Raw genomic sequence first — 66,621 nt, 5'->3', positions numbered from 1 at the left:
GCGGCCGCTCCAGTCCCCCAGCCTTTGGGACCAACGTTAGCGGAGGGCGCAGAGGAGCCCGGGGAGGTAAGCCAGGATCAGTTGCAACCACAGGCTGACTTACTGTTCCCCCTTACCTTGTCCCCTTCCCCTGACAATGACCTGACTGGGGGGTGGCCAGACTTAGGAGCCCAGTTTAGGGAGGCAGTGAAGGCAGACCCTACCCTGGCCGGTGTGAGACTTCGGGCGTCCGAATCTCAGGCAGGGGAGGGCACTGAGCGCTGCCAATGGCATAAGGGACATCTATACAGAGAAGAAGGGAACCCGGGGATAGAGGAGGGATTGACCGGTAAGCGACAGCTAGTAGTGCCCCAGGGGTACCGACAGCAATTGTTACGGGTAGCTCACTCTATTCCGTTAGCGGGACATCAGGGCGTCACCAGGACGCGAGCCCGGTTATTGCAGCGTTACTACTGGCCGGGGGCATCCCGAGATGCGAGCAATTTCTGCCGCTCTTGTGATGCCTGCCAGCGAGTAGGTAAGGCGGGCGACCGTGTGAAGGCACCCCTGAAACCCCTCCGATAATAGGGGAACTCTTCCAGAAGGTAGCGATGGACCTGATAGGACCCCTCATGATTCCTAGCAGGTCAGGGAAGCGTTATATCCTCACGGTGGTGGATTTTGCCACCCGGTACCCTGAGGCGGTAGCGCTTGGCACCATAAGTGCCAAGACCGTGGCAGCAGCTTTGCTGAACATTTTTGCTAGGGTAGGTTTCCCTAGTGAGATCCTAACCGATCAGGGGTCACAGTTCATGAGTGAACTGTTACATTGTCTCTGGGATGCCTGCAGTGTACAGCACTGGCGCACTACCCCCTACCATCCCCAGACACACGGATTATGTGAGAGGTTTAATGGGACCCTGAAGCAGATGCTTCGGACCTTAATAGAGGCGGAGGGGAAAGACTGGGAGATTCACCTGCAGCACTTGCTGTTTGCATACCGAGAGGTACCGCAAGAATCTACAGGCTTCTCCCCCTTCGAGCTACTATATGGCCGCAGGGTACGTGGACCTCTGGACCTATTCCATTAGGGATGGGAAGGGGAGACTACTGTTACTGATGCTTCAGTGATCCAGTATGTGGTAGATCTCAGAGACCGGTTAGAGATGCTCATGGTGGTGGCCCAGGACCACCTCAGGGCTGCTCAGACCAAGCAGAAGCGATGGTATGACCAGCAGGCCCGTAGCAGAGAATTCATCCCAGGACAGCAGGTGCTGGTTCTCAAACCCACTCGGGAGAACAAGCTGATGGCTGCCTGGTCGGGACCGTACTCGGTTATCCGAAAGGTGAATGAGTGCAACTATGTTGTACAGGTAGCGCCTGAGAGGCACAAAACATACCACATCAACATGTTGAAAGAGTACAGAGCACCGAGTATGGGAGCAGTGCTGGCCATTTGTAGCCCACTGCTGGAAGATCCGGCGAGCAATGCTCTGCCTGATCTCCTAGGGGAGGCAAGGCAGGGAAACACTGTAGAGCAGGTAGAGATAGGGGCACAGTTGAGTGCTAGGCAGAAGGGAGAAGCCAGGGACATGCTAGCTAAGTTTAGCGCCCTCTTCACTGACATGCCAGGGACCACACATCTCACAAAACACCCAGTACACACAGGGGACCTGCAGCCTCTGCATAAGCACGCTTATAGAATGTCAGCAGAGGTCAAGACCAGTATGGAGAGAGAGATTGAGGAGATGCTGACCCTAGGGGTAATTACTCCGTCCCAGAGCCCTTGGGCAAGTCCAGTAGTCCTAGTTCCTAAAAAGGACAAGACCACCAGGTTTTGTGTGGACTACCGGTTGCTCAACGCTGGGACGGTGTCGGATGCTTACCCCATGCCCCGCATGGATGAGTTACTAGATGAACTCGTGGGGGCAAAGTATCTGACCACCATGGATTTGAGCAAAGGCTATTGGCAAATCCCACTGACCCTGGAGGCTAGGGAGAAGTCAGCATTCATCACTCCAAGTGGCCTCTATGAGTTTTTGGTGATGCCATTTGGGATGAAGAATGCCCGGCTACCTTCCAACGCCTGGTCAATAGGTTACTGGAAGGGATGCAGAGCTATGCCAGGGCTTACTTAGATGACATTGCTGTCTTTAGTAATTCCTGGGAATCCCACATAGGATATGTGTCTGCGGTGCTGGGTAGGATCAGGGAGGCTGGGCTTACCTTAAAACCCACTAAGTGTATGGTAGGGATGGCAGAGGTCCTGTACTTAGGGCACAGGGTGGGTGGAGGGCATCTCAAGCCAGAGCCAGCCAAGGTAGAAGCCATAGTTGAGTGGCCTATTCCAAAAACCAAGAAACAGGTCATGGCATTTTTGGGCACCGCAGGGTACTATAGGAAATTTGTCCCACAGTACAGCGCCCTGGCCAAACCCCTGACTGATCTGACCAAGAAGCAACTGCCTGTGCTTATTACCTGGACTCCTGCCTGTGAAACTGCTTTCCAGGCCCTGAAAACTGCGCTTGCTGGAGCCCCTATACTGGCTGCTCCAGACTATACCAAGCATTTTCTTATACAAACTGATGCCTCAGACTTTGGTGTGGGGGCTGTGTTGAGCCAGGTGGGGGACGATGGCAAAGAGCACCCTGTGGTGTACCTAAGTTGTAAACTGCTCCCCAGGGAAGTGGCATATGCCACCATTGAGAAAGAGTGCTTGGCCATTGTGTGGGCACTCAAAAAGCTTCAGCCCTATGTGTATGGGAGGGCTTTCACGGTCATCACAGATCACAATCCCCTGGATTGGCTACAGAGAGTATCAGGGGAGAATGCCAAGTTGCTGAGATGGAGCTTGGCTTTGCAGGAATTTGAATTTACCATTCAACACAAAAAGGGCAGTGAAAACAGCAATGCTGATGGACTTTCACGCCAGGACTATCCCTCTGAGACTGAGTTCATTAATGGTGCCAGCAGTGTCCCACTCCCCGTTAGGGCCAGTGGGCCACAGGTCACACAGAGGGGAAGGTGTAGATGGAGAAAGGGGGTGGCCCGGGATTAAAGGGGTTACACCCCATTTGGCCATCCCCTGACCTCACCAGGGAGACAAGGGGTTAACTGGGCTGAGACCCAGAACTGTGATTCAACCCCTGTTATAACCTGTAAATGTGTATTCCCCTGTTTCCCCTGTTTTATTGTAACATCTGATCTGCAGCACACACACACTGGGATCCATCCGGGAGCATAAGGGTTAATAGTTGTATAGTGATTATAGCCCTTTGTGTAATTTTTCCGCCTTTTCAGGCACCATTTTGCAGGCTCCCATAGGCCGCCATTGGGACTCCATGTCTTTCAATGGCGAATCTTGCTGTTGAGTCCTGTTCCTGAGAAGACCAGCAGATGGCGTCCGAGAGGGAGAGCGGCAGTTTCCCATTGAAAGTCAATGGGCTCATTGACTTCAATGGAGAAATCCTCGAGAGAGCTTTCCAGGAACGAGTTGGCTGCCGTCCAAACCGCTTAACCGCAAAGCGGATACAATTTCAATAGGAGAGCTTTGATCACTTACAAGTCAAGTTCAACGACAAGTGACGTGGGAATAAACAGTTCTAGGGCCCCTAGGAATAAAATTCTTTCTGTCCCTAGTTCCTAGACCTCCCCCCACTCGACCACAACCAGGTCGCCGTATCCTGGACCCCCGATAAGGGTCGAACCGAGAAGAGCGGGCCGCGCCATAGGTTCCAATGGCGGTGGCAGAAACAGCTCAGGAAAACGGCTAAGTGTCAAAAGCTGAATTTGGGGATTCCATAGCTCCGGTTCCGGAGGGTCCAGAGAGTCAGGGTTTGGGGTATCTGTAGCCACTGCTCCGGCATCGCTGCAGAACCATCCTTGACCCTCTGGGACCAACCAGACGGAGTATGGACCCCCTTGAAAGTTCGGAATTTTTCCCATAGACTCCAATGGCGGCCAAACCCCATTGACCGGCTACGGCGGAAAACTCCCATTGACTTCAACGGCGGCATCGCCCCGTTGAAAGTCTATGGCGGGGATTCCCATAGCCGCCAATGGCGGCGGTTTGCCATTGAAAGTCTATGGCGGCGAAGCCCGTTGTTTTCAATGGAGATTTAGTGAAAAACCGTGATTTAATTTACAGCGGAGATTTGTGCATTAAAATATAAAACGGTTTTAAGTGTATTTGTGTATCTCCGGTTTCCCAGGTCGTAGCAGGTCGCAAATTGGACCATAGGGTGTCCCAGTTCCGGCATTGAGAACTGGGAAGTTTGAACTTGCTGGACCCAAAGGAACCGGATATTTTAATATGTCCATGTTTTATCCAACATACTGTATTCCGAGATATGGGTAAAACTCAGAGGAAATTCCTTTGCATACCAGGGTAGCAGATGGCCAGAAAGGCGACCCAATGTCTAGGACCTGAGTATGTTTCAAAGGATTTTGTCACCTCCACTGTTTGCATGAGGGTGGAGACTACTCAAACCAGAGCAGTCTTCAAGTGTTCCATTTCACACCTCTCAACAAAGGATTTTCTGCCAAGTACTCCATTTGGTAGACTAGCTGGCATTCCTGATATAGAGGAGGGGTTATAGAAATGGGACCCCAGAGCTCTACTGCGCATATACCAACTAGCCGGGGGCATGGGTCAAAAAGTGTTCCCACGTTAACCACTGGCTGGAGTTAATTGAAAACCAATCCACAGTACTCAATTTATTTATTTTTTATTTATAAAAATGTTTTACCAGGAAGTAATACATTGAGAGATACCTCTCGTTTTCAAGTATGTCATGGGCACAGAGTTACAAAATACATGTTTACGATAAAAGAACAGGGTTATACAGGTAATTCATAGACATTTCATGGACAGATAAAGTTGGAAAATTGGGTACAGGGGATAAAGGGCTTATGTGTTTCAGATAGAAATAGAGCAGCTTCAACATCACTTTAACATCAACTAACATCAGCGAACGGCAGCAAACGGCTCATGCCCTTTGGCTGCCCTTCGGCGGCCCTTCAATGTTAAGGATAGGGCACAAAAGGTTTATAAACTGATGTCCACCCTATATCCTTTGTCTTCAATTTATCATCTGAATGCTACCGGATTGCGAGATAATTGCTATGCTATATACTTCTCATTCCCCAACCCCAAAGTAAGTGTACTTCTTGTTTGTTACTGTATTATTCGTGTGTTCACCTATCCAAAGGAATAAATATACTTTATTATATCTAAGACTCATCCCAGTTCAGACCCAGTGATAAATATATATCATCTGTTATATATATTTATGTGTGACTATACAGCCTGCCATAATCTCACCGTGACAGGTGTCTCCTGGTATAATATGGATGGGCCTGTGGGCGTAACTATGCCTAACCTTATCATGCCTACTCTTTTTCTGAGGGTCTCAGCTGTCTCCTCTGGTGAGAACTCTCCCTCCTCCTACCAGTGATCTACCATGGCCCCATCAATCAATAGAAACCGGGTCCGGTTCATAGTGGGAGCGTAGCCCTGGAACATAGGGTCCCACCACTTAAGTACCTTCCCATTGACCCACATGATGTAGAGTGGTCAGATCTCCCCCTAAAGGATTTTAATGAGGTAGTAGATCCCCAAACGAGTTCCTACTAGAAGCAGGTATCTCCCCTTCAGACCCCTCCTCAGATTCCTCCTTCAGTAGACGTCTTTGATTGCAAAGCAATGCATTGCTGGCTGGTCTGGCAGGGAAAGGGTTAAATTGATCTCAAACCATTAAAAAAAAGTAACTGGAGAAGCTGTTTTATGGCTGAGCATAGTCAGCAGATGTAATATGTTAGTGGGTTAGGAGGAGGACTAACAGAAACAAGTCCCAGTTAGGGGTTATGCCCAGCAGAGGGAGTCCACAGGATCAGCTGCTCCGCCCTGTGACACTCACATTGTGACGTTAGTGCTTTTACATATGAATAACTCTCCAGCAAGTTTGTTCTCTCGGTCAGAGATTGGGTGCAGAGGTAAGGAGTCTGTCTCTGATCTGATCAACCAGAGACAAGCCCTTCCACTGTCTGTGTTCAATCTCTGGCTAACCACAAAAAGGGGAAACCCTCCTTTTATTTTTATTTTTGCTCAGTAATGCCCTGCAGGCCCCTCCAGCACTGAATAAGTTAAAGGTGCAATCCCTGATTCTCTCTGTTTTTTTTTTTTTACAAACAATCACAATGTTAGCCAGATACCGTTAGAAATATACAGAGTAATTGCCGTGTGCCATTTATAAATTGTTAAATTCTCTTTTCTTCTTCCTCTATTTTCTCTTTTAACATTGACATTTTTAACCAGATAAAAGTTTAAATGTTGGTTATACAGCTAACAAATCAGGAGGGGTGAAAGAGATAGAAGGGAACAAACACCAGGAAATCAGCGAAATAACAAAATATGAAAAGGAAACGTGCTGTTTATAATAATAAAAATAATTGAGATGAATAATGGCTTTATATATGTGTAACGGTGTTTCCCCCACCCTCTGGGAGATCTGCCTATTACATGGTCTGTGGTGCTGGCTACCTGCTGGTTCACAGGATGCTCAGTCGTCCGCCGGTGGTAGTGGGGACATCTGGACAGGCTTCTGGGGTAGATGACTGGTCTTTAGCTCATGGTGATCAGCGGCTCCATCTGCTGCAGGCTCCAGTAAAATGAAGGCAATCCCTGCAGGAGAACTTACTCTACTCCCCCCAGATGATTGCACACCAGGCAGGAGTATATTTAACAACTGGAACACTTTATTCCTTTCTCTGCATACACAGCATAGCAGTCTCTGTCTCCACAGTATAACCGGCCTCCAGCCTTAGGATTGTCCCTGGACATCCAATACTGGTCAAGGGCACCAAGGGCAGTCCTTGCTCTTCCCTGACTCCCTAATGGACTCAGGAGGTAAGATAATCACTCCTCACTCCCCAAAGAGGAGGGGACAGTAGGTGCCAGATCTCTGCACACCTCTGCGTGACTACCTGTTTCTCCCAGGGGGAGAGACACCAACTAAATGTAGGTGTGCAGCCCCTTAAGTACCGGGGGAAAGGTCCAAGGTCTGATCCCAGGATTGGGCAGAACACAGGCCTTATCCCGCCTCCTCCCCTGTCACCCAAGGGAGCTGCTGCTAGTGAGGAAACCCCAAGATTGGTCCTGACACTGCCTGCACTGTTACCAGGGCTTGCATGTCAGGGAGGGCAAACTGGTAGCCAAAACCAGACATGGCTACACTCTCCTGGGGGAAATCCAATGATCTCACTTGGAGCCGAATTTGGTGGTACCATCCTTCAACTGCTAACCTGGAACAATGCACAACATGTTATATTTAACAATATTGGTATACAGTTTATTTATACCTAAATGAGTGTGCAATTAACCCATACACTCTTAACAGTGATGAGATAGCATTGGTTACTCCCAACATGAAGAATCCCTTATCCCCTCAATTATAATGTCTAGGGTCAGGCTTTTTAACAATCCTGCCCTCAAAATCAGACACCTGAACTTAGTACACCCTTACAGGACCATTTTCAGGGCGATACTCCACCCAATCCATCAAAATGTTCCTCCCTACACTCCACACCCTCATAAGGTCACACAACCTCTCTTCTGTGTGGTATGCAGAGTAACTCGTTTTGGACCTTAAGTACTCTATAAGTGCCTGCCGGAGCCAGTCTTCCCTGTTAGCCTCTATCTCCCGGATGATGGGCTCGGAGACATATGGATACACATATCCATGAGACTGCCTGTATCTTGGTACGATGGCTCGGTCTGCTCTACTTAATTTGGTCAGCTTCCGACCATGGGCTTGGCCTGGCAGGACCCAGAACATGGTTTCCTTGGTAGGTGTCTCCTGGTATAATATAGATGGGCCTGTGGGCGTAACTATGCCTAACCTTATCTTGCCTACTCTTTTTCTGAGGGTCTCAGCTGTTTCATCTCGTGAGAACTCTCCCTCCTCCCACCAGTGATCTACCATGGCCCCATCAATCAAAAAAAACACCCTTATAAGGTCACACAACCTCTCTTCTGTGTGGTATGCAGAGTAACTCGTTTTGGACCTTAAGTACTCTATAAGTGCCTGCTGGAGCCAGTCTTCCCTGTTAGCCTCTATCTTCCGCATGATGGGCTCGGGTGTAAGGACGCCGCCTCTCTTACCTCCCGCGGCGTCCCGTCACGGCTCCCCGCTGCTCAGCTCTCCCGCCGCCAAGGCGCACAGGATCCGGCCCCGCATCTCCTCCTCCATCCACCCGGCTGCACGCGCATACCCTGCCGGGGCAGACTCCTGCATGCTCCGGCGCCTGCCAGCCGCATTCTCAAAGCTGCTCCATTATCCCACCCCCGCCGGGTGTCACGCGCGCGCTCGCGTGTATGGCCACCCCTGTGGTGTCAAATTACCTGCAGTCTCTCACACCTGTCCTGCCTCCAGCCTCAGCCTACCAGCGCTCTACCTACGTCTGACCTCACTGCTGGTAGTTCCCCATTGGCTCCTCTCTGTATATAGTGCAATCAGCCCTAAGCTGATTGCTGAGCATAGTCAGTCTTTGGTTGTGCTTGCTACAAGACACTTCGCAGTCTGTTCCTGTCTCCATGTACTAGATCCTGCTCTGTATCCAGACTCCTGACTTCTGGCACCCTTGAACCCTGGCTCGCTTATCGGACTTCTACCTTCTCCTCGACCCCTGGCATTGGACTTCGACTACTCTTGACCTCTCCAACCCTGTTTCCGGCAAGTACCTCTACGATCCGACACTCTCCTACCCTGATCCAGGCTATCCCACGCGGCTGTAGGGCGTTGGTTTACCTGTATCCCCACCTCGGCCTTGTGGTCCAGTCCAGTTTGTGGTGAGCACCCGTGACATTCCTGTGACATTATGCTCATCTCATCAGATCTGGACTATGCCGAGGTGGATCGACGCTTACACGAACATGATGACTTATTCAAAGAAGTAGAGGCTTGCCTCTCACAAAATAATCAGCGAATGGAACTGCTCCAAAATTCCCTAGGCACCATCTCCGACCAACTCAAATCTCTTCTGTCCTCTGACACCATCTGCCGCTCCTTCTGCTCCTGCTTTCTCCCTGCCGGTACTCCAAATGGCATCTTCTGAACCTCGCCTACCCACTCCTAATCGCTACACGGGGGATCAATACATGGGCGCCCGCCTCCGTACCCGCAGAAGAACCCATGCAGCTGGGTGGTACTCGCCTGTCTCTGGCAGAGAGATTACGCCCATGTCGCGCAGGGCTGTGCCTCTACTGCGGAAATAGTGGACACCTGGTGAGTACCTGCCCATCTAAGTCGCGAAACGCCAGCCCCCAGTGAGTACTGGGAGAACTACACTGGTTATGGTAACCTCTCCCTCCTCTCCCAAACTGCCATCTAAGGTACTCCTTCCGGTAACCTTATCAGGAGACTTCGGGGACATAGCCGCACGGGCCTTCCTAGACGCCGGATCCGGTGGAAACTTTATTGATCAGGGTTTTGCTGAAAATAACCGGATTCCTCTGACAGCCAAGGATCGGCTCGTGGGTCTCGAAGCCATAGACGGTAGGCCTTTACAGCCCACATTCATATCACAGCAGACCATTCCCCTCCGTCTCAAAATGACCGGTCACCATTCCGAAAACATTCAGCTGGATGCTATTCACACGCCGGCGGTAGATGTGATACTGGGGCTTCCCTGGCTCCAGCTTCACAACCCCCAGATTGACTGGCTACAGTCACAGCCCATTACCTGGGGAGGCCGGTGTCGAGTGGTTTGTCTGGATTTCCCCAAAGCTCTAATAGGGGCCGCGCGTCCGGAATCTAGTAACTCCCTCCTTCCAGATGTCTACGGGGACTTCAGAGACGTCTTCGACAAGATTCAGGCTGAGGAATTACCACCCCATCGCGCCTATAATTGTCCTACAGATCTTCTCCCCTGCGCTATTCCCCCCAGAGGTTGTACCTACCCACTGTGTCCCACCCCCCCCCCCGAGACCAAGGCAATGAAACAATACATACAGGAGAACCTCCAGAGAGGCTTTATTCGTAAGTCTTCTTCTCCGGCAGGGGCAGGCTTCTTTTTTGTAAAGAAGAAGGATGGCACGTTGCGCCCATGTATTGATTATTGCTGCCTCAACAAGGTGACTGTCAAGAATTGGTACCCACTACCCTTGATTGCTGAACTTTTCGATAGGTTACAGGGCACCACTATTTTCTCCAAGCTGGACCTCCGGGGAGCCTACAACTTGGTCCGGATCCGTCAGGGAGATGAGTGGAAGATGGCCTTCAACACGTGGGATGGGCATTATGAGTACCTGGTGATGCCCTTCGGTCTCTGTAACGCGCCCGCAGTCTTCCAGGATTTCGTTAACGATGTCTTCAGAGACCTCCTGGATCAGCACGTGGTGGTCTACCTGGACGATATCCTTATATTTTCCCAGAGCACCCTGGAACACACTAGGCATGTTAAACAAGTACTTCACAGGTTGCGGGAGAACCGTCTGTTCGCTAAACTTGAAAAATGCCAGTTCCACCAGTCATCCACTTCGTTCTTGGGATATATCATCTCGGACACAGGACTTGCTATGGACCCTACTAAGGTGAAAGCAGTCATAGATTGGCCCCGTCCCCTCTCCCTGAAAGCGGTACAGAGGTTCTTAAGTTTTGCCAATTATTACCGCAAGTTCATAAATAATTTTTCTACCGTAATCGCACCCATCACAGCCCTCAGCCAGAAGAGCGCAATCCAGCACTATGGCCCCCTGAAGCTATCATGGCATTTGAAGCTCTCAAAAAAGCTTTTGTCACAGCACTCATCTTGGTGCATCCAGATCCAGGACAACCCTCCACTCTTGAGGTAGATGCTTCAGACATAGGAGCAGAGGCGATCTTATCACAAAGAAAGAACCCACAAGCCAGGTTGCATCCATGTGCATTCTTTGCTAGGAAATTCTCCGCAGCAGAACGGAATTATAATGTGGGTATCCGTGAGCTCCTCGCGATCAAAATGGCCTTGGAGGAGTGGCGTCACCTGCTGGAAGGTTCTGAGTACCCCGTCACCATCCTTACGGATCATAAAAACCTCTTGTATATTGAGACTGCACGTCGTCTGAGTGCCCGGCAGGCACGTTGGTCCCTTTTCTTCACCCGGTTCAACTTCCTTATTTCATACCTCCCGGGTTCAAAGAATGTTAAAGCAGACGCACTGTCTCGTCAATTCGTTGTAGAAGATAAGACAGTGGACCACCAAGAGACTATTCTTCCCTTTAAATGTGTCCTTTCGGCCAATACCTTCGATGCACTGGCTGAAATCACCAAGGTTCAAGATCAGATTCCTCAGGGTCTCAGGGTGCCAGTTGGGCGACTGTTTACACCCCCTACCTTTCACCAGAAGGTAATGCAATGGGGGCACGCGGCCAAGACGGCAGGTCATCCAGGAATCAAAAGGACTATAGATCTCTTGCAACGAACCTTCTGGTGGCCAGGCATGTGAAAGGATATTCAGCATTACGTCTCAGCATGTCCCACCTGTGCACAAAACAAGACACCACGGAATAAACCTCCAAGACTCTTGCAACCCCTCCCCATTCCTGATCGACCATGGGAACATCTCTCGATGGACTTTATTGTCGACCTTCCTAAATCTAAGGGAATGGACACGATACTAGATACTATACAAGCGCAATTTATCCCACTCAAAGGCTTACCCAGCGCCCCTAAACTAGCTGAGGTATTTGTGAGGGAGGTCTTCAGGCTCCATGGGTCACCCCAAACCATAGTCTTTGATAGAGGGTCGCAGTTTGTCTCGAGATTCTGGAGGGCCTTCTGTAAAAGACTTAACGTGGCACTTCACTTCTCCTCTGGATATCGCCCGCAGACCAATGGGCAAACTGAACGAACCAGTCTCTAGAGCAGTTCCTTCGTTGCTTCATATCCGACTCTCAAGACAATTGGCTCGATCTACTCACATGGGCAGAATTTGCACACAATAACCTCAGGAACGAGTCCACTCTACAGTCTCCATTTTATTCCAATTATGGCTTCCATCCCTCTACCCTTCCTCAGTCTGGTCCTAGTACAGGAGTTCCGGCCGCGGAGGAGAGGATTCAGGATCTTCAGGCTTCCTGGTCTAAGATTCAGGATAATCTCAGACGGGCCACTGCTATGCAGAAGAGACAGGCTGATCGCCATTGTCAGAAACCACCCAATTTTGCCCCGGGTCAGAAGGTATGGTTATCCACAAAGAACATCCGGTTAAAAGTCACGTCCCCGAAACTGGCACCTAGATATATCGGTCCATTTCTAATATTGGAGAGAATTAATCCTGTCACCTACCGTCTGAAATTGCCTGCAACTATGAGGATTCCCTCTACTTTTCACTGTTCCCTACTGAAGCCATTCATACCTAATCCTCAGGGTCCACACGTCACACACCGTCCCAGACTGGTTAATGGACAAGAGGAGTTCGAGGTGCAGTCTACCTTGGACTCTCATATCTCTAGAGGAGGACTTCAATATTTGGTACATTGGAGGGGCTTTGGCCCTGAAGAGAGGTCTTGGATTCCGCAGGACCAGGTACATGCTCCTAGGCTGACCCGGGCATTTCATCTTAAGTTCCCTGTGAAGCCTTGTATGGATCGTCCGGAGGCCGACCCTGAAGGGGGAGTACTTTAAGGACGCCACCAATCATACCTCCCGCGGCGTCCCGTCACGGCTCCCCGCTGCTCATCTCTCCCGCCGCCAAGGAGCACAGTATCCGGCCCCACATCTCCTCCTCCTCCCTCCGCCTGGCTGCACACACATCCCCTGCAGTGTGTGTGCACCGCCGGGGCAGACTCCCGCACGCGCCGGCACCTGCCAGCCGCATCCTCACAGCTGCTCCATTTTCCCAGCCCCGCTTGTATGGCCACCCCTGTGGTGTCAAATTACCTGCAGTCTCTCACACCTGTCCTGCCTCCAGCCTCAGCCTACCAGCGCTCTACCTACGTCTGACCTCACTGCTGGTAGTTCCCCATTGGCTCCTCTCTGTATATAGTGCAATCAGCCCTAAGCTGATTGCTGAGCATAGTCAGTCTTTGGTTGTGTTTGCTACAAGCCACTTCGCAGTCTGTTCCTGTCTCCAAGGTTCTCAGCTGTCTCCTCTGGTGAGAACTCTCCCTCCTCCCACCAGTGATCTACCATGTCCCCATCAATCAATAGAAACCGGGTCCGGTTCATAGTGGGAGCGTAGCCCTGGAACATAGGGTCCCACCACTTAAGTACCTTCCCTCTGACCTACTTGATGTAGAGTGGTCAGATCTCCCCCTAAAGGATTTTAATGAGGTAGTAGATCCCCAAACGAGTTCCTACTAAAAGCAGGTATCTCCCCTTCAGACCCCTCCTCAGAGTCCTCCTTCAGTAGACGTCTTTGATTGCAAAGCAATGCATTGCTGGCCGGTCTGGCAGGGAAAGGGTTAAATTGATCTCAAACCATTAAAACAAAAGTAACTGGAGAAGCTGTTTTATGGCTGAGCATAGTCAGCTGATGTAATATGTTAGTGGGTTAGGAGGAGGACTAACAGAAACAAGTCCCAGTTAGGGGTTATGCCCAGCAGAGGGAGTCCACAGGATCAGCTGCTCCGCCCTGTGACACTCACAGTGTGACGTTAGTGCTTTTACATATGAATAACTCTCCAGCAAGTTTGTTCTCTCGGTCAGAGATTGGGTGCAGAGGTAAGGAGTCTGTCTCTGATCTGATCAACCAGAGACAAGCCCTTCCACTTTCTGTGTTCAATCTCTGGCTAACCACAAAAAAGGGGAAACCCTCCTTTTATTTTTATTTTTGCTCAGTAATGCCCTGCAGGCCCCTCCAGCACTGAATAAGTTAAAGGTGCAATCCCTGATTCTCTCTCTTTTTTTTTTTTACAAACAATCACAATGTTAGCCAGATACCGTTAGAAATATACAGAGTAATTGCCGTGTGCCATTTATAAATTGTTAAATTCTCTTTTCTTCTTCCTCTATTTTCTCTTTTAACATTGACATTTTTAACCAGATAAACGTTTAAATGTTGGTTATACAGCTAACAAAACAGGAGGGGTGAAAGAGATAGAAGGGAACAAACACCAGGAAATCAGCGAAATAACAAAATATGAAAAGGAAACCTGCGGTTTATAATAATAAAAATAATTGAGATGAATAAAGGCTTTATATATGTGTAACGGTGTTTCCCCCACCCTCTGGGAGATCTGCCTATTACATGGTGTGTGGTGCTGGCTACCTGCTGGATCACAGGATGCTCAGTCGTCCGCCGGTGGTAGTGGGGACATCTGGACAGGCTTCTGGGGTAGATGACTGGTCACTTGGAGCAAAATTTGGTGGTACCATCCTTCAACTGCTAACTTAGAACAATACACAACATGTTATAATTAACAACATTGGTATACAGTTTATTTATACCAACAGTGAGTGTGCAATTAACCCATACACTCTTAACAGTGATGAGATGGCGTGGGTTACTCCCAACATGGAGAATCCCTTATCCCCTCAATTATAATGTCTAGGGTCAGGCTTTTTAACAATTCTGCCCTCAAAATCAGACATCTGAATGAAGTACACCCTTACAGGACCATTTTCAGGGCAATACTCCACCCTATCCATGAATATGTTCCTCCCTACACTCCACACCCTTATAAGGTCACACAACCTCTCTTCTGTGTGGTATGCAGAGTAACTCGTTTTGGACCTTAAGTCCTCTATAAGTGCCTGCTGGAGCCAGTCTTCCCTGTTAGCCTCTATCTCCCGCATGATGGGCTCGGGTGTAAGGACGCCGCCTCTCTTACCTCCTGCGGCGTCCCGTCACGGCTCCCCGCTGCTCATCTCTCCCGCCGCCAAGGCGCACAGGATCCGGCCCCGCATCTCCTCCATCCGCCCGGCTGCACGCGCATACCCTGTAGGGCGTGCGTGCCGCCGGGGCAGACTCCTGCATGCTCCGGTGCCTGCCAGCCGCATCTTCAAAGCTGCTCCATTATCCCACCCCCGCCGGGTGTCACGCGCGCGCTCACGTGTATGGCCACCCCTGTGGTGTCAAATTACCTGCAGTCTCTCACACCTGTCCTGCATCCAGCCTCAGCCTACCAGCGCTCTACCTACGTCTGACCTCACTGCTGGTAGTTCCCCATTGGCTCCTCTCTGTATATAGTGCAATCAACCCTAAGCTGATTGCTGAGCATAGTCAGTCTTTGGTTGTGCTTGCTACAAGCCACTTCGCAGTCTGTTCCTGTCTCCATGTACTAGATCCTGCTCTGTATCCGGACTCCTGACTTCTGGCACCCTTGAACCCTGGCTCGGTTATCGGACTTCTACCTTCTCCTCTCCTCGACCCCTGGCATTGGACTTCGACTACTCTTGACCTCTCCAACCCTGATTCCGGCAAGTACCGCTACGATCTGACACTCTCCTACCCTGACCCAGGCTATCTACAACTAATCTGCTTACCGGACCCACCCACGCGGCTGTAGGGCGGTGGTTTACATGTATCCCCCACCTCGGTCTCACGGCCCAGTCTGGTTTGTGGTGAGCACCCGTGACATTCCCGTGACATTCCCGTGACATCGGGGATATAAGGATACACATATCCATGAGACTGCCTGTATCTTAGTAGGATGGCTCGGTCTGCTCTACTTAATTTGGTCAGCGTCCGACCATCGGCTTGGCCTGGCAGGACCCAGAACATGGGTTCCTTGGTAGGTGTCTCCTGGTATAATATGGATGGGCCTGTGGGCGTAACTATGCCTTACCTTATCTTGCCTACTCTTTTTCTGAGGTTCTCAGCTGTCTCCTCTGGTGAGAACTCTCCCTCCTCCCACCAGTGATCTACCATGGCCCCATCAATCAATAGAAACCGGGTCCGGTTCATAGTGGGAGCGTAGCCCTGGAACATAGGGTCCCACCACTTAAGTACCTTCCCTCTGACCTACTTGATGTAGAGTGGTCAGATCTCCCCCTAAAGGATTTTAATGAGGTAGTAGATCCCCAAACGAGTTCCTACTAAAAGCAGGTATCTCCCCTTCAGACCCCTCCTCAGAGTCCTCCTTCAGTAGACGTCTTTGATTGCAAAGCAATGCATTGCTGGCCGGTCTGGCAGGGAAAGGGTTAAATTGATCTCAAACCATAAAAAAAAAAGTAACTGGAGAAGCTGTTTTATGGCTGAGCATAGTCAGCTGATGTAATATGTTAGTGGGTTAGGAGGAGGACTAACAGAAACAAGTCCCAGTTAGGGGTTATGCCCAGCAGAGGGAGTCCACAGGATCAGCTGCTCCACCCTGTGACACTCACAGTGTGACGTTAGTGCTTTACATATGAATAACTCTACAGCAAGTTTGTTCTCTCGGTCAGAGATTGGGTGCAGAGGTAAGGAGTCTGTCTCTGAACCATTCAAACAGAGATCAGCTCTTCCACTCTCTGTGTTCGATCCCTGGCTAACCACAAAAAGGGGAAACCCTCTTTTATTTTTATTTTTGCTCAGTAATGCCCTGCAGGCCCCTTCAGCACTGAATAAATTAAACTAAAAAAAAGGGTATACCCTATAACTCAGCGCAAAAAAATATATAAAGTGTAAATACAATATGTGAATAATAAGCTTATTGCTAAGTGAAAGCTGCCACGGGGTCTCTGCCAAACAAATTCCTCACAAACTCATTACAGACAATTATACAAAAAATGCAATGACCCGGCGCTTCAGGCTACAACAATACCCCAGTCCAATGATTAGTCCATATAGATATGGAAAGTTCTTTTCAATATTCCAGCTGATGGAGCGATGGTGATCCAATTGCTGGCTGCTGGTTCCGAACTCCTAGTATGTAATGGACAAAAAGGAAAAGACCATTGCACAGCCACAAGAATCCATAAATAACTCCACAACAGATTAAAGTAATGAACTTACAGACTTGCTGTGTTATTGGTCCTTTGATACAATCTGTGCTTTTAACCTCTTCTCTTCCAGATATCACGAATCCCACGTGTTGTATGTCTATCCTCCAGGTTTTCTGTCTGTTCACAGCATTACCACTTGGTCATAGTTCCCATGTGTTCCCAGAAAGGAAATAACATGAAAGATGATGGTGCAGATTGCTAAAAATGTATTACAATAAAAATAAAAAACAGCCAAGGGCTTACTCACATAAACCAGGCTGTGTAAAAACAGCTGACAACGTGCCGTCCGCAGCTTGATACAATCAGGTAGGCAGGCTTCTGGGAGGATGGCGCTATTGTTGTTTGCAAACCCTGAAGTGGCGTCTAACTCTCAGTAGTTACTCTGCGATCCACTGATGAAGTGACCACATTGCGTCACGAAACACGTATGGAGAGGGAGGAGCTAGAACTGACACGGTCTTCAGAAGCAGGCGCATAGAGATCAGGAGAGACGCCAGAGTGTGACATCACGAGGCTTAGCGCGGGCTGACGGCAGTTACCCAGAGAGGTGAGCAGAGCACATTCTGCAGTGCTGGCCACCTCAAGCTGAGATAGAGGAAGCTATAGCAAATAGAAGGGGCTGTTTTTTTTTTTTATTGTAATAAATTTTTAGCCAGTTGCCATGGTAACTTCCCAATACTCATAGTTGAGCTTGGTTTAGCCCTCTCCCCCTGCCTTTCTCTGTTTATTAGTATGCCCCTTTGGCTTGTTCCTGTCTGGAAAGGAAAGTGTGCTCTCTCTTTTCATCAGCAGACACAGTTAGTAAGACACATCTTCCACTGCTCCCTTAGAAAGGAATTCCTTTTCACCTTCCCCTCAAAGAAGGACTCCCCCTCATAGCAGAGCACCTTCATCTCACAAGGTTAATTCTCCTGACTAGAGACATTTGCTATCACAATCCACATGCAAGAACTTTTATATTTCTGTTAACTCCACTCAATAAAGTTGAAGAAAATAGAAGGCCTTTGTATGCTTTAAACAGGGGATGAGTTAAGCTACATGGATCTTCTCACATGCTACAGATGAGCCTGGATCCAGAATACATTAACACAAATCTCAAACCATGAGGTAGGAAAATGACAATACCGCTCGGGACAGCAGTGATGTTATCTCAGCCTTTTTCTAAGTTCTCCCTGTGTGATCTGCCCGCAGTTTGTAATAACTGCACAGAGAGCTGCATCTCCCCACACAGCTCTTACAGGCAATCACACTGGTTTTATTTAAATTTAATTAAATAATATTAAAGCAGGGGATCTGTGGAGCAGAACCGCATTGATTTCAGCCTTTGGGACCCCCTGCTTCCCGAGTTACAGGTATCCCCTGTGCAATTAAAATCTCCCAGTCACGTGACGCGGGAGATTTAAAAAAAGTAGCGGGATACCAGTACCCCATACTGGGGCCTGTAACTCGGGAAGCAGGTGGTCCTCAAACCTGAATTGAATGTGGTTCTCCGGAGACCCCCTGCTTCAATACTGCATGATTACAATTAAATAAAAACAGCTTCATTAGCTTAATTTCCATCCCTTTAAGATGACGTCACATCCTTAAAAAAAAATGGAAGCTGCCACATGGTACTCCAACTAATCAGATTGAGGGTGTACCATGTGATGCCTCACATGGTATATCTCACACATCGTATTGATTGGAGTACCATGTGATGGCAACCATTTTTTCTGGTGACATCATTTTAAAAGGAAGGAAGCCTAGCCTTCCTGATTGGCTGGCTTCAGGAGACCCCCTGCTCCCGCACACTAGTATTCAAATTGAAATAAAAACGCTGCGATCGCCTGTGAGAGCAGTGCAGGGGGATGCAGCTCTCTCTGTGCAGCTCAGATTGTGAGAAGATCGCACAGGGGAGAACTTAGAAAAAAGCTGAGATCACATTGCTGCTACGCCGAGCGGTATTGGCGTTTTCTTACCTCACGGTTTGGGACGGTTTCAGATTATTTCTGAATACCGTGATAACACAAATAACAAACCGTTCGATGGGGTCATGCCAAACTGTTCGAGATAGCAGCAAAGTCATCGAAGCTACTAGAATAGGCCCCTAAGAATCTATCAGGCCAACCTTTTGTCATAACTATAAAACTTAAATTCCCTTTATTTTAGATCAACTGGATCTTATTGTAGATAACAGATAACTATTAACATTCATATTTTGTGTGGATCTAGCCGTCCCTCAAAACCAGACTGGGCAAACACACCAATTACGCAACACAAATGGTTAAAGACAGCATATTATTAATTTGTGGAAGTCTGGGCACTCCTGACCCATGTCATCCCAAACGGCAGGAGAGAAAAGAGAAAAAGTATTTTTCAAGGTTCAACCTGTAAAGAAATATAATTTCAACCTTGCAAAAGAATACACAACATTTTTAGTGAAATTAAATCTGAGTCTATGTCGAGATGGGTGGCCCACCCATGCAAAAAGAGTCCTCTGCGTCCTGGGATAAGTTCAGGTCATGCTCCCTGAATTCGTATCGGAGCAGTATTTGGCCCATCGTAAGCGTTGATTCTAAAATGTCTTTCCGCTGTTCGAATTATATACAGTATTGATTGGGTCTGTTCTGAACAGCTCTTTATTCAGAGTGTAGATCCGTGCCTGTTTCCTTTCAGGCAGGCTCCGTAGTCGGGCTTGCTTCTCTCCTAGAACCCGTTGGGGAGTTCCCTACCCAGCAAGTGATTATGTTGTCCCTGCCGTCAACTGTGAGACCTGCTTGGCCCCTCTTCCTGGGGGTTCCTTATCGAGCAGAGGGTCTCCAAAGATTTGAATTTGTGCATTTTCAAATGTGACATCTCCGCTGTTCCTGCAGGTTATCAGTATTCTTTCTTTTGTTTTGTAGTGGTGTAATTTTGTTCAAATGTGTCTGGATTTGGCCAAGTCCAGTAGTCTTGGGCCAAGGGCACGATGAGCCCTATCCATTTCCAGGTCTTTCTCATCCAGCTCTGGGTCTAGCTACACAAAAAGTCTCTTCAGATAATTTTGTAAATCTGTTGGGGGGAGAAGGGGGGATGGACTCCAGGACATTTCTAACCCTCAGATTTTGTCGTTTATCTCTTTTTTTAATATCCCGCAAAGCCCTCTTTCAGGGTCTTAATCTCTTCTTTCAGTGAGAGCACCTCGTCATCCGTGCTAGCTTGGATCTGTAGGGATTCTCCTCACTTTTGCTCTAACACTGTGTTTCGGTGAGACAAAGGAGGCCACCGCCGCTCTGATTTCCACCACCGCTTTATTTAGTACGGTTTTGAAGGATCTTTTTATACCCCTGGAGAACCTCTCCAACTCCTCCATTGTAATCATTCTTGGCTCTCTTCTTCCTTGATCACCTTGAGTCTCAGGGCGCGCGCAAATTGGTATGTCGCCATCTTCCATGTCTGCGGCTAGTAATAAGTCTCTATTGAAGTAGCGGGAGACCTCCTCAGACGTGTTTTTCTTAGTTTTGGGTCCCTTTGGAGGCATTTCTGTTATCTCTTTTCTTTAGTTTATTATTATATTATTGTTCTGTGTTTGTAGTTAGGATTCAGGTATTATATCATTACATTTACTGGCACGCCATCTTCCTCAGCATCCTGCAAGTGCTCCTCCTTTTGTGGTATTTTTATTTGTATTGTTATTATAATATGGTTATAGAGAGAGAGGGGGGGGGGGTCAGGGGACCATCTGCCTTGAGCTCTGCCTCTCCCTTCACAGCTCCTGTATCTGCCAAATCATGCTATGCCTTTCTCACAGGCCTGTGGCAACCATCTTGAATTTGTCTGGGATGCAGGGACAGAATAGCACGCGAGCCGGGTTGTCGCGCGACTTTACCGTCCACACAAAGCCCCAGCCCAACGGAGGACTCGTTCAACGATCCAGGGGGGGGGAAACTCACCCGTTTTGGCGACCCACCAGTACCGCGCTGAGACAAAATGGCCGCCTATCTCCCTGTTTTAGCCGCACAGCCTCCATCACCATTTTGAACATGTCCTTTTTTTCTTCCCTAATGGAGGGGTGGGGGTCTCACGGGGCTGACCTGATGGGGTTAGAGCACTTTTTAATTTTATTGGGGCAGAGAGCTTTTGTTTCTCTATGGAGCCGATGGAGCTCCCCTGTACCACGCCCTCTTCGCTCCGCTTCCATGCCACGCACCAATATCTTCATTTTTAATAAAGTCCTCCAACTAAGTGGTCCCTTGTGTGTCACCCTTCTCTGGCATTACTCCATTTCTCTGGAGTGTTCCTGTCCTTTAAGCAGCATGTAAAGAGATTTGCAAGGATTTTCTCTACTTCTTCCCCAGCATCTTTCAAGATTTCAGTTATAATTCCATCGTCACCGGGGGCCTTAACATGCTTCTGGGAGGACCCTCTACTTCTGGGAGGACCCATACACTCTACTTCTGGGAGGACCCATAGTACATCTGTAACCCATATCCCCTCCCCCCCCAGACACAGATACTATCTCTAGGGTGTATGAGGGCTGGCTACACGTGTTTGAGTGGTGCGTACCTGCAGGTAACAGGCGGGCCTGAGCTTCCCGCGATGTTGTTGGGGACACAGAACCAGGCTTCTGGGGTAGTTGCCTCATTCTTTTAGTGGTGGTACAGCGCCTCCATCCTCTATACCTTCCCAGGGATATGGGGTAGGACCCGTATAGAAGAATTACCCTGGTCCCAGGGTAGATGCTCCCGAATCACACAACAGTCTTTAGTAAAATCAGCAATGTCTCTCTTTATTGTCTCTATTTCGCTCACAGCAGCCTTGCAGCACGCAGCCGCAACGACAACAGCAATAGCGGCAGCACACACAGAATTCCCAAGGTGTGCAGCCTTCATCCTCTCCTCTCCTTTCCTCCAAGAGGTACTTCGACAGGATGGTCTGTGAGGGGCCTCAATACCCCAGTGCCCACCTCAGAGGGTCCCCTCTGGGCGGGGGTAGATCCTCCCCATAACCCCCTCATCAGGGTGAGTGGCATTGGTCCACCGGAGCTCTGCTCACTCGCCAACTATCATAGGCCAGAGTTCTCCTTCTATCTCTCCTGCTCCCAGGACAGAAGGACTCAACTAGCCTTCGACCTCCAACTCCCAGGACAGAAAAACTACTGTCACTCACAGGAACTGGCTGCTAAATAGGATCAGCCCCACCCCTTATGATGTCAGCAGGACCTCCCCTCTGTCTCTTGCCGGCAGCAGAGTCAGGGGCCTGCATCTATCACTCAGGGCAGGGCGTGAAGGGGGAAAACCCATGATTACTACTGGCGCCTGCCCTTAACAGGACTTACCACAGTAGGAGAAAGATATATATAGCCCGTGCTGTTTACAGGGGGCTACACATCATTGGTGGTTTCTGTTCACTCTTCTTCTGCTGGATTATGCCCAGTGCTATATGTTCTTGCACAATATCAAGTAGAAATCCTCAACTGACTTTACACTTATTTTATTGTTGATCCATCATAGTGTTTGAGGGCTATGATTTTATTCTTCCCAATCATAAGTTGCTGCTTCATCTTCGTAAAGCTTTTTTTATCTTCAATAGTGAAAGGAATGGTTGTTAATATAGAACTCTTGAAAGACATGGTTCTTATATATATCTCTACATTACAATTGGAAAGCAATTAAACATCTATCGCTATTTCTGTTTTTTTTTTAATAAATCTGTTCTGTACCATAAGAAAATACTTGTAGCATTTAAAAAAAATGTTTTAAAGACATTTTTAATGTTTCTAATGTAGGAAGCATTTCCAAAGTGACAGCCCCCTTCCTCTTCTGATAGGCTCTGGCTCTTGAGCCCCGCCCTCTCTCTAGCAGTGCACCAATTGTATCTAGTAACTGCCCAGTCAATCATATTCCAGAACTACATTTCCCATAGTGCTGAATTAAATAACCCAGAGCAAAGCGATTGATTACAGGAGAACGGATCGATCTGCAGTTTAGGTAATCACTTGTCAGTGTGCAGATTGTATTGATGCACATATTGAATGGGGAAAAATATATATATATTTTTTTAAATGGCAGCTTGAACTGCAGCTTTACAATGTATATTTTTTAACCCCTTTGGTGCTAGCTAGGCCCCTCTGTGAGCAATAGGGTTTAAATCGGCTTCTATCAGAATGATAACCACACCTTGAATATGGAATACAATTGTGTGCACCACTCCTTAGAAAATACATTATGGAACTAGAAAAAGTGCAGAGAAGAGCCACCAAATTAATAAAGGGGATGGACAATCTAACTTATGAGGAGAGGCTAGCTAAATTAGATTTATTTACATTGGAAAAGAGGCGTCTAAGAGGAGATATGATAACTATAAATACAAATATATGTGGGAACAGTACAAGGAGCTTTCATAAGAACTATTCATCCCAAGGGCAGTACAAAGGACTCTGGGGCATCCCTTAAGGTTGGAGGAAAGGAGATTTCACCAGCAACAAAGGAAAAGGTTCTTTCCAGTATGGGCAGTTACAATGTGGAATTCATTACCCATGGAGACTGTGATGGCAGATACAATAGAAATCTTCAAAAAGGTTGGACATTGTTTTAGAAAGGAAAGGTATAGAGGGATATACCAAATAAGTAAATATGGGAAGGATGTTGATCCAGGGAGCAGTATCAAAGAAGATGTAGCGCACAGCAAAGAGAGTGGGATAAAGTTTGATAAAAAATTAAATCTTTTATTCGTCCATTAAAAGAAAACGAAGGTGTCAAAACCTCCTACGTGTTTCGTGCGTATTACACTATATCAAGGATAAAGTGTAATACGCACAAAACATGTGTAGGAGGTTTTGACACCTTCGTTTTCTTTTAATGGACGAATAAAAGATTGCATTTTTTTATCAATCTTTGACCCACTCTCTTTGCTCTGCGCCACATCTCCTTTGATACTGATCCTGATTTTCTACCAGTGACAGCAAGCTTCAGCACAAGCACAGGATGGGGCAATCAAGAGATGTGAGTAAAACTCTTCATTCAACATGACATTATTCTTTGTGGTTCAAAAGAGATCCAGGGTCCATCCCGATGAGGTTCTGGGTAGTGGGTTTTTATCCCCTTGCTCAGTCCCTTCAGGGAATATAGGCCCCTTAAAGGATTCCATACCACTGAATTTCTGTTACAAGATTACTCTACCCCCTAACCATTGCTGTGGATTATTTCCTGATGACTATAACTATATGTACTAAACGGATCCGGCGCTAGAGTGCAAATGCCACACTTTATCTCTTCATATGATCCATGGAGTAATCTGATTGGCAATATGTGGAGTGAGGAAGGAATTAATTCCCCCCGTATGAGATATCGTTAGATTATATGTCACTGGGGTTTTTGTTTACCTTCCTCTGGATCAATATACTGTAACTACAAATATAGGATAAAGTATCTGTCGTCTACATTTAGTATAGGTTGAACTTGATCAAAGTCTTTTTTTCAACCTCATGTAACTATGTAACTATGTAATAATTACTTTGCAAACAAATCAAAAACACTATTTACCTGTGGCTTTGACGACTGACAAACAATCTGATTACCAACCAACATTAAAGATTGGGAAAACCCTCCAAAATCTTTGCTCCCCATGGAAATTGTTAAATAATACTTGTCCAATTATTTCTTAAAGGTGTCAAGTTTACTTCAATTAACCTACTAATCATGCGGCTGCCCTTAGTTCAGCTTTGTCCTATTCCCCAAGTTGTCATTCCTTAAGTAGACGTCTTTGATTGCAAAGCAATGCATTGCTGGCTGGTCTGGCAGGAAAAGGGTTAAATTGATCTCAAACCGTTAAAAAAAAAGACACTGGAGAAGCTGTTCTGAGGCTGAGCATAGTCAGCTGATCACATGTTAGTGGGGAGTGTGACTTTAAGACAAACAAGTCCCAGTTAGGGGTTAATGCCCAGCAGAGGGAGTTGGGAGGATCAGCTGCTCCGCCCTGTGACACTCAGTGTGACGTTAGTGCTTTTACATATGAATAACCCTCGGCACATTCCTTCTCTTGGTCAGAGATTGGGTGCAGAGGTAAGGAGTCTGTCTCTGAACCATTCAAACAGAGATCAGCTCTTCCACTCTCTGTGTTCGATCCCTGGCTAACCACAAAAAGGGGAAACCCTCTTTTATTTTTATTTTTGCTCAGTAATGCCCTGCAGGCCCCTTCAGCACTGAATAAATTAAAGGTGCAATCCCTGAATCTATCTCTTGGTTGTGGAATCGACCAGAATTGTACTGGTAGAAATTCAAACCGTATGCACTTTATCTACTTGGTTTTCTATGCAATTATTTTTCTAGGTTTTTTTTAATTATTTATCTTTTAATTGAGGAAAAAATATACATAGAAAACAAATATATATTACTAGTACAGTATATTACAAACAATCACAATGTTAGCCAGATACTGTTCTGAGGCTGAGCATAGTCAGCTGATCGTATGTTAGTGGGGAGTGTGACTTTAAGACAAACAAGTCCCAGTTAGGGTTTATGCCCTGCAGAGGGAGTCCACTGGATCAGCTGCTCCGCCCTGTGACACTCACAGTGTGACGTTAGTGCTTTTACATATGAATAACTCTCCAGCAAGTTTGTTCTCTCGGTCAGAGATTGGGTGCAGAGGTAAGGAGTCTGTCTCTGATCCGATCAACCAGAGACAAGCCCTTCCACTGTCTGTGTTCAATCTCTGGCTAACCACAAAAAAGGGGAAACCCTCCTTTTATTTTTATTTTTGCTCAGTAATGCCCTGCAGGCCCCTTCAGCACTGAATAAGTTAAAGGTGCAATCCCTGATTCTCTCTTTTTTTTTTTTTACAATCACAATGTTAGCCAGATACCGTTAGAAATATACAGAGTAATTGCCGTGTGCCATTTATAAATTGTTAAATTCTCTTTTCTTCTTCCTCTATTTTCTCTTTTAACATTGACATTTTTAACCAGATAAAAGTTTAAATGTTGGTTATACAGCTAACAAAACAGGAGGGGTGAAAGAGATAGAAGGGAACAACACCAGGAAATCAGCGAAATAACAAAATAAGAAAAGCAAACCTACCGTTTAGAATAATAAAAATAATTGAGATGAATAATGGCTTTATATATGTGTAACGGTGTTTCCCCCACCCTCTGGGAGATCTGCCTATTACATGGTGTGTGGTGCTGGCTACCTGCTGGTTCACAGGATGCTCAGTCGTCCGCCGGTGGTAGTGGGGACATCTGGACAGGCTTCTGGGGTAGATGACTGGTCTTTAGCTCATGGTGATCAGCGGCTCCATCTGCTGCAGGCTCCAGTAAAATGAAGGCAATCCCTGCAGGAGAACTTACTCTACTCCCCCCAGATGATTGCACACCAGGCAGGAGTATATTTAACAACTGGAACACTTTATTCCTTTCTCTGCATACACAGCATAGCAGTCTCTGAGTGATAGAAAGAGATAGAAGGGAACAGACCCCAGGAAATCAGCTAAATAACAAAATAAGAAAAGCAAACCTGCAGTTTAGAATAATAAAAATAATTGAGATTAATAAAGGATTTATATATGTATTATTAATAAGAGATGTTATTATAAAGCCATGTGTATGTTTCCCGATTCTTACGTTAGTCTCTTGTCCTTTTAACTTTACCATAATACTGGTAGTGATCAGCGGAACTGAACAGATTGAGCAAAATCAGCAAATTTGACTGAACAAAGGTAGAGGTAGGTGATTCTGTGTGAGAATATCTTTCATTATAGGCTAAAGCAGTAAAATTCCGGTCATTATTGAAATCCCTGCTCTCTGATTGGTTTAAATTCTGGGCATTATTCATTCAGTAATGCCCGGAATTTTTGCAGCTTGCAATGAGTTTCTTTCCAGCCAATCAGCTTTTCCTTTTGTCAGAACAGCTCTGAGACAGGGCATGGGATTGGTCAGGAGGCAGGAACAGCTCACAGACAGGGCAGGGGATTGGCCAGGAAGCAGCAGCAGGCAGTGACTCCTCCCCCTCCCTCCGTGAACACAGCTTAATTTTGAGTTGAGGACGGAGAGAGTGTTTGTGTAGCTGCAAAGTAAGTGGCTGTCTGCAGTTTGTTTGTACAGGTAGTCCTCGTTTTACAATGCTTCGTTTTGCAATGAATGGCTTATCCAACGCTATGCAATGCATACCTATGTTCATTTTTACAACGCCAAAACGGCTTATCCAACGCTCATACAACGCTTTGCAAAGTTGTTTATGTGTATATAATATATACTATACACATACACATAAACAACGTTGCAAAGCGTCGTAAGATCGTATATATATATATAATATTATATTATACTATATAATATATTATTTATTATGTTATATTATATATATAATACAGTATATACACTATATAATTTGTGTGTGCTGCATATCTTATTGCCTGCGTAAAATATTTGGTGTATTTTAGTGTTAAAAATGCCTTCAGGAACGGAACCTTTCATTTAAACAGTGTTCCTATGGGAAAACATGTTTCGCTTTAAGACGTTTCGCTATCCAACGCCATTTTGAGTAACGCATTGTGTCGGATAACCGAGGACTGCCTGTAGCTGCAGTTTCTGTCTATTTAGTGTATGTATGTATGTATGTATGTATGTATGTATGTATGTATGTGTATGTGTATGTACACACACAGATGGGGCGGCAGTGTGTGGATATAGATAGCTGCAGTGTAAGCGTATGTAGAGGTGCTTTAATGTATTTACCATTTTATTTTAATTAAAAAAAATCTATATAACCATACAAAAGGGTCTATTATTTATGAAAAAGCCTACATTTAGCCTATAATAGTAATAATCCCCTCCAGAACAGGGCATTACTGGCCAATAATGCCCTGGCTGGGTTAAAGTCCCTCGGCTTCGCCTCGGGCCTTCAACTCTTCCAGCCAGGGCATTATTGCCCAGTAATGCCCTGTTCTGAGGGGATTATTACTTAAATAGAGTCATCCTTCTGTAATGATATCCAGTTATACGCTCCAGGATATAAATGTAAGATTACATGTAAAAGCTTAGGATCATTTTCACTTACACATTTCTAAATTATCCCTCTGGAAAACCCACAACAATCTCTGGGTGTTTTTTCTGCGTTAAATATTTTCTTCCATATTTTACAACCAGCAACAAGCAGTAACTATGCACACAATTCCATACATAACACAAGTATAGGTAAAAGCTCAGAAAAATATTATAAAGCTCATCAAAATAAACTCAAATTTGAGAAAAAATCACCTGCATAGCTCCTACTAAGGAGGTAAGTATCTCCGGAAGCATTGGGTCCCCAGTGCTCAAATGAATGGGATTCAGCTCCGGATACCACTTTTTTTTAAGAAGCTTGGATTGCTGCTTCAAGGAGAAGATGAGCAGAGACCGTTTTGGGAGAAAGTGAAATTATTCTAGCAGCAGAATTTTGGATAGATTGCAAAGGAGAACGTTATGAGGCATGGATGCCTGTTAGCAGTATGTTACAATAATCCAGATGGGAGGGAATAAGGGCATGCATTAGAGCAGGGGTGCGCAAACTGGGGGGCGCGGGCGGTTGCAAGGGCCCCGCGCTCCTCCCAAAGGCATTTTAATTAAATGCTGGGGGATCGCGTGAGGCTTCTGCAACACAACACTTACCGTGATTCAGCCAGCTGTGTAATTGCAAAGCAATGCATTGCTGGCTAGTCTGGCAGGCAAAGGGTTAAATTGATCTCAAACTATTTTTTTTTTTTAAAAGACACTGGAGAAGCTGTTTTATGGCTGAGCATAGTCAGCTGATGTAATATGTTAGTGGGTTAGGAGGAGGACTAACAGATACAAGTCCCAGTTAGGGGTTAATGCCCAGCAGAGGGAGTTCACAGGATCAGCTGCTCTGCCCTGTGACACTCACAGTGTGACGTTAGTGCTTTTACACATGAATAACACTCCCGCAAGTCCCGCAAGTCCCGCAAGTCCCGCAAGTCCCGCAAGTTTGTTCTCTCGGTCAGAGATTGGGTGCAGAGGTAAGGAGTCTGTCTCTGAACCATTCAAACAGAGATCAGCTCTTCCACTCTCTGTGTTCGATCCCTGGCTAACCACAAAAAGGGGAAACCCTCTTTTATTTTTATTTTTGCTCAGTAATGCCCTGCAGCCCCCTTCAGCACTGAATAAGTTAAAGGTGCAATCCCTGACTGGGGCAGTTCATGTTTTCCCTCTAAACAAACCCCCATTGATCTCTGGATGTAATTGTTTATTCTTCGTTAAATATTTTCTTCCATTTATTACAACCAGCAAGAAGCAGTAACTATACACTCACAATTCCATGCATAACATAGGTACACAAAAACTCATCAACTTATCAAAAAATACTTTCAAACCCCAGTAAAATCCCCTGCATCACTTATTCACATGGTTACAATGTGTCACCTTTTGCCTGGAATATCCATACACATGGAGCGTAAAGGCTGTGGGAACGGCGATGCATCTGGGAGGGAGTAGATGTAATCAAAACATATTTTCAAAAGGATTCCGATTTGCATCCACTTAATGGTGATTTTGTTTTGAAGGCGATCCAGTTTATTCTCTCACATAATTATTTTTTATTCCTGTCCCAGTTCTATGTGCAGGGTTGTGGGACTGCTATAGGCACTCGTTTTGCCCCTAGTTACGCAAACCTGTACATGGGTTTCTGGGAACAGGAATGCATTTGGTCCCATAATCCGTTTTGCCTCTAATATTATTTTGTGGCGACGGTTTATAGATGATATTATATGCATTTGGGATGGAGATGAGAAGTCTCTGGAGCCTTTTTATGAATATTTTAAATTCTAATACATTTAATCTGAAATTCACTTTCATATCTGACGCCTCTAAAATAATTTTTTTGGGATTTGCAATTAGAGATCGCATTTAATAATGTGATCACTAAAACGTACTTTAAGGAGGTGGATACGGATAATTTGTTATTAGCCTCCAGTAACCACAACAGGTCATGGATTGACAACATACCGTTAGGTCAATTCATGCGCCTAAAAAGAATTGTGGACTGGACTCTGATTTCAGGATTCAATCTGATCTCCTTTATGAAAAATGTGTTCAAAGAAGCTACAGCCCAGAGTTGCTCTCCGTGGCTCTCAACAAGGTTGGGGCTATGGATAGACAATCTCTACTACTGAATAAGAATAAAAATAGGAGAAATCAGAGAGTGAAGATTAACTAATCCGGTTCCCCTTTATCACCAATTTCAATTCAGGTAGTAAATCTATCCAGAGTAAAAATAGTGAAAAATCGGAGCACTGCAGGGAAAAAGAGCTGGAGGCAAAAATAGAAAAATAACACAAATGTATTGAAACACGTAACCTAAATAAAAGAGAAACCTCTAACGCGGCCCCGTTAGAGCAGCAAGGTGACACATTGTGTGCTCATTTGCATATCATTTCCCAGAATCCCTTGCTGCAATGGAAGCACTGTATGCTGGAGAAAATGGTGAAAGGCAGGGTTGCAGACCTGCCTAAGACATGTGAATGCTCACAAGTGATCTTTTAATTTGCTATATGCAATACGATGGAGGTTTCTTGTTGCCTTTTTCACCCACCATAACTTAAAACGTGATGGTAAACCCTACAGTCTTGAAAATTGGCAAAGCCAGCAGTACAACCAACTTCACACCGATGATACCCATTTACGTTGAAACATGTCTGTGAATGGTTTCTCTGGCTTTGCATCTATATATGTCAAATAAAAAGATCACTTGTGAGCACCTTCACATGTCTTAGGCAGGTCTGCAACCCTGCCTTTCACCATTATCCTCAGCATGTGACGCCATGAGCACAAACGACTGTGAGGAGCCTCAGCACACAGCAAACTGCTCCTACTCTGTGAAATTAGCTGACTTGCTGCTTTCATCAATTACGACCTTACAGATCCCTTACTTGTGTGGTCTGGTGAGGATCAGACGCAGGCTCTGCCTCTGTCAAGCTCCACTCGCCTGATTGGTTCTTGCTTCTATCCTGCCTGTGGAGCAATCCTGTTCTGATTCGCCAGCCCTGCTATTTAGGCTCAGGAAGTTGACTGAGCATAAACCTTTTGGCGCTGCTGGTCACAAGCACCCTGCCTTGTCACACCTTGCCTTGCTTACCGTGGACTTCGCTATTGTCTCCAACCTTTTACCTCGGCTTCCCTACGACTTCCCTGCTCTCTCCAATCCTTGACCTCGGCTTCTCTACGACTACTCTGCTCTCTCCAATCCTCGACCACGGCTTAAAAAAAAGGGGGGGGGTATGCTGCGCAAACCACTAACTACCAATAAAATATAGTGAATAGTGTAGATAAAGTGAACAAATAAATTAACTAATAAATTCTATAAATACACAAATAAAAAAATGAGTGCATAAAAAGTCCCAACATGAGTTATTGGATGGAAAGTCCTGTATAAGAATAATAGCCCAGAGTGATACTTAAGTCCAGCAGCTAGAGTCCAAGAGGGGGGATTCCATGTCCCTCCAAAGTAGAAACAGTAGTAGATCGTGATGTTCTCTGGCACATAAACTCAGCCCATCAAAAATGGATATGTGGAAGAGGAAAACAAGGTGATAGTATTCTGAATATAACTATTTCCACAGTACTCTCTAGGTTGAGTTACCAGATCAAGGCTTCAAGCAATTATAAACAATATATTGGATCACCTGGGCGGGTCCTCCTCCATTATCTATATGTTGATAGTAAATCCTTAGCTCGTTATGCTTGGAAAAATAAGGGTTATTGAGTATATTATTCCCTCATATGTGACCTAAGCATGGTCTTAATTACGTGTATCATTGAACAACCAGATCTTAAGGTGTAATTGGTCGGGATTACTGTCGCCTTGTCTCTCCTGAGGAAACGTAACAGCGAAACATGTAGGATTGATCCTCACAGGCCACCATACTTTTGTGAAAGCACACGAACTCAAACCTGCCCGCCCTGACGTAGATCTGGTAACTCAACCTAGAGAGTACTGTGGAAATAGGTATATTCAGAATACTATCACCTTGGTTTCCTCCTATCTTCCACATATCCATTTTTGATGGGCTGAGTTTATGCGCTGGATGACATCACGATCTACCAAGATTGGTTCCTCGACCAAGGCTTGCCTTGAACAATTCTACATTATCCTACCCTGACCCGGCTATCCACGACTACAAACCTGCACACCGGACGCAACCTCACGTCTCTAGGTCGGTGTTTCCTAATCCTCGCCTCCGCGGTCCTTTCCGGTTTGTGGTGAGCATCCATTACAGGTCTCTATAGCTGTGAGGACCTACACAGATTGATAGGGAGTGCATCTACGTTTACTAACTGGAATGAGCCTGACCTCTTCCTTCCAGCGTGCCTGGCGACGTGTGCTGAAGAGTTGTTCTCTCTAATGCATTTTTAAATGCTCTGCTTGTGAGTAATATTCCTGTCGACTGTATTTTTGTATCATTACATTTATTTTTTATAACAGTCACGCTATGGAGCTTGCGCTTCTAATTTTTCTTTTTTCCAGATTTCCCTGTGATGTGGTTCATCACTTTAAGAAGCAGCAACTAAGTCTCCTTTATACTTTCTAATGTTCCTGGACGTCATATACCCTGTTCCCACTGGACTTTCACCTTATTGGGGATCCGTTTGCTTTAATTGTCTATATATTGATATATTTGTGTGGCACCTGATATCAGTATATTGGTTTATGATTGTATATTTATCACTATTCATATATTTTTCACCCACACACATACATACATACATACAAAAAAACTGATGCTGGGTGCACACAGACAGAGAACCATAAACCACAAAGATAATATTATATACTTATCAGGGATCCAGGGGCTAGCAGATAGACAGGGAACACCAACCAGTCTGTCAGATACACAAAAAGATGAAGTTCGCAGCACACTCAAAATAGAAAAAGGATTATTTAATATTAGAAAATCATCAGGCAATCACAAAACTCCAGAGCGACATACGTTTCAGACCACTAGGGCAGACTTCATCTATCTATCTATATATATCTAGTGCAGAATAAATGAGTTCTTCAGTATTAGGTGATACCTTTTTTATTGGACTAACAATTTATGTCATAGGACAAGCTTTCGAGAGTTCTCCTCTCTTCTTCAGGTCAAGCAATACTGATATACAAAGGATTCAATAGCTAAAACAGTGTGGAGAGAGGGGGAAAAAAACAACAGATATTTACTGTAGATAAGGTAGGGTGTTAAGTGTTTGAAGCCAGGGGACAGTGTCATAGAAAGGTGGGGAGGGGAAGGGATGCTGGGGGGGAGAGAAAGTGTGGATAAGAATTGAGGCAAGCAGGATAATTACAAACAATTTTGATAGGGTGTGAGAAAACCCATGTCCGCATTAAGTCCTTTGGTTTTGGTGTCAAAGAGTCTTATCATTCTGAGTTCAAATGTTTTTCGTTCTTGGGTGCTTTTAAACATTCCATTGAGGATTTTGATTTTTAAATCATTTATGGAATGATCTGGTTGTGAGAAGTGATGTCCCACAGGTGAGCAGTATCTTCCTTCTTCGTGATGGAGTATAGAGTGTCTGTGCATATTCATTCTTCCTTGTAGTTTTTGGCTGGTTTCCCCAATGTAGCAACCTTGGTCACATTTGTTGCACTAAATCATATACACTATATTTCTGGATGTGCAGCTGTATGATCCTTTAACATTGAATGTTCTATGGTTTTGACTGGCTGTGGGATCTTGGCAAATGTGTTTGCAGAGTTTGCAGCGTTTGTTGCTGCACGGTTTTGTGCCATTATCCATGTCTTTAAAATCGTTGTGAAGTTTTCTGCTGACTAATTTCTGTTTGAGGTTTGGTGGTTGCCAGAATGCAAGAATGGGAGGTTTGGGAAAGATTTCTTTTAATGTCGCATCCTCTGTCAGCATGGGTTGCAGATCTTTGATTATTTTTCGTATACCCTCTAGGGTAGGGTTGTATGTGGTCACTAGTGGTATGCGTGTGGTAGGTTCTTTCTGTCTGTATTGTAGCAGGTGTTCCCGTGGGGCTTTTAGTGCAGATGTAATAGTTTTGGCATTAGTATTTGGTTTGTATCCCTTCTGTCTGGACGATTCGGTCGGAGTTGTGAGATGCCTGTTTCTGTCTTCAGTGTCAGAGCATATGCGGTAGTATCTTATAGCCTGGCTGTGTATGATACCTTGTTTGGTATAAGTGGGATGGAAGCTGGAGTTGTGGAGGTAACTGCATCTGTCAGTTGGTTTCTTGTATACAGATGTGTGTAGTTTGCCATCTTTCAGTGTTACTGTTGTATCTAGAAAGTTTATTAGGTTTGCCGAATAATCCATTTTGAGTTTAATTGATGGATGGAATGAGTTCAGGGACTCGTGGAATTGTTTTAGGTTTTCTTCACCCTCTGTCCATATTATAAACAGGTCATCAATGTATCTGTAGTATTTGTAGGGTTTGTGGAGGCATGTAGTTAGGAATCTTTGTTCAAGATTTGCCATGAAAAGGTTGGCATATTGCGGTGCCATCTTGGTACCCATTGCAGTCCCCATTAGTTGTAGGTACATTTCCTTGTTGAAGACAGAAACAGGCATCTCACAACCCTGACCGAATCGTTCAGACAGAAGGGATACAAGCAAAGACCATTGCCAAAACTATTACATCTGCAACTGGACTAACACGGCTATTTTCTGCTTTATATATATCTACATATAGTATATAAATTGTGAGCACATTCACATGTCTTAGACAGGTCTGCAACCCACTGCAGCAAGGGATTCTGGGAAATGACATGCAAATGAGCACCGTGTCACCTTTTGCCTGAAACCAATTTTTCAGATAGCCAAGTCAGATTCCAATCACATAATGTTACCTGCTTCCTTGATATATTAAACATACCGTTTTTGCCCGATTATAGGGCGACCCCCTCGATTCCAGCCTCTGCTAAATGTAAAAATAGGTAATATGCCGCCTGCTGTGTTGCTGCCATACACAGGAATGAAAGGACTTTCAATCCTGTCTAAGCTATTAACACAGAAGCAGTTTATGCACGTGTGAGCTCTCGTGCATGCACAGACGGCAGCTGTGTTGCTGCCTTACACAGGACCGAAAGGAGCCCAGCGCATGCACTCCTTTAATTCCTGTGTAAGGCTTTGAATATAACAGATGCCGCTGGGCGGCAGTGCGATCTGGTGACTTCATACTCACGCTGCCACCGAACGGCATCTTGAACAGGCAGAGGAGACAGGTAGGCATGGCTGTGAGCAGCTCGCCCTCATTGGCTGAACCGCCTCCCAAGAACAAATTCCTGTCTCCTCTCCAGTCTGACGCCCTGCAGTTCCATGCGGCGCGCACGTTGCTCGAGGTATGTTTACCTCAATTGGATCAATGTATTTTGTTTTTGCGCCGTGCGACGCCGCCAGTGTTTTTAGTATAATCACGGCCTTAGGCTATGGCCCCAGTCCTCACTGCTGCATGCGCGCCTGCACAGACTGCAGCTGCAATCGGCGGTCTGTAGGGGAGCGATGGGATGCATGGGAGGGTGGGACCATGACGGGGGCGCGGCATATCTGCCCTTCCATTGGCTTCCCGCTGAACACGTAACCGTGGCACTAGAAGACAAAATTCTTATCTTCCCTGCCAGAGTACGCAACAGCGCTTTGCGCGCCCACACACACGGCCACTGGGGCCTGCACCATAGAGGTCTGTGCTGTGGCCACTGCAGACCTGGCCTTAGGCAGCAACACAGCAGCCGTCTGCACATGCACTCCTTTTGGTTCTGTGTAAGCTATTAATACAGCAGCCGCATTCGCAGATGGCTACTGTGTTGCTACCTTAGGCTGTGCTTATACCGAAAGCGGGCGGGAGCGTGATGCTGCGCGCCGCCAAACAAATGCGTGATTTGCACTGAGCGTGCACTAAGTGCGCACGCCCGAGTTGGCCAAGCTCACGAATTCAGAGCAGATCCAAGAAACTGATTTTCTGGAGTGACGGCCACATCACGTGAGCGGTTCAGCCAATGAGGGTGAACTGCTCATGTGACATCATGGCCACGCCTCTGGCACGCCACCTTGTCGTCTCCCGATGCCTCCTGCATGTAGTGCAGGTTTTGGGCGGGGTATTGCCCTGATGGAGCACACGTGCCCGGCCGCTGCCGATATAATCAAGGCCTTACACAGAAGACTGTTAGCAGTAAAATGTGCGGAGCCCGATTATAAGGCGAGTATAGACTTTTCGATTCAACTTTATTGAAAAAACCTTGCCTTATATTTGGGCAAAGCTGGTACTTTACTTGGCATCAAAACATTGGCCTACAGTGATTGTTAATTGTGGATTTGTCTGCATTTAATATTAAATTATAGAAATGGGAAAATGACACCCAGGAAAAGTGTGAGTGTGTGTGTGTGTTAAACTTAAAATTTTCCAAGTGTATGCCGCAACATCAAGTCAGACAGACAATGAGGTGGAACACTTCTACTAGGAAATCAATCAACTTAACTAATTAAATTGTCACCCCAAAATCATTATATGAGATGTAAATGCAAAGATTGGTGCTCAGCAGACAGAAGCATCAGTTGCTAAGTATGGTTACGACAGCAGGATGAACGTGGAAACAGATTGGATTTCTACCAAACAGAAAACAGATATGGAATGGGCCCAATAAAATGAAGAATGAAATGGATTAAATACTAGAAAAACAAGAAACACGTGAATGAAGACTTCACCATCCTCCACCACTGACACAAGAAGTGATAATCGATCGGTTCAGTGCAAATTACATCTTTATGCAAAGATGTAAAGAAGAAAACTGATTAAAAAGAAGACAAAAACAATCAACATCAATATATATATTTTTTTTTTAAACTTGTTTATTAATGACCTTGAGGTTGGCATAGAGTGCAAAGTCTCCATCTTTGCTGACAACACTAAATTGTGTGAGGTAGTAGAATCAGAGCAGGATTTAATTTCTCTCCACCTGAACTTGGTTAGACTGGAAACTTTGGCAGGTAAATGGCAGATGATGTTTAATACAGATACATGTAAGGTTATGCATTTGGGAAACAAGAATAAACAGGCGTCTTACAGATGAAATGGGGATAAATTTGGAGAATGATTGATGGAGAAGGAGTTAGGAGTGCTTGTAGACAGCAGGCTTAGCAATAGTGCCCAAAGTCATGCAGTGGCTGCAAATGCAAACAAGATATTATCTTGCATTAAAGGGGAATGGATGGAAGGGAGGAAAACATAATTATGCCCCTTTATCAAGCATAAATAAGATCACACCTTGAATATGAATTACAATTTTGGGCACCACGCCTTAGAAAATACTTTATGGAACTAGAGAACGTGCAGAAAAGAGCCACCAAATTAATAAAGGGGATGGATAATCTGATTTATGAGAAGCTAGCTAAATTAGATTTATTTACATTAGAAAGGAGGCGTCAGAGGGGATATTATAACTATATACAAATATCTGGGGACAGTACAAGGAGCTTTCAAAAGAACTATTCATCCCAAGGGCTGTACAAAGGACATGGGGTCATAAGGTTGGAGCAAAGGATATTTCCCCAGCAACAAAGGAAAGGGCTCTTTATAGGAAGGGCAATTAAAATGTGGAATTCATTACCCATGGAGACTGTGATGGCAGATACAATAGATGTTAAAAAGTTGCACATCTTTTTAGAAAGGAAAGATAAAAAGGAATATACTGTACAAAATAAGAAAAGATGGGAAGGATGTTGAACCAGGGAGTAATCTGATTGCAAATTCTTGGAGTCAGGAAGGAATTTATTTTTCCCCTTATGAGAAATCATTGGATGATATTTCACTTGGGTTTTTCTTTGCCTTCCTCTGGATCAATGTACTGTAAGTAGGGATATAGGATGTATATGTTGTCTACATTTAGCATAGGTTGAACTTGATGGACATATGTATTTTTTCAACCATGCATATAAATGTTTTATTTTTTTACAGGGGTGGACAGGAAGTTTACATGCGAGTGCATTCATTTAATGTTTACTCTTAATACCTATGAAATAAAATGTATACACTATGAGAGTTGTCTGTGTGCACTTCTATTTTATAGTGATTCTGAGCATATAGGAAGCTGGGGAATTCTCCCAGAAGTAGCAGAGCCAGGACTACCTCATTACTGCAATTATTCTAACCACTTCAGCGACTGGACTTTGAGCTATTAACAAATGTATGCTTTGGTTTTATTCATCTATTTTTTGGGACTATAAATTATTTATTTAATTATTTGAGTACCATTCTAATAACCATTGGACTATTATTATTATTATTCTCCTGGTTTGATCGGGTTGAGCTGAAATTGGAACTTGCTTGTTTTATATAAATATACTTAAACGGTTATATGGAGCAATAGGATGCATTACAGGTATCAGTTATATGGAGCAATAGGAGTTATAGGGAGCGGATATATATATATATATATCTCATATATATATATATATATATATAGATAGATGCAGTTATCTTTTGCAATAGGAGTTATAAGCGGTTACATGGTGTAATAGGAGGAGTTATAGGGAGCAGGTTATATGGAGTAATGGGAGTTACAGGAAGAAGTTATAGGATGTAATAGGAAGCAGGTGTATAGGAGGAATTATAGAGAAGCGCTACACAGAGTAATAGAAGTTAGGGAGGAATTAATTGTATAGAACTTCTTCCAGTAATATATTGTATTACTTTAATGTATCAGCTGTTTTTTGTTGCCTTTTCTCAATAGAGAAGTGCAGAATCTAGTGGAGGATTCTACTGGGAATCCAGACATGCATCTAGGATCAGATTGCCTCCCTCCCCGCAGCTCACCCCATCATGCACAAACACAGGACACTGGCAGTTTCCGTTTGTATTATTCCTACAAACATTTAATTTTCTTTTATTTTCTATCCAAACGTCAAAACAAAGTTGTTTTTTTAATTTTTATATCAAACACCTCTCTTGCCCTCTCCCACGCGCAGCCCGTATCGTGAAAACTACAACAATACTAACAGGTTAAAAAAAATATATATATATTACACGACATGCCTCTTCCGTCCCGGAATATTTGTTTCTTTGATGCCTTTTTTTTTTTGGTAAATTTAACGCCTTGGCTGCCAGCGGGGCCCCCCGAACACATTTGGATCGAGGGTTTTGATTTCAAAAGTACGAGTGCCTGGGAAGTAATCGGATTTCCCCCTGAAAAATATAAGAGCAGCTGCACAGCCCTGTGTATGTGTGAACACCTGTGTGCATTCGGTGTTAGAATGGAGTTATTTGGCGGTTACATAAAAAGATTGTGAGTATTGTATGGGAGTCTGTGTAAAGAGGCAACAACTGTGTCTTCTGCTTGTCATGCGGGACGTATCCATGGGAGAAATAGCTTCAGTCCTTCCCAGGACCAAACCTATATAGTGGCAGGGACCTGTTTAATAGGTCCCATATAGGTGATGAACACCATTTTCAACCAAATCCAACAAGAATTTTAAAATGTAATTTTGTTTAACTTTAAATGTCCCCATGGTAATCAAATACTTGTCAGTGTGTTTATAACCTTTATCTAATCTCTTTGGTGATCAGACTGCTTGAAAACGGTTGTAATATGTAAGAAAATTGCGAACCCACTTTTTCCTTTGAGCTAATTTAAGCTGGCATCGTTAACCAAAGAGAAAAAGGGGAGGAACAGTAATTACTAGATATGATTAGAATTACACAGACCCAGAGAGAATAGAAAAAATAATTTTACATAGAAAGCAGAGAAGCAGAAATGTTACTTTCAGGTGGATTGAATCTAAGGAAACGGATAACCTTGATAAATTGTTTATAAAAACGACATTATTTTTGCCGTTATGCGGGATCGGACCTTGAAGCAACGCACACATTATAATGGGATGCATCAAATTCTGCATCTTAATTTCCCCTTCTGCCCTTTCAGCTTTAAACTAGCGTAAGATTCTGTGGCCAACGATATAACGTGTGACGTTGTTCCCACAGATAACACAATAGGTCCCTTTATAACACAGTATATCACAGTATATCGCAGAGTTTCCATAGGATTCAGTGGCAGTGTTGGTGCAGGAAATAACATCATCTAATGAAAAAGACCAGGCTTAATGTTCTGTTTACAATTGACGCAGGTGGGGTCAGAAAAATGTCTGTGCGTCAAAATCAAACTTTTTGTTTTTGCCTCTATACACAGATTCCCTGCTTTGGTTTGGGGGTCCTGTAAATAAAGTTTGAGATCTCCCGACTTAATCCACTCAATGCTGGACGTGTTTCCGGCCGTCCTCCAAGACTGAAAAGGTTACATTTCGGTTGACCCTGTTCTGCGAGATGCTTTTTCCAAGATGCTCATACAGGCTCATTGCAGGGGCTGCCTGCTTTGGCCAGTGTCATTCAGAGGGGCTCTCCCCTGCTATGTAAGTGCAGCAGAGGTATGTGTGTAAAAGCCGTCTCTCTTCCTTTCCCGTTAACGTTCCGAAAAACTCCCCTAGATGCAAATAAGAGAGTGCGGCTTGTGGGATGAACCAATTGTTCTGCATCAGTGGCCTGCTCCCGATTAACAGCATTGATGCTTTTAGGGTGTGGAGTTTCTCCTTTATGAAGTCTATTTCAGGGTTGGAAAAGGTAAACCCTTCGTGGTCCAAGAAGCAACAACAGCCGGGGGATTAAAAAAAAAAAAAAAAAAAGATATATATATTAATATATATATATATATTTCGGGGTTTTCGAGGTTGAGATGGGTGAGAGAAGTCATTTTTGCTGCATGCTTTTCCGCTTTCGTCTTTTGAAGAAACAGCAGCATCTGCAGAAAGAGCGGGAATTATTTGGCTGCTTGGCGCTATTATAGATGTTTAGGAGAATTTGGGTTGTAAAAAATATGTAGATAAGAGTTTCTCATATAAAATTCTAGGGTCTCTTCTTCCCGTGTACAGAGCTTGCAGAACATCTGAGTTTGTACACATGAAGAATAGATCTTGGAAAGCTTCCTGGATGTCAGTGTTCCAGCTCTAACTGTAACTGTTTTACCCCAAACTCCTAATCCTACTTCGCTAGCCCGTCTTCAGAGTTTAATTATCTGTGCTGATGCTGAAAACGCATGGTGGCCTGTGATACTTTCAATCATTTAACTCGACATAGAGATTGATTATAATTGCTTTTTCACAGTTATGGGGGAAATTTTTTAGATTTATCACTTGGGTACCTATAGCAAGCTCCTGTTTTATTATTGTTCCTCTTATTTAGTGAATGAGACCCTTTTGTGCTCTTTTTTTTTTTGTGTGTGTCTCAATCCCTTGCCAGATCTCAGGAAGGGAGGTGGGCATTACAGGTTTTTGAAGGGATCAGGAAGCAGTGGGAGGGGGATTACACTTACTTGGTATCATCTGCCACCTCCACCCCTGTGGGTGGGGTGATGGGGGCGTTGGAATGTCCGGCAGTCGGGTCATCTGTGTTTAATTCTCCGTTGGTGGAATTTAACACCTGGAATGGAGAAGAAAGGTGGATAGGGGGGATCAGTGACCGCTCAGATCTCACCTGATTCCCCTCCCCATCCCCACCCCCCGGTCCTCTTCTCCTCTTGCTGCGCTTACCTGGTGCTTGAGGTGCGGCTGAATCTTCTCTCTATTCTGCGCTTGGGTGGAGGCTTCATTAGGGATTGACCCGATGGGAGTCGGCTGAAAATAACAATAAAAGGAATATAGCAGCAGTGAGAGAGAGGGAGGAGCCAGAGGCAAGTGGGGTAGAAAAGGGAAAGAAAAAGAGAGATAAGGGTGGCTGAGAGTGAAAGAGAGGGAGTTGCAGCAGAACCCTCTTGCAGTGCAAGGATTTAGAGTCTTCCCCGCACTCACCAGCGTCTTCCCTACCCAGTCGTACTCGTAGTCGAAAATGTACCCGTGGCGATCCAGCAGGTCGGTAAAGAGCCTGCGAAGGTACTCGTAGTCCGGCTTCTCGAAGAAGTCCAACCGGCGCACATAGCGGAGGTAGGTGGCCAACTCCTCTGTGTGTGGGGCAGGGAGGGGTCATATATTAGAGAAGCTCTTCTCTGCGGACAATGACTTTTATATTTGACAGAGAGATACATACACACATTTACACACACTTCCAGGTGAAAGAAGCTCAAACACAGAGAGAGAGAGAGAGAGAGAGAGAGAGAGAGAGAGAGAGAGAGAGAGGGAGAGAAAAAAATAAATTAAAAAGCCACAAATGGTGTAGTGTATACAAACACAATGGCATATAACAAGGAGAAGAATAGGAGATACAACAAGTTCCCTTTCTCCTATTTGGATATATTGTAACTCCTATTCTTGTTATATATGCCTCACATAAAAGAAGGAAAGTGGAAAGTCTGTGAGTGCTACATCAATCTGATACATTGTCCACCATTGTGTTTGGATACACTATAAAACAGCGGTGGCCACACACACAGAGAAAAAATAAATAAATACATTTTACAATATATATATATATATATATATATATATATATATATATATATATATATATATATATATATATATATATATATATATATATATACTAGCTGATAGACCCGGCGTTGCCCGGAATGTGAATGGATAAAATAAAAAATAATGTTGTTTGTAATAAAAAGTATATGAATGAAATAGAATGAAAAGAAAGATTAATATATAAAATTTGTAAAAATATTTTATTGTCGTTGATGAAGAATAAAAACTGGTATATACATTTGTAATAAACATATGTAAGAGTCCATGTGATAATAATTGGTATAGTAATAAATGATTGTTGTTATGAAATGCAAGGGTGTGGGTGGGGGTGTGCTAAGAGAAAGGGTGGGTGGGGGTGTGGGAAGAGGAAGGGTGGGTGGGTGGGGGTGTGGGAAGAGGAAGGGTGGGTGGGTGGGGGTGTGGGAACATAAATGAAGGGTGGGTGGGTGGGAAGAGGAAGGGTGGGTGGGTGGGTGGTGGTGTGGGAAGAGTAAGGGTGGGTGGGTGTGAAGAGTAAGGCTGGGTGGGTGGGGGGGTGTGAAGAGCAAGGGTGGGTGGGTGGGGGTGTGTGAAGAGCAAGGGTGGGTGGGTGGGGGGGTGTGAAGAGCAAGGGTGGGTGGGTGGGGGTGTGTGAAGAGTAAAGGTGGGTGTGTGGGGGATGTGGGAAGAGTAAGGGTGGGTGGGTGGGGGTGTGTGAAGAGGAAGGGTGGTTGGGTGGGGGTGTGGGAACATAAATGAAGGGTGGGTGTGTGGGAAGAGGAAGGGTGGGTGGGTGTGTGGGAAGAGGAAGGGTGGGTGGGTGTGTGGGAAGAGGAAGGGTGGGTGGGAAGAGGAAGGGTGGGTGGGTGTGTGGGAAGAGGAAGGGTGGGTGGGAAGAGGAAGGGTGGGTGGGTGTGTGGGAAGAGGAAGGCTGTGTGGGAAGAGGAAGGGTGGGTGGGTGTGTGGGAAGAGGAAGGGTGGGTGGGTGTGTGGGAAGAGGAAGGGTGGGTGGGTGTGTGGGAAGAGGAAGGGTGTGTGGGAAGAGGAAGGGTGGGTGGGTGTGTGGGAAGAGGAAGGGTGGGTGGGTGTGTGGGAAGAGGAAGGGTGGGTGGGTGTGTGGGAAGAGGAAGGGTGTGTGGGAAGAGGAAGGGTGGGTGGGTGTGTGGGAAGAGGAAGGGTGTGTGGGAAGAGGAAGGGTGGGTGGGTGGGAAGAGGAAGGGTGTGTGGGAAGAGGAAGGGTGGGTGGGTGTGTGGGAAGAGGAAGGGTGGGTGGGTGGGTGTGTGGGAAGAGGAAGGGTGGGTGGGTTAGTGTGGGAAGAGGAAGGGTGGGTGGGTGGGTGTGTGGGAAGAGGAAGGGTGGGTGGGTGTGTGGGAAGAGGAAGGGTGGTTGGGTGGGGTTGTGGGAAGAGGAAGGGTGTGTGGGAAGAGGAAGGGTGGGTGTGTGGGAAGAGGAAGGGTGGGTGGGTGGGTGTGTGGGAAGAGGAAGGGTGGGTGGGTGGGTGTGTGGGAAGAGGAAGGGTGGGTGGGTGGGGTTGTGGGAAGAGGAAGGGTGTGTGGGAAGAGGAAGGGTGGGTGTGTGGGAAGAGGAAGGGTGGGTGGGTGGGCTCGTGGGAAGAGGAAGGGTGGGTGGGTGGGTGTGTGGGAAGAGGAAGGGTGGGTGGGTGGGGTTGTGGGAAGAGGAAGGGTGGGGTTGTGGGAAGAGGAAGGGTGTGTGGGAAGAGGAAGGGTGGGTGTGTGGGAAGAGGAAGGGTGGGTGTGTGGGAAGAGGAAGGGTGGGTGGGTGTGTGGGAAGAGGAAGGGTGGGTGGGTGTGTGGGAAGAGGAAGGGTGGGTGGGTGGGTGTGTGGAATGAGGAAGGGTGGGTGGGTGGGTGTGTGGGAAGAGGAAGGGTGTGTGGGAAGAGGAAGGGTGTGTGGGTGTGTGGGAAGAGGAAGGGTGTGTGGGAAGAGGAAGGGTGGGTGTGTGGGAAGAGGAAGGGTGGGTGGGTGGGTGTGTGGGAAGAGGAAGGGTGGGTGGGTGGGTGTGTGGGAAGAGGAAGGGTGGGTGGGTGTGTGGGAAGAGGAAGGGTGGGTGGGTGGGGTTGTGGGAAGAGGAAGGGTGGGTGGGTGGGGTTGTGGGAAGAGGAAGGGTGTGTGGGAAGAGGAAGGGTGGATGTGTGGGAAGAGGAAGGGTGGGTGTGTGGGAAGAGGAAGGGTGGGTGGGTGGGGGTGTGGGAAGAGGAAGGGTGGGTGGGTGGGGTTGTGGGAAGAGGAAGGGTGTGTGGGAAGAGGAAGGGTGGGTGGGTGGGGTGTGTGGGAAGAGGAAGGGTGGGTGGGTGGGGTGTGTGGGAAGAGGAAGGGTGGGTGGGTGGGGTGTGTGGGAAGAGGAAGGGTGGGTGGGTGGGGTGTGTGGGAAGAGGAAAGGTGGGTGGGTGGGGGTGTGTGGGAAGAGGAAGGGTGGGTGGGTGGGGGTGTGTGGGAAGAGGAAGGGTGGGTGGGTGGGTGTGTGTGGGAAGAGGAAGGGTGGGTGGGTGGGGGTGTGTGGGAAGAGGAAGTGTGGGTGGGTGGGCTTGTGGGAAGAGGAAGGGTGGGTGGGTGGGGTTGTGGGAAGAGTAAGGGTGGGTGGGTGGGGTTGTGGGAAGAGTAAGGGTGGGTGGGTGGGGTTGTGGGAAGAGTAAGGGTGGGTGGGTGGGGTTGTGGGAAGAGTAAGGGTGGGTGGGTGGGGTTGTGGGAAGAGTAAGGGTGGGTGGGTGGGGTTGTGGGAAGAGTAAGGGTGGGTGGGTGGGGTTGTGGGAAGAGTAAGGGTGGGTGGGGTTGTGGGAAGAGGAAGGGTGGGTGGGTGGGGTTGTGGGAAGAGTAAGGGTGGGTGGGGTTGTGGGAAGAGGAAGGGTGGGTGGGTGGGGTTGTGGGAAGAGGAAGGGTGGGTGGGTGGGGTTGTGGGAAGAGGAAGGGTGGGTGGGTGGGGTTGTGGGAAGAGGAAGGGTGTGTGGGAAGAGGAAGGGTGGGTGGGAAGAGGAAGGGTGGGTGTGTGGGAAGAGGAAGGGTGGGTGGGTGTGTGGGAAGAGGAAAGGTGGGTGGGTGGGGTTGTGGGAAGAGGAAGGGTGTGTGGGAAGAGGAAGGGTGGGTGTGTGGGAAGAGGAAGGGTGGGTGGGTGGGTGTGTGGGAAGAGGAAGGGTGGGTGGGTGTGTGGGAAGAGGAAGGGTGGGTGGGTGGGTGTGTGGAATGAGGAAGGGTGGGTGGGTGGGTGTGTGGGAAGAGGAAGGGTGTGTGGGAAGAGGAAGGGTGGGTGGGTGTGTGGGAAGAGGAAGGGTGTGTGGGAAGAGGAAGGGTGGGTGTGTGGGAAGAGGAAGGGTGGGTGGGTGGGTGGGTGTGTGGGAAGAGGAAGGGTGGGTGGGTGGGTGTGTGGGAAGAGGAAGGGTGGGTGGGTGTGTGGGAAGAGGAAGGGTGGGTGTGTGGGTGTGTGGGAAGAGGAAGGGTGGGTGGGTGGGGTTGTGGGAAGAGGAAGGGTGGATGTGTGGGAAGAGGAAGGGTGGGTGTGTGGGAAGAGGAAGGGTGGGTGGGGTTGTGGGAAGAGGAAGGGTGTGTGGGAAGAGGAAGGGTGGGTGGGTGGGGTGTGTGGGAAGAGGAAGGGTGGGTGGGGTGTGTGGGAAGAGGAAGGGTGGGTGGGGTTGTGGGAAGAGGAAGGGTGGGTGGGTGGGGTTGTGGGAAGAGGAAGGGTGGGTGGGGTGTGTGGGAAGAGGAAGGGTGGGTGGGTGGGGTGTGTGGGAAGAGGAAGGGTGGGTGGGTGGGGTGTGTGGGAAGAGGAAGGGTGGGTGGGTGGGGTGTGTGGGAAGAGGAAGGGTGGGTGGGTGGGGTGTGTGGGAAGAGGAAGGGTGGGTGGGTGGGGTGTGTGGGAAGAGGATGGGTGGGTGGGTGGGGTGTGTGGGAAGAGGAAGGGTGGGTGGGTGGGGTGTGTGGGAAGAGGAAGGGTGGGTGGGGGGGTGTGTGGGAAGAGGAAGGGTGGGTGGGTGGGGTGTGTGGGAAGAGGAAGGGTGGGTGGGGTGTGTGGGAAGAGGAAGGGTGGGTGGGGTGTGTGGGAAGAGGAAGGGTGGGTGGGTGGGGTGTGTGGGAAGAGGAAGGGTGGGTGGGTGGGGTGTGTGGGAAGAGGAAGGGTGGGTGGGTGGGGTGTGTGGGAAGAGGAAGGGTGGGTGGGTGGGGTGTGTGGGAAGAGGAAGGGTGGGTGGGTGGGGTGTGTGGGAAGAGGAAGGGTGGGTGGGTGGGGTGTGTGGGAAGAGGAAGGGTGGGTGGGTGGGGTGTGTGGGAAGAGGAAGGGTGGGTGGGGTGTGTGGGAAGAGGAAGGGTGGGTGGGTGGGGTGTGTGGGAAGAGGAAGGGTGGGTGGGTGGGGTGTGTGGGAAGAGGAAGGGTGGGTGGGTGGGGTGTGTGGGAAGAGGAAGGGTGGGTGGGTGGGGTGTGTGGGAAGAGGAAGTGTGGGTGGGTGGGGTGTGTGGGAAGAGGAAGTGTGGGTGGGTGGGGTGTGTGGGAAGAGGAAGGGTGGGTGGGTGGGGTGTGTGGGAAGAGGAAGGGTGGGTGGGTGGGGTGTGTGGGAAGAGGAAGGGTGGGTGGGTGGGGTGTGTGGGAAGAGGAAGGGTGGGTGGGGTGTGTGGGAAGAGGAAGGGTGGGTGGGTGGGTGGGGTGTGTGGGAAGAGGAAGGGTGGGTGGGGTGTGTGGGAAGAGGAAGGGTGGGTGGGTGGGGTGTGTGGGAAGAGGAAGGGTGGGTGGGTGGGGTGTGTGGGAAGAGGAAGGGTGGGTGGGTGGGTGGGGTGTGTGGGAAGAGGAAGGGTGGGTGGGTGGGTGGGGTGTGTGGGAAGAGGAAGGGTGGGTGGGTGGGTGGGGTTTGTGGGAAGAGGAAGGGTGGGTGGGTGGGTGGGTGGGGTGTGTGGGAAGAGGAAGGGTGGGTGGGGTGTGTGGGAAGAGGAAGGGTGGGTGGGTGGGTGGGGTGTGTGGGAAGAGGAAGGGTGGGTGGGTGGGTGGGGTGTGTGGGAAGAGGAAGGGTGGGTGGGTGGGTGGGGTGTGTGGGAAGAGGAAGGGTGGGTGGGTGGGTGGGTGGGGTGTGTGGGAAGAGGAAGGGTGGGTGGGTGGGGGTGTGTGGGAAGAGGAAGGGTGGGTGGGTGGGGGTGTGTGGGAAGAGGAAGGGTGGGTGGGTGGGGGTGTGTGGGAAGAGGAAGGGTGGGTGGGTGGGGGTGTGTGGGAAGAGGAAGGGTGGGTGGGTGGGGGTGTGTGGGAAGAGGAAGGGTGGGTGGGTGGGGGTGTGTGGGAAGAGGAAGGGTGGGTGGGTGGGGGTGTGTGGGAAGAGGAAGGGTGGGTGGGTGGGGGTGTGTGGGAAGAGGAAGGGTGGGTGGGGGTGTGTGGGAAGAGGAAGGGTGGGTGGGTGGGGGTGTGTGGGAAGAGGAAGGGTGGGTGGGGGTGTGTGGGAAGAGGAAGGGTGGGTGGGTGGGGGTGTGTGGGAAGAGGAAGGGTGTGTGGGAAGAGGAAGGGTGGGTGGGTGGGGGTGTGTGGGAAGAGGAAGGGTGGGTGGGTGGGGGGGTGTGGGAAGAGGAAGGGTGGGTGGGTGGGGGTGTGTGGGAAGAGGAAGGGTGGGTGGGTGGGGGTGTGTGGGAAGAGGAAGGGTGGGTGGGTGGGGGTGTGTGGGAAGAGGAAGGGTGGGTGGGTGGGGGTGTGTGGGAAGAGGAAGGGTGGGTGGGTGGGGGTGTGTGGGAAGAGGAAGGGTGGGTGGGTGGGGGTGTGTGGGAAGAGGAAGGGTGTGTGGGAAGAGGAAGGGTGGGTGGGTGGGGGTGTGTGGGAAGAGGAAGGGTGGGTGGGTGGGGGTGTGTGGGAAGAGGAAGGGTGGGTGGGTGGGGGTGTGTGGGAAGAGGAAGGGTGGGTGGGTGGGGGGGTGTGGGAAGAGGAAGGGTGGGTGGGTGGGGGTGTGTGGGAAGAGGAAGGGTGGGTGGGTGGGGGTGTGTGGGAAGAGGAAGGGTGGGTGGGTGGGGGTGTGTGGGAAGAGGAAGGGTGGGTGGGTGGGGGTGTGTGGGAAGAGGAAGGGTGGGTGGGTGGGGGTGTGTGGGAAGAGGAAGGGTGGGTGGGTGGGGGTGTGTGGGAAGAGGAAGGGTGGGTGGGTGGGGGTGTGTGGGAAGAGGAAGGGTGGGTGGGTGGGGGTGTGTGGGAAGAGGAAGGGTGGGTGGGTGGGGGTGTGTGGGAAGAGGAAGGGTGGGTGGGTGGGGGTGTGTGGGAAGAGGAAGGGTGGGTGGGTGGGGGTGTGTGGGAAGAGGAAGGGTGGGTGGGTGGGGGTGTGTGGGAAGAGGAAGGGTGGGTGGGTGGGGGTGTGTGGGAAGAGGAAGGGTGGGTGGGTGGGGGTGTGTGGGAAGAGGAAGGGTGGGTGGGTGGGGGTGTGTGGGAAGAGGAAGGGTGGGTGGGTGGGGGTGTGTGGGAAGAGGAAGGGTGGGTGGGTGGGGGTGTGTGGGAAGAGGAAGGGTGGGTGGGTGGGGGTGTGTGGGAAGAGGAAGGGTGGGTGGGTGGGGGTGTGTGGGAAGAGGAAGGGTGGGTGGGTGGGGGTGTGTGGGAAGAGGGTGGGTGGGGGTGTGTGGGAAGAGGGTGGGTGGGTGGGGGTGTGTGGGAAGAGGGTGGGTGGGTGGGGGTGTGTGGGAAGAGGAAGGGTGGGGGGGTGGGGGGGTGTGGGAAGAGGAAGGGTGGGGGTGTGTGGAAAGAGGAAGGGTGGGTGGGTGTTGTGAAATAGCAGTAAAGAAGAGTAAATATGATGTATTTTTATTAAAAGTAGTTAAAAAGAGCATTTAATAAAGAAAAAAATGGGGTGGGTGGGTGGGGTTGTGGGAAGAGTAAGGGTGGGTGGGTGGGGTGTGTGGGAAGAGGAAGGGTGGGTGGGTGGGGTGTGTGGGAAGAGGAAGGGTGGGTGGGTGGGGTGTGTGGGAAGAGGAAGGGTGGGTGGGTGGGGTGTGTGGGAAGAGGAAGGGTGGGTGGGTGGGGTGTGTGGGAAGAGGAAGGGTGGGTGGGTGGGGTGTGTGGGAAGAGGAAGGGTGGGTGGGTGGGGTGTGTGGGAAGAGGAAGGGTGGGTGGGGTGTGTGGGAAGAGGAAGGGTGGGTGGGTGGGGTGTGTGGGAAGAGGAAGGGTGGGTGGGTGGGGTGTGTGGGAAGAGGAAGGGTGGGTGGGGTGTGTGGGAAGAGGAAGGGTGGGTGGGTGGGGTGTGTGGGAAGAGGAAGGGTGGGTGGGTGGGGTGTGTGGGAAGAGGAAGGGTGGGTGGGGTGTGTGGGAAGAGGAAGGGTGGGTGGGTGGGGTGTGTGGGAAGAGGAAGGGTGGGTGGGTGGGGTGTGTGGGAAGAGGAAGGGTGGGTGGGGTGTGTGGGAAGAGGAAGGGTGGGTGGGGTGTGTGTGAAGAGGAAGGGTGGGTGGGTGGGGTGTGTGGGAAGAGGAAGGGTGGGTAGGTGGGGTGTGTGGGAAGAGGAAGGGTGGGTGGGTGGGGTGTGTGGGAAGAGGAAGGGTGGGTGGGTGGGTGGGTGGGTGGGGTGTGTGGGAAGAGGAAGGGTGGGTGGGTGGGGTGTGTGGGAAGAGGAAGGGTGGGTGGGTGGGTGGGGTGTGTGGGAAGAGGAAGGGTGGGTGGGTGGGTGGGGTGTGTGGGAAGAGGAAGGGTGGGTGGGTGGGTGGGGTGTGTGGGAAGAGGAAGGGTGGGTGGGTGGGTGGGGTGTGTGGGAAGAGGAAGGGTGGGTGGGTGGGGTGTGTGGGAAGAGGAAGGGTGGGTGGGGTGTGTGGGAAGAGGAAGGGTGGGTGGGGTGTGTGGGAAGAGGAAGGGTGGGTGGGTGGGTGGGGTGTGTGGGAAGAGGAAGGGTGGGTGGGTGGGGTGTGTGGGAAGAGGAAGGGTGGGTGGGTGGGTGGGGTGTGTGGGAAGAGGAAGGGTGGGTGGGTGGGTGGGGGGTGTGTGGGAAGAGGAAGGGTGGGTGGGTGGGGGTGTGTGGGAAGAGGAAGGGTGGGTGGGTGGGGGTGTGTGGGAAGAGGAAGGGTGGGTGGGTGGGGGTGTGTGGGAAGAGGAAGGGTGGGTGGGTGGGGGTGTGTGGGAAGAGGAAGGGTGGGTGGGTGGGGGTGTGTGGGAAGAGGAAGGGTGGGTGGGGTGTGTGGGAAGAGGAAGGGTGGGTGGGGGTGTGTGGGAAGAGGAAGGGTGTGTGGGAAGAGGAAGGGTGGGTGGGTGGGGGTGTGTGGGAAGAGGAAGGGTGGGTGGGTGGGGGTGTGTGGGAAGAGGAAGGGTGGGTGGGTGGGGGTGTGTGGGAAGAGGAAGGGTGGGTGGGTGGGGGTGTGTGGGAAGAGGAAGGGTGTGTGGGAAGAGGAAGGGTGGGTGGGTGGGGGTGTGTGGGAAGAGGAAGGGTGTGTGGGAAGAGGAAGGGTGGGTGGGGGTGTGTGGGAAGAGGAAGGGTGGGTGGGAAGAGGAAGGGTGGGTGGGTGGGGGTGTGTGGGAAGAGGAAGGGTGGGTGGGTGGGGGTGTGTGGGAAGAGGAAGGGTGGGTGGGTGGGGGTGTGTGGGAAGAGGAAGGGTGGGTGGGTGGGGGTGTGTGGGAAGAGGAAGGGTGGGTGGGTGGGGGTGTGTGGGAAGAGGAAGGGTGGGTGGGTGGGGGTGTGTGGGAAGAGGAAGGGTGGGTGGGTGGGGGTGTGTGGGAAGAGGAAGGGTGGGTGGGTGGGGGTGTGTGGGAAGAGGAAGGGTGGGTGGGTGGGGGTGTGTGGGAAGAGGAAGGGTGGGTGGGTGGGGGTGTGTGGGAAGAGGAAGGGTGGGTGGGTGGGGGTGTGTGGGAAGAGGAAGGGTGGGTGGGTGGGGGTGTGTGGGAAGAGGAAGGGTGGGTGGGTGGGGGTGTGTGGGAAGAGGAAGGGTGGGTGGGTGGGGGTGTGTGGGAAGAGGAAGGGTGGGTGGGTGGGGGTGTGTGGGAAGAGGAAGGGTGGGTGGGTGGGGGTGTGTGGGAAGAGGAAGGGTGGGTGGGTGGGGGTGTGTGGGAAGAGGAAGGGTGGGTGGGTGGGGGTGTGTGGGAAGAGGAAGGGTGGGTGGGTGGGGGTGTGTGGGAAGAGGAAGGGTGGGTGGGTGGGGGGGTGTGGGAAGAGGAAGGGTGGGTGGGTGGGGGGGGTGTGGGAAGAGGAAGGGTGGGTGGGTGGGGGTGTGTGGGAAGAGGAAGGGTGGGTGGGTGGGGGTGTGTGGGAAGAGGAAGGGTGGGTGGGTGGGGGTGTGTGGGAAGAGGGTGGGTGGGTGGGGGTGTGTGGGAAGAGGGTGGGTGGGGGTGTGTGGGAAGAGGGTGGGTGGGTGGGGGTGTGTGGGAAGAGGGTGGGTGGGTGGGGGTGTGTGGGAAGAGGGTGGGTGGGTGGGGGTGTGTGGGAAGAGGGTGGGTGGGTGGGGGTGTGTGGGAAGAGGAAGGGTGGGGGGGTGGGGGTGTGTGGGAAGAGGAAGGGTGGGGGGGTGGGGGTGTGTGGGAAGAGGAAGGGTGGGGGTGTGTGGAAAGAGGAAGGGTGGGTGGGTGTTGTGAAATAGCAGTAAAGAAGAGTAAATATGATGTATTTTTATTAAAAGTAGTTAAAAAGAGCATTTAATAAAGAAAAAAATGTTGGTACAAATAAAAAGAATATTTTAAAATAAAAGTTTGCGAGCGTAGAGCATCCAGAGATTGGCGTTCGGAGGGCATTGTTAGATGTCAAATGTTTGTACAAATGTTTGTTAATAAAGTTAAAAATGTTGTCAGAAAAAAAAAAAAATATATTTTTTGAAATGAGTTGTTGGTGAAAGTGGTGTGTGCGGAGCGCATCCAGAGATTGGCGTGCGGAGGGCATTGGAAGATTGAAATGTATGTAGTTGAAGTGTGAATAATGTTGAATGTATGAATGTAATATGTGTGGTGATGTGTGAATGAATCAAAGTTGATTAAAAATGAAAGTATGATATAGCGGCAAGGAAGAAATTATAAGAATGGATAAAAAAAAAATTAGCAAAGCGGGGGTAATGTAAATAAAAAGTATTATAGCGGCTATGAAAGAAAGAAAATAAAACAAAATATAATATAAATGGATAATAGTAAAAGAAATGTAGTGTGTCGGCCATTTTATAAATTGAATTGACACTGCGTAGGTGCACGCCATTGTAGAAATTCGGAGCGCCGTTCGGAGGTCATTGGTAGATGTAAAATGTTTGTAGAAATTTGTGTTAATAAAGTTTTACATTTTGGCAGAAAAAAAAATGTTGAAAAAAAAAAGTTTCTGCGGAGCGCATCCAGAGATTGGCGTGCGGAGGGCATTGGAAGATTTAAATGTATGTAGTTGATGTGTGAATGATGTTGAATGTATTAATGTAATATGTGTGGCGATGTGTGAATGAAGGAAAGTTGAGTAAAAGTGAAAGTATGATATAGCGGCTATGCAAAAAAATAAAGAAAGGAATAAATAATGATATAGCGGCTATGGAAAAAAATAAATAAAGGACTAAATTATAAGAATGGATAAAAAAAATACATTAGCATAGTGTAAAGAAAATGTATTATAGCGGCTATGAAATAAAGAGAAAATAAATGAAAAGATGGTATAAATGGATAATAGGAAAAGAAAATTAGTGTCGGCCATTTTAGACATTTAATTGACACTGCGTAGGTGCACGCCAAACGTACGGCATTGTAGTGATAGAAATTTATTGTAATTGTAAGTGAGTAGTTTGAGAAGAAATTTAAGTTGATAAAGAGTAGGCGGTGAGCGGCGTCCATGTGTTTGTAGAGGCAAATCTTTGTATTTAGTAGTTGTAAAGGCAAAAGTTTGTTAAATTAATGTAGTTGATGTGTGAATGATGTAGAATGTTAAGTGTGTCGGCCATTTTACAAATAGAATTTACACTGCGTAGGTGCACGGCATTGTAGAAAGAGAAATACATTTGAATTAGTACCAGAGTTTGTGGGGCATTAGTAAAAATGTAGAAAGAGTGCGTTGTGGGTGGCGGTTTATAGGGGTATTTGCACAGGCCGGTGTAATGTGCGCGCGAGTTAATGGACGCGTGCGGGCGGTGTAATGTGCGCGGCGGCGGCCATATATGAGGTGGGCAGAGAGCGGGCGGTGTAACGGGCGCTGTAATATGAGCGGTTGGTGGCGGAGGGAGAATGAAGGTAATGGGCGGCAGTTTAGTAAGGGTAATGGGCCGCTGTAATATGTGCGGTTTAGAGGATTGTCGTTGCGGAGGGAGAGGCGCCCATATATGAGGTGGGCAGAGAGCGGGCGGTGTAAGGTCCGCTGTAATATGAGCGGGTCGTTGCGGAGGGAGAATGAAGGTAATGGGCGATTGTCGTTGCGGAGGGAGAATTGTAAATGTGTGTAATGTGTAAGATGTGTGTAAGATGTGTGTGTGTGTGCACAGGGGTGACAGTGTGTGTGTGACAGTGAGTGTGTGTACAGTGTTAAGTGACACTGAGTGTGAGGGGGTGACTGTGTGTACAGGGTTGTGTGTGAGTGTGGGGGGTTGTGTGTGAGTGTGGGGGGTGAGTGACACTGAGTGTGTGTGTGGGGGGTGAGTGACACTGAGGGTGTGTGGGGTGACAGTGGGTGTGTGACAGTGGGTGTGTGTACAGTGTTCAGTGACACTGAGTGTGAGGGGGTGACTGTGTGTACAGGGTTGTGTGTGAGTGTGGGGGGTTGTGTGTGAGTGTGGGGGGTGAGTGACACTGAGTGAGTGTGAGTGTGAGGGGGTGACTGTGTGTACAGGGTTGTGTGTGAGTGTGGGGGGCGAGTGAGTGTGGGGGGTGTGAGTGTGGGGGGTTGTGTGTGAGTGTGGGGGGTGAGAGTGTGGGGGGTTGTGTGTGAGTGTGGGGGGTGTGAGTGTGGGGGGTTGTGTGTGAGTGTGGGGGGTTGTGTGTGAGTGTGGGGGGTGAGAGTGTGGGGGGTTGTGTGTGAGTGTGGGGGGTGAGAGTGTGACATGTCAACTTACCAAGGAGTCGTCAGAGGTTCTGGCCGTGTGGTGTGACTGCAAGTGTGTGAGAGTGAAGGAGGTGATGTCACAGTGGGGCGTACCTCTTGGACCAATGAGATTCACCGGGCGTACCTCTTGGGCAATGACAGTCACGGACCAATGAGATTCACCGCAGATAGCACTAACCTCACTAACCATTCGATTTTATATATTAAGATATATATAGTGCCCATCAACTGCATAAATGCCCTCTATATGTTTTTATATATGTGTATATATACTCATACATATACTCTTTACGTGTGTGTGTGTGTGTGTGTGTGTGTGTACACACACACATATATATATATATGTATGAGTATGTATATGTATGATTATGTATATACATATATAAAAACATATAGAGGGCATTTATGCAGTTGATGGGCACTCCAGCCAACAGTTGTTATAATAATGGGGTGCTCTGTAAGCCAATCTGTAGAAGATGTATTATATTCCAATCAATGTTTCAGCCCCCAGCAGAGCCTTTGTCAATCTTCTGGATGCCGAAACGTTGATTGAAATATAATAAATCTTCCATTGGTGAGTGCCTATCGTCTGGACTTTATTTGAGAGAGATATAGATGTGTGTATTATAACCATGTGTCTCTAAACTAGCTAAAATAGCTGTGTGTAGGAAGCCACAATTCAAAATACTCAATATACCATGGTACATGAGAATACGATCTGCCTGCACAAAAGTCGAATGGATGGTGGGATATGAGCCTATGAAGAAAGAAATGCCAGACATTTTTTATTTATTTATAAACATGTTTAACCAGAAAGTAAAAAACGGAAGGTTCCGGGCTCTATGGATTTCCAAAGAATTTATTATATCAAATACACAATGCTGACTTTGAGTTTTTCCATTGACAGGGACTCCCCTGGATCAGGAGCACCGGTAACAGCAAGTATCAGTTATACTTCATATCAGTTCATGGTGTGCGGCATTAATCCTGTATTTTGCTAACCAGGAAGTAATACATTGAGAGTTACCTCTCGTTTCCAAGTATGTCCTGGGCACAGAGTTATAAAAAATACATGGTTACATTAAAGAACAGGGGTTATACAGTGACAGTCAAATCACGGACAGATAGAGTTGGAAAAATGGGTACAGGGGATAAAAGGCTTGTGAGTTTTAGATTGAAATAGAGCAGCTTTAACAGGAAATAGTGAAGTGCTGCAAAATGGGTTTATAACCACAAAGGTCAAAAGCTACTTACAATGTAGCAGTGAAAATTAGCATTATGGGATAACAACCCCGGTACCGCAGCAGTTTACGGAGTCCCGAAATCAGGCGCGCTTGGAGGTGTCCCCCTCTCGTCATCGCTGATGACGTCAGCGTAGTGAGAAGCGTCCGTGCACTCCGTTAGAAATCACACAGCTATATGTGTGGTGGAGGCTGGCAGGTTGCAGCAGTTCTCAATCAGTGTGTGAAAGTCTGACTTCTGAGGGGGTCTGGTAAGCAACTCGGTATTCAATAGGCAGCCCAAACAAACCCTACGCGTTTCGTCTTAATAGAGATTTCATCAGGGGTGATGTCATATGGTCACACCACCCTTCCTTTATAGCTGTAGGAATACACTGATAGGCTAATTGCCAGCAGAGATGTTGAAATTAGACAGAATTGGTATATGTTGATTCCAATAGTAAAATACATGGAAAGAGATGTGTATAATTAATTACGCCCATTTGCAGTCTATGTAGTAAAAATCACAGTATAATGTTAATACATAATGATATAAAATGTTTAAAAAAATAAGATAACAATATTAAATCATAGAATCAAAACTAAAAATAAATAAATATACTCAAATGTAAGCATACAGAAATTAAATAATAAAGAATTTATATATGTTATCAGAGAGACAGTAAGTGGGATATTGGTGAGACATTTGACACAACAGGGTGTTTGAACTGAAAAGGAGGGGATCAAAACATTATCAGAGATTCTGACACTATCGTCATTAAACCTGCTGATAAGGGAGGGGGCGTTCTTGTCCTAGATAAAGACAACTATGTCTCGGAATCCATGAGGTTCCTTAATGATATCAACACATATATGAGATTATAACACAATCCGAAAGAGGAATTACTGCTTGAGTTGGAGAATCTCCTGACCTGAAGTTTAAATAAATGTATAATCAGTAAAGAAGAATTTGTTTTATTTTTTTTATTTTTAAAAAAAAAATTTTTAAATGAAAATAATCTTACCAGTCTTATCATTTACCAAAACTACATAAGGATCCAATAAAACCACCTGGGAGACTCATTGTCTCAGGGGTCAAATATATTACTTCAAATCTTTCAGCATGTATAGATTTCTACTTACAACAACCAGTTAAAAAATGAAGATCATATTTACAAGACACTTCACAAGTACTCAACATATTAAGTAAAATTAAGTGGGAGAATCAATACATCCTTGTGACATCTGATGTTACCTCTCTATACAGTGTTTTACTATTGGAATCAACATATACCAATTCTGTCTAATTGGCAAAATCTCTTCTGGCAATTAGCCTATCAGTGTATTCCTACAGCTATAAAGGTAGGGAGGTGTGACCATATGACATCACCCCTAAAGAAGTCTCTATTGAGACGAAACGCGTAGGGTTTATTTGGGCTGCCTATTGAATACCGAGTTGCTTACCAGACCCCCTCAGAAGTCAGACTTTCACACACTGATTGAGAACTGCTGAAACCTGCCAGCCTCCACCGCACACATAGCTTTGTGATTTAAATCGGAGAGCACGGTGCACGGACGCTTCTCACAACGCTGACGTCATCCGCCGGTGACGAGAGGACGACGCCTCCAAGCGCGCCTTATTTCGGGACTCTGTAAGCTGCTGCAGCGCTTACCAGGGTGGAACTCGTTTACCACAGTGGTACCGGGGTTGTTAACCCATAATGCTGATTTTCACTGTTACATTGCAAGTAGCTTTTGACCTCTGAGGTTAAAAACCCATTTTGCAGCACTTCACTATTTCTGGCATTTCTTTCTTTATAGGATCATATCCTACCATCCATTGGACTTTTATGCAGGGAGATCGTATTCTCCTGTACCGTGGATTATTGAGCATTTTGAATTGTGGCTTCCTACACACAGCTATTTTAGCTAGATTAGATACATTTTCTCCGTAATACTGAATTGTATCTTTTCTTGTGCTTGTTTCTATACCTCGATCTGTTCTTTCTTGGTTTTTGTGTGTGACCGGAGACACTAAAGCATCATTTTAATTTACTTTTCACAGATTTACATATTTATTAACTATTGTTAGGTTACCGATTTTTGCGCAGCAATTATTTTTGTATATATATCTAACTCAAATTACCATCTTCAGTCCCTGTCGATCCACTGTTTGATCGAAGGCCTCCCCAGTGATTCTCCAGGTACTGTGGTTGCAAGCCTCTCTTCTCCACGTTGCTCCAACACATTTTCTGATTACATCCTTCCATCTTAGTTTTGGTCGTCGTCTTGGCCTTTTAATCACTGCTGGAATCTAGCCAAGTACCATCTTTGTCCAACGATCGCCATTTCTTCTTGCGATATGTCCGACCCACTGCCATTTCAATGTCTTCACCCTTGTGATGATGTCACAGACTTTTGATTGGTTTCAAATAGTGATGTACCGAGTACCCGGAAATAACCGGTGCATGGCGCTTTCAGCTAACCGGAATTTATCTGGACCTGGCAGCAGGGGGCTGGGACCGGCACCGGGTAATTTCAGAGCAGCTGAAAAAGATTTAAACACTTACCTGCAGCCAGCGACGGAGGATGAGGAAGACCGCTGCGGAGGATGAGGAGGACCAAGGCAACATCGTTGGAGCAGCAACAGACGTCCTGGTTGCGGTGACAGCAGCAGAAGTCCGTGTTCAGCCGGCGGGAGCAGCGGTACACAGCACGCAGCTGATGCTGGTGGGAGCCGGGGAACCATGTGACCGGAGCAGGAGCGTTCCTATTGGACAGGCAGCTCCTCACCGGCTGTCCAAAGAAACGCTCCTGCTCCGGTCACATGGTTCCCCAGCTCCCCCCGGCATCAGCTGTGTGCTGTATTCCTGCTGCTCCGGCCAGCTGAACACAGACTTCTCCTGCTGCCCCCCGCCACCATGACGTCCGCTGCTGCACCAACGATGTCGCCGCGGTCCTCCTCACCCTGCAGGTAAGTGCCATTTGGGTAATCGGGTACCCGGCCAGGCAAAATAGTTCATTTTGCCCGGGTACCCTTAACCCTGTTTTCGGAAAATTTAGGACCCGGTACAACACTAGTTTCAAACCCATTCATTCTTTTTCCTGTCTCTTCGGATAATACCCATCATACATCTCTCCAGACTTCTTTGTGTTGTCTGAAGCTTCTGAATAATCTTTGCATTTAGGGTCAAGTTTCAAATCCATAAGTGAGCACTGGCAGAATACAGTGGTCGAAAACTTTCCTCTTCAGGCACAGTGGAAGGTTCCTTTGAAATATTGTCTTGTTTCTTCCAAAGACGCTCAATCCCATCTTCATTCTCTTATTGATTTCACTCAAATGGTTCCCATCCATTGTTATTTGCCGGCCAAGGTAGAAAGTCTGAATTTTTCTACTTCTATTCCAGGGGTGCGGCGCTTACAGAGGCCCGGCTCTCTTAAATAATTTAAATAAAATGCCGGGGGAGTACGCGAAGTCTCTGTACATCTCTTACCTGCTCTCCAGTGGCTTCTGGCGATGTGTCACTATGACAACGTGGAGACAAATGGCAACGCGCTGCCACGTCACATGATGACGTTGTGACGTCAAATGACAAAGCGGATGCTGGACAAAAAGGTAAGGGGTAGGCGCGAGCAGGGGGGAGAGAGCAGGGTGGGGGGTGCAAACAAAAACGTTTGCGCACCCCTGTTATTTTCCATTTATTTCAATCTTCACAAACTTGACACATTTGTTGAACATCGCTTTGGTTTTGCGGAGATTCATACGGAGGCAAAATTCTTACTCGCTTCGGCGAGTTCTCCAATTTGTTGCTGGAGGTCTTATAGATTTCTGGCAAAAATAGCAATGTCATCTGCAAATCGTAGGTGACTGAAATATTCAACGTTGATTGTGATTCCTTTTTCTTCCCAATCTTGAACAATTCAAGTGTTACAGTTAAAAGCTCCGGTGACCTGGTGTCTCCCTGCCACACTCCCCTGCAGATCCTTATCTTGCTTCTATCTTCATGTAATCTAATGGTTGATGTAGCATTCTTGTAAATGTTCTTTTATAATATCAATGTATGGTTGTAAAACATTTTGTCTTCTTAATGCATCTATATAATATCTAGAAGGTAAGAGCGCAAAACACTTCCAATGGTGTAGTAAAGTTATTTAAGTTGTATGCGGTTTCCTAATAGCTTCACAGGTGGGTCTCTCATCTATCACACACATCTAACTATACACACATTTATACAGGTGTAAACACACACATACATAATATATTAGTCCTACCTGGGAAGCTGTCACAGAGAATCTCCACAGGGGTTGATCTCTTTGTGTCACCAATCTTCTGATACCTTTCTTTCAATGTGTCAGCCTGAGGGATAGAGGGGTAAATAGTGAAAAGAGGGTGTACGTGGCACGCCAGCCTCCCCCCCCCTTTCCCCCCACACATTGCATGGGCAAAATGATAAAGAGCAGGTAGTGCCAGCCTCAGTTATCTCATCTATCCCTAGAGGCTTCAGGCTGTGCATAAGTCTTAGAGGTGACAGCCTCAGTATCCATGCACCCATCCCCTGAATGTTTCTGTTCTGGACACGACATGCTCCGTGTCATAGAAAGAGAATTAGAAGCGGTCTATGCATTTAAAATTGAGAGTGGGAGGTTCAATGGAGATGTGAGGAAGTCTTTAACAGATTTGTGGAACAGCCTCCCAGCCGGGGTTGTAGAGGCCAATACAATAAGGCAGTAAAAACTGCATGGGATAGACACAAGGTAGTCCTAAATATGAAAAGATCTAATAGGGTCTGAGGTTTCATGGCAAATAGGAGAATGGGCAGAGGGTGAGCCAAGCGGTTCTCATCGGCCATCCAATTCTACGTCTAGTCCTTACCTTGAGTCCCTGCCAGGGCAGGCTACCTCGGAGGAAGTACATGAACATGTGACCCAGCGCTTCCAGGTCATCCCTACGGCTCTGTTCTGCAGAGAGAGAGAAAGAGAGAGAGAGAGAGAGAGAGTGTAAAACCACTAAATAAATTAATATCCAAAAGAACCAGAAAAAAAACAAAAAAATAGTGGTGATACGAAAGGGAAAATAATATCAAAGACAGAAACAACAAGGTCCCAAGACCTCAGATTACAAAAATATAAACAGAATTTATTAAGGACGATAAAAATAAAAGACAGTTTACAATTGCGAGACCCCTAGAGAACCGCTAGCAATACCTCAACTAATACATCAAAGAGCGCTAGCTGCATAAATGTGTGCAAAGTCTGCAAAGTGAAGGGAGCAAGCAGCATGATCACCCTTAAATACACAATATAGAGGAAATGTCCTCTACATAGTCATGACCGGCCTGTCCATAATCACTAAATGTAATAAAGTGTATAATATCGATGGAACAAAAGCTGCCACAAATAACATATAGCCTGAAAAATTGATCCCCAGCAGCATTTACAGACTACTGCACAGGTATATACAATGCAGGTCACTCCCCACGTAATCCCTGTCCAATGAGGACATAGAGATAACCAAGGGAAGCAAAAATACACAGTGATCTCAGAGAACCACAGAGAAAATAAACTCTGTAAAAATGTAATCCTGATGAAGCCTGTCCCTGGACCGTGGGGGTCACCGATGGATAAAGGATAAGCACATGTAAACACCAAATGTCCAGCCCTAAATCACAAATGTCCAAAAAGCATCTTGTATGCTGATAATGATATGGGAAACTAATGGTAGTTGAAAAACATCCCCGGAGAGAGGAAATCCCAGAAGTATCGCAAGTAATGAAAAAGGGATGATATGCTGCACAAAGCCCTGAATACAGAGCAGCAAGGAAGCCCGTAGCACGTGTGGTGCAGCAATTCATCCGATCAGCGCATCAAATATTTCCACAATTCATTCGTCATATGAAGAGGTGAGGAAGGGGTCCCAGCAGCGCATCCCACTGCCGAGACCCCTTCCTTGCCTCTTCATAGAACGAATGAATTGTGAAAATATTTGATGCACTGATTGGATGAATCACCGCACCACACCTCTTCTTTGATGTATTAGTTGAGGTATTGCTAGAGGTTCTCTAGAGGTCTCGCAATTGTAAACTGTGGTGTGTGTATACATATATACATACACAGGGCTCGTCAAATATGCTCGCCCGCAGCAAGTTCATATTAGCAGCTGGCGAGCAGGGCGGAGGCAGAAGAGGAGGTCTGAAGACCAAGGGAGCGGAGCAGGGTGGCACAGGAAAAAAGGTAACCAGGGAAAGCGGTGCACCGGGGAAAAAGGTAACCGAACGCAGCTCTAAGAAAAAACGGCTAATTTATTGAAAAAACGAACAAGTTCACATAGCCAGGTAACCTCTGACGCGTTTCATCCCGCTTGGGACTTTGTCAAAGAGATCATTACCCTACACTTCTCTCTGCACAGGAGGGAGACAGCGGGCAGCAGGAAAAGAGCACTGAGGACTATGCGAGCGGAGCAGGACAGCACAAGAGAAAGGCCTGGGAGGAGCGCGCCCCAGCGGTGCGACTCGGAAGTCTTTTCTGACTTCCGGTGTCTGCTGCTACTACAGCACAGCTTATCCCCGGCCGTTCTTCTGTGCCATCCTGCTCCACTCACATGGTCTTCAGACCTCCTCTTCTGCCTCCGCCCTGCTCGCCAGCTGCTAATATGAACTTGCTGCGGGCGAGCATATTTGACGAGCCCTGTGTATGTATATATGTATACACACACCACAGTTTACACTCCTCAGTCCTCTTCTCCTTGTTCCGCCGCCCGCTGTCTTCCTCCTCTGCTGCCGTGCTTTGATGACATGGTAAGTGAGAGGAGGAGGAGGAGGGGGGGAGGGGGGTGAGAGTAGATGGAGAGGGGTGAGAGGAAGAGAAGGAGGTGGGTGAGAAGAGGAGGGGGGGTAAGAGGAAGAGGATGAGAAGAAGAGGAAGGGGTGAGAAACAGTGCACAATCAGTCTTGTTTTCGCCAATGTACAGCGCCATTCCAAAAAAAAAAATTTGGTGTGGGGGTCCCTTTTTTGTCTGGCAAGTAGCATTTTGCATAATTTGTCAATCCCTATATGCATGTATATGTGTGCGCATAGGTGTATGTGTGAATGTGTGTGTGTGCGTATATATATGTATGCGTATACACACACACACACACACATTACACAACAGAGAGTTCAGGCTCTCTCAAGACATGCTCTTTCTGCCCAGTCTCTCTCACCCTTCCCCAGGTGAGTGTTGATGCTCATGTAGCGAGCAGTCCCCGTCAGGCTCTTGTGCTCTCGGTAAGGGATGTGTTTCTTTGTCTCCGGGTCGATGTACTCCTTGGCCAGCCCGAAGTCTATGATGTGGATGGTGCGCTGGCGTCTGCTCCCCGGCCGGCCGAGCAGGAAGTTCTCTGGCTTCACGTCACGGTATATAAGGCTCTTTGTGTGCACGTACTCCATGCGTGAGATCTGCAGAGGAAGAGGCGGTGGGGGTACCACACACCAAGAACACAGGACTGTCACGCAAAGTTCAGCCTTTGCACCGGAGCAGACTCCCCCCAGCTCCCTGACCGCTTGCAATAAATAAACTAAGAGACTTTAGCCATGTAACACCTCCAGAAATACCCCTGCGCTGCCAGAGGGGCCTGCAACATATTGATTTGCAATACCTTGCAGGCAGCCTTAGCAGTGACATAGAAGAGACCTGCGAGGTTTGTAAAGCTGTGTACGTGCAAAGAAGAGACATGCAAGGTTTGGGGGAAAAACTGTGCGTGCAAAGAAAAAATATGAATAGTTACTGGGACTTTGAACTACATTGCTTACAACATTTTATTTCTGTTAGGCAAGTGGGACTGCCCCATTAATCCGAAAGAACTCACCAGCTGGACGGCGATCATCAGCACAGTTTTGAGGGTGAAGGTTCTCTCGCAGAGGTCAAACAGGTCCTCCAAGCTTGGCCCCAGCAACTCCAGCACCATTGCATTATATTTACCGCAGGGCCCGAAGTAATAGACCTGAGGGAGGCCCTCTGCAGGTGAGAGACAGAGGTGAGACTACACGCCCTCGGACAAAAAAACACTACCTGCAAAACTACGGCTTTGTTCTTTTACTGGGTTACCTTGCAGATAGGCTCAACAGGACATATGTCAATGTATCACCCCACAGATGGAGAAGACAAGAGAAACCCATAAAGTCTATCACTCCATGGTGGGTGGGACAATGTGCCTTCTGTCTGTGGCACCGTGCCCTGGGAGTGGCCAGATTCTATGGACCATAGGTCCCTTCCATCTGTTTCTCCCACTGAAAGATGACAGTGACGGACTCCAAGTAATACATTTTCTTTTGAAAATCTTGCACATCTGTTTGCTGTGCGAGGACACACACCAAGTGTGCACTGCACTCAGCACATGCACAGAGCATGCACTCAGCACACACACACAGAGCATGCACTCAGCACACACACACACACACAGAGCATGCACTCAGCACACACACACAGAGCATGCACTCAGCACACACACACAGCATGCACTCAGCACACACACAGAGCATGCACTCAGCACACACACAGAGCATGCACTCAGCACGCACGTGCAGAGATTGTTTTCCTCCCCTCTGATGCTAATCCTCACCTGAGTTCCCGAGCTGCTTGTAGAATCTATACTCCAGGTGCAGCTGGGGAGCGCGGGATTTAATGGGCTCCTGTGGGGAAGACAAAACACTTCATTCCTCTCTTCTAACTCTCACTTATAGCTATCAATGTGCTGCAGGCGATTCTAGCAAAGGACTGTTTTGCAGCTATCAGGCAGTGTACGACTGCAGAAATGCATCAGAGAAGCAGTGTTAAGCAGGTTCACAATCAGAGTGTGAGTGTGTGTGAAGAAATACTGACACTCCACTGAAACATAGTAACTGCCTGGGTGCAAAACAGCACACGAATGAGTACAGAGACGGTAAATAAAAGGCACACCAGGTCTTGTATCAAAAAAAGATGAAAAATATTTAATAAAGTGTATTGATGTCTCAGGCATCACAGGAGCCTGCTCAAGAAAAAAAAAAATGGAAAAAGCCTGGCACCTAAAATGTACTCCCCTGGCGTCTGTGATGCAGTCACCCCCATGACCGGCAGCACTGCGCCCGATCCTGCTGCGCTAGAGTGACATGAAAGCAAGATCAGGCGCTGTGATCAACTGCGGTGGTCACCGAGAGGTCAGCACTGCGCCGCTTAGTGTGAAGTGCGAAGAGCTCCAGGATTCTGCCCTCAATGAGGTCAGGGGGAGGAGTGTCAGCTGTGTGTCACAGATACATACTGACAAACGGCAGAACAGCTCCTTCCCTCCACCCTGCTGCTCAAAAAAACTGTGGCAGCTAAAAATTTGAACTGGCTCCTAAGTTTTTAACATTTCTGTCCACTCCTGAATGTCACACACACACACACACACACACACACACACACACACACACACACACACACACACACACACACACACACACACACACACACTACTTATCTACAACCAATTAGATTGTAAGCTCTTCGGGGCAGGGACTCCTTTTCCTAAATGTCACTTTTATGTCTGAAGCACTTCTTCCAATTATGTGTTATTTGTATTATTTGTTATTTATATGATTGTCTCGTGTATTACTACTGTAAAGCGCTATGCACATTAATGGCGCTATATAAATAAAGATATACATACATACAGTCCAACTTACCAATTTAATAGCTACATATTCATTGGTGTATAAATTTTTGCCTGCGAGAGAAGAGACAAGAAGTTACCGTAGCACAGGGAGGACACCCTGACATCCTGTCACACAGTGTCATAAATATAGGAGCTGTCCAGTGGCACTGGGACACTGCTCCGGATATGAAGCCGTCTCTTAAAAGGAACAGGCAAATTACAGGCACAATATTATTATTTTTAAACATTGTTGCTCTTTTTTTTAAACAATATATTACTTTAATCTGGTTCCTGTGTAAAAATGAATATGTTTTTATTTTCTCCTGGCCTATGTAATTCTAACCTTATTTAGTAATTATTGCCTTTTCCTTTTATCTTTTCGGCTGATGGCAGAAAATATGTTATAATATACAAATCAACAAACTGAAAAGAAGTCCGGACTAACAATTTGCCTGTATATATGAGAGTGTACATCCGGACTAACAATTTGGCTGTATGTATGAGAGTGTACATCCGGACTAACAATTTGCCTGTATATATGAGAGTGTACATCCGGACTAACAATTTGGCTGTATGTATGAGAGTGTACATCTGGACTAACAATTTGCCTGTATATATGAGAGTGTACATCCGGACTAACAATTTGCCTGTATATATGAGAGTGTACATCCGGACTAACAATTTGCCTGTATATATGAGAGTGTACATCCGGACTAACAATTTGGCTGTATGTATGAGAGTGTACATCCAGACTAACAATTTGGCTGTATGTATGAGAGTGTACACAGTCATCACAAAAGGAATGAGGCAAAGACCATAAACACCCTCAAAAAGCATTTGGTTGTGACGACATTAAAAGCCTGATTATTGTAAAAGAAAATGATGTAAATCAGCTAAATGTAACAGGTCACAGCTCTTAGCTCACTCTGAATGGGAATAAACACGGGCTAAAGCTTAACACACTTTAGTGAATCTGGGCTTTAGGTCCTAGGATGGACTGACCCATAAGTATACATGCGAGTTACAATAATGAGATTCTGCAGGGCAGGAGAGGAACACACAGCCCCCTCCCGCTATATGCCCATCACTCACCCAGCCGCAGCTCCCCGAAATTCCCACACCCGATCTTCTTCCCGACTCGGAAGTTAGGACCCACCATTAGAACTCCAGAGTTGGCGCTAGCGCTGCGGCTTCCCCTAGTTCCCTCCACCCCGCCTCCCCCCGTCTTTGACATCTTCCACCCCTCCTCGGTGTCTCCCTTTCCCCCCCTCTTGTCAAAATCCATCAGTTTGTGGTAGCCAGGCTTCTCCACGGTTACAGCGACCGCCAGGGGACAGGAGCGAATGCGGGAAGATGCCCCCCTTCCCGCCCCCTCCCCCCCCCACTTTCGGTTGTCAGCAATAGGGCATCCTGGCCGTGGGAAGGGAAGAGTGGTCCCCCTCCCCACTGAGTGGCTTCAGGCGACTTGGGGACAGGTCGGAGCAGAAGTGACATCTCCTAAGTTGTGCTCTGGTACCGTGCTGATCCTTGTAGTGGAAGTCATAATGGTGAAATGCG

At 47.5% G+C, this 66,621-nt stretch overlaps 1 protein-coding gene across 1 annotated transcript; it reads right to left on the bottom strand.

Moving 5' to 3' along the window:
- Positions 1-38,712: 38,712 nt before the first annotated feature.
- Positions 38,713-66,417, bottom strand: CSNK1G2 (casein kinase 1 gamma 2). The gene is made up of 11 exons (XM_075611558.1): positions 66,157-66,417; positions 65,096-65,136; positions 64,012-64,081; positions 63,259-63,407; positions 62,614-62,848; positions 60,288-60,373; positions 59,687-59,771; positions 41,679-41,827; positions 41,421-41,504; positions 41,204-41,310; positions 38,713-40,633 (listed from the first exon to the last, which is right to left on the bottom strand). The coding sequence occupies exons 1-11, from the start codon at positions 66,347-66,349 to the stop codon at positions 40,582-40,584; spliced, it is 1,251 nt and encodes a 416-aa protein (XP_075467673.1). The 5' UTR covers positions 66,350-66,417; the 3' UTR covers positions 38,713-40,581.
- Positions 66,418-66,621: the final 204 nt, after the last annotated feature.

Source organism: Ascaphus truei, chromosome 8 (assembly GCF_040206685.1).
Source record: "Ascaphus truei isolate aAscTru1 chromosome 8, aAscTru1.hap1, whole genome shotgun sequence".
NCBI classification, from domain to species: Eukaryota; Metazoa; Chordata; class Amphibia; order Anura; family Ascaphidae; genus Ascaphus; species Ascaphus truei.
Note: the sequence above shows the minus strand (reverse complement) of the source record. Positions and strands in the feature narration are given on the sequence as shown.

Excerpts from the sequence above, each read along its gene's own strand:
- CSNK1G2 (XM_075611558.1), bottom strand. The coding sequence starts at position 66,349 with ATGGATTTTGACAAGAGGGGGGGAAAGGGAGACACCGAGGAGGGGTGG. Across the intron at positions 64,082-65,095 it reads AATATGTAGCTATTAAATTG|GAGCCCATTAAATCCCGCGC; the intron begins GTAAGTTGGACT and ends TCTTCCCCACAG. Across the intron at positions 41,311-41,420 it reads AGCCGCACCTCAAGCACCAG|GTGTTAAATTCCACCAACGG; the intron begins GTAAGCGCAGCA and ends TCTCCATTCCAG.